This window comes from Cebidichthys violaceus, unplaced genomic scaffold (genome assembly GCF_023349555.1).
Source record: "Cebidichthys violaceus isolate CVI_PGR_0920_01 unplaced genomic scaffold, fCebVio1.0.p SCAF_130, whole genome shotgun sequence".
Taxonomy (NCBI): domain Eukaryota; kingdom Metazoa; phylum Chordata; class Actinopteri; order Perciformes; family Stichaeidae; genus Cebidichthys; species Cebidichthys violaceus.
In genome coordinates, this window is record NW_027176297.1 from 291,492 (window position 1) to 362,115 (window position 70,624).

At 44.1% G+C, this 70,624-nt stretch overlaps 4 protein-coding genes across 10 annotated transcripts; 3 read left to right on the top strand and 1 right to left on the bottom strand.

The window, feature by feature from the left end:
* Window positions 1-3,065: 3,065 nt before the first annotated feature.
* On the top strand, window positions 3,066-44,001 carry frmd4ba (FERM domain containing 4Ba). Of its 6 annotated transcripts, none has more exons than XM_068708036.1 (24): window positions 3,066-3,316; window positions 21,693-21,758; window positions 21,974-22,068; window positions 22,289-22,381; window positions 22,728-22,812; window positions 24,135-24,191; window positions 24,800-24,822; window positions 28,704-28,787; window positions 29,523-29,588; window positions 30,068-30,125; window positions 30,735-30,821; window positions 35,867-35,943; window positions 36,510-36,648; window positions 37,618-37,759; window positions 37,880-38,013; window positions 38,103-38,219; window positions 38,499-38,727; window positions 38,924-38,980; window positions 39,086-39,221; window positions 39,846-40,010; window positions 40,246-41,000; window positions 41,098-41,236; window positions 41,596-41,847; window positions 42,847-42,935. In XM_068708036.1, coding segments are annotated over exons 2-24 (3,057 nt in total). In that variant the 5' UTR covers window positions 3,066-3,316; the 3' UTR covers window positions 42,848-42,935. The 6 variants fall into 6 exon arrangements, with proteins under 6 accessions (XP_068564137.1, XP_068564134.1, XP_068564136.1 ...); XM_068708033.1 differs by lacking the exon at window positions 3,066-3,316 and adding an exon at window positions 17,699-17,984; XM_068708035.1 differs by lacking the exons at window positions 3,066-3,316; window positions 41,596-41,847 and adding exons at window positions 17,700-17,984; window positions 42,200-42,351.
* A 4,188-nt stretch (window positions 44,002-48,189) lies between these two features.
* On the bottom strand, window positions 48,190-51,468 carry arl6ip5a (ADP-ribosylation factor-like 6 interacting protein 5a). Its single transcript, XM_068708040.1, has 3 exons — window positions 51,239-51,468; window positions 49,158-49,375; window positions 48,190-48,791 (listed from the first exon to the last, which is right to left on the bottom strand). Exons 1-3 carry the CDS (start codon window positions 51,415-51,417, stop codon window positions 48,616-48,618), a joined length of 573 nt encoding a protein of 190 aa, XP_068564141.1. The 5' UTR covers window positions 51,418-51,468; the 3' UTR covers window positions 48,190-48,615.
* Window positions 51,469-51,595: 127 nt separating this feature from the next.
* Window positions 51,596-58,064, top strand: trnt1 (tRNA nucleotidyl transferase, CCA-adding, 1). 2 transcript variants are annotated; one of them, XM_068708042.1, is made up of 8 exons: window positions 51,596-51,678; window positions 51,865-51,997; window positions 52,968-53,161; window positions 53,956-54,094; window positions 54,211-54,337; window positions 54,433-54,626; window positions 55,591-55,844; window positions 57,302-58,064. In XM_068708042.1, exons 2-8 carry the CDS (start codon window positions 51,865-51,867, stop codon window positions 57,545-57,547), a joined length of 1,287 nt encoding a protein of 428 aa, XP_068564143.1. In that variant the 5' UTR covers window positions 51,596-51,678; the 3' UTR covers window positions 57,548-58,064. The 2 variants fall into 2 exon arrangements, with proteins under 2 accessions (XP_068564143.1, XP_068564142.1); XM_068708041.1 differs by lacking the exon at window positions 51,596-51,678 and having other exon boundaries at window positions 51,691-51,997.
* A 198-nt stretch (window positions 58,065-58,262) lies between these two features.
* On the top strand, window positions 58,263-59,968 carry avpr2b.1 (arginine vasopressin receptor 2b, tandem duplicate, 1). The gene is made up of 2 exons (XM_068708043.1): window positions 58,263-59,184; window positions 59,760-59,968. Exons 1-2 carry the CDS (start codon window positions 58,314-58,316, stop codon window positions 59,966-59,968), a joined length of 1,080 nt encoding a protein of 359 aa, XP_068564144.1. The 5' UTR covers window positions 58,263-58,313.
* Window positions 59,969-70,624: the final 10,656 nt, after the last annotated feature.

A 70,624-nucleotide genomic window follows, 5' to 3' on the forward strand; every position in this document is an offset into this window, starting at 1 on the left:
TAAAGTATTGTGCAGTGAGCACACATTATACTTTAATTACATTTTTGGGATGTGTCAAGAACGGTTAACGTATCAACATATTCAAGAAAATGGTCATCATTTTTACAAGATGATACGGGGGAGGGGTAACACACGGTCAAGAGAACTACTTAATTCGTTCACCATGACCTGGAAAATACTAAAGACGCACTGAAATGGCCAAGCTATCGGGAGGAATGAAGACTGGTGGCAAGAGGACAACGACACAACAGCTGACCTGCTTAGAGGTCGGATGAGAGGATGAGATGGGATGGATGGGTCAGTGCTCACTTATTGTTGATGGTACTTATTGTCACGCATCCTTTGTTTATGAAAAGCTATTCATGAATGCGTAAAGTTTGTTTTAAAAGGAAAGCATGAAAGTTGGCAAGAGTTAATGTCCGTCAAAGCACAAAAGAAGATGACATACCAGTCCATCAAGGTCAAAACTGATGGGGGGGGGGGGGGGGGGGGGCAGAGTTAATCTGTCCAGGAGGGGGGGTGGGGGCAATCGGCAACTAAAGACCCTGAAGACAGGATGCACATTGACAATGGGCCAATGACTGTGGGACAGTGTGTCAGTCAGGGCCCGCTGTCAGGAGGTTAGCCCGCTCCATGTTAACATCTGTTCCAAAGCACAACATAATCCCCTTGTACTTAAAATTCATAGTTTCCTCTCTCTGCACAAACAAAGGTCCCCTCACTTGGACCGTTTGCATTACCTTCCGTTTAACTTGAGCCTCAAATCTTTGGTTTTGTGTCGTGTTTCGTTCATTATCTGACTTAAACTTTTTTTTTTTATCATCTTCTGAGAAATAATACATCTAAATGCTAGCATCTTGCGAGTAAATGTCAATAAAGGTTAGATCATTTGAATCATTTTTCTGTACTTTATGTTTATTTGCACTGCATGAACCAATTCCCCGAGAATACCACATGTATTTTATTCTTCAAAATCGACCGTGTAATGCAATGCTGTTTTCGTATTATCATAATGAGAGTAAAGCTTATAGGAAGTGTCATCAGAACAATAGCTGGTGGGCTAATCTCACCGGGAACTGAGGCCAGGGAGAGATTTGGTGTGTGTGGGGGGGTGGAGTGGGGGTACTTGGTGCACACATGGCACCGGGGTGAGCCTAATCACGGGCTAGCAGAAATCCTCACAAATGGGGAGGGGGGATGGGGTCTGTCCCTATGGAGACTCATTTAGACTTGGAAGAAAGCATTTTGTTCCAGTAACAAACTCAACCTTTGCAGAGACATGAAGATTCATCTTTCTTTTTTTTTTTTTGTTGCACAGCTGAGATAGCTGAGGAAGCGTCACCTTGTGGCTGCCCACGACGCTCGGTCCAGCTGGTTCATAATAAATGAGACAGTTTCATTCCTCCCATTTCCTCGCTGCTGCAGTTTCTGTGGATTACTGATCTTTTCCATTGTTCAGCCTGTCAATGACCCACAACGGTGTGGCACTCCTTTCCTTCCCCTTACAGTGGAGTCATTGGAAAATCCACTATATGTCTAAATGTTACATGTTCTAACAAACCTGTAAAGCCATTCTTGTAACTCACAATGATTCTGACTGCAAAAGTGCTTGTCGTACATTTTTTCTTTCAAAGCATTCGCAGTGTTTTGTGAATAGACAGACACCTTATATCCAACAACTAATAAAAAAGCTTAGAATAGGGACTAAAAGCAGTAGCATAATCTTTAACTCTAATATACATTGAGTTTACACTTTACACTGAGAGTGTTCAGTATACTGTGTATATTGGTAGAACACAACGAGAAGTGTGACTCACAGAAGTCTGTTAAACTATGTACTGAGTCAGGGTAAGAGCATAATAGATGCAAAGCACATTCTGGTAGTAATAACAACGATTATACTTTTGCAACGTCCGATTCTTTTTATTTTTGGGCCACTTGGGGGCAGTACAACAAGCTTTAAACAACAACATTAACATTGTATCACCTTATCAAGTTGAGATAGCAAATGCCTATTTACACATCCAGCAGACGCGTCATTTAGAGTCGTGTTTCAGGTCAACTGATGAATGTAAATATACTATCACCAGCTGGTCTCTATCTGTGTCTGTTCGCTGTTTGGTGCTGGTAGCGAACCGTAGAACAGCGGCCTGCTGCTGCTGGAAATGACAGCGATGAACCGCGAGAGTGTAACTGATGACAAAGTCAAAATCATTACTCTGAGATGCTCGGTAGAGTTGTATGGTCGGGTGGTAATTCTCAGTGGGATTGTCACTATAGAGAGAACCTCTTTGCTAATTTAAAAATATTGATTTTAAGCAGCTTCAAGAAAGCTATGTAAATCGGACGTTGTATTCTTTATGATGCAAATGCAAAAAAAACTATGCGCTACAGGAATGTACTACTGTTATTGTTTTGTTGGTCATGTGTTTGTTGTGTTACAAATGGGCTACACGTGAACTCCGTTGTGCATCCCTGTGTTATATAATGACAGTAAATGATCCTTGATATCGGGCCACTTCGCCATCCCAAACTCATATTCTAATACATTTCCCCATCCAACAACAGAACAACGGATAATAACTTATTATGACTGAGAAAGATATCCCATAATAAGTCAAAAAAACACATTGTGCATCCCTTCTACGTTGAGCACATTACAACTTCAGGCACAGCAATATACAAAAAGATGGAGAAAGCAGGAACCGAATGTTCCTACAAACCAATCCACACATCTTGAACTATAACACAGGACCAGGCATTGTTACATAGACGTCTTTTTCTGATCCACTTTGCTTTCCGGAGACAACTCTTGACAGCGGTGTTTAATTTAAATATTTAATTGATTTCCGCTGTCAGCAGAGAGCTCTCCTCCGCTGTTGGCCAACCGCCACGCGCAGAGCGCCGCTGAGGGACACTGTCATCTGTCCCGTCCTAGATCTGTGGACGGCAGCGGAGAGGAGGAGGAGGAGGAGGAGGAGGAGGAGGAGGAGGAGGAGTGTGTGTGGACGGATGGGACTGACTGACTGACTGACTGTGTGGAGAGACACGGCTGTTATGGCAGCGGCTTCGCTTCCTGGACTTTGCGGATGAACTCCGCGGAACCTCCTCTTCATCCACCACGAGCCTTTTTCTTTGTGTTATTATTCTGTGTCATACTCATCTTCTCACGAGAGAGAGAGAGAGAGAGAGAGAGAGAGAGAGAGAGAGAGAGAGAGAGAGAGGTGGATTCGTTTCACTGACCCGGTGCCGGCTGAGACGCTCCGCGCGCAGACAATAAGTGGGAGCGCGCTCACATCACAACAAAAGACACAAGGTGAGAAACGTTTCGTTCTCGTTCAGATCACCTGTAACTGCTTTCATGTTCACTCACTTGCAAACGTCTTGCTCTTATTTGGTGCTTTAAAACGTACATTTGTGTTACATGTGCCATTTAAATGCTCTATTTTAATAAGAATAATATGAATAATACATTTTATTTGTGTAGCCCTTTAAAAGGCACTCATAGGCACTTTACATGGTAAAAACAGAGACAATGAAAGCAATGGCAATACAAACAAGGAAGATAGATGATGTTATAAAAGTAACATAACCAGCATCACATTTTATAGAGTGTTTCTGTGGAGAGTCGTGTATTTTGTGCTCATGCCTCACTACATCAATCAACAGCGCTCATTTCGCTCTGTTTGAGTAGAAACGTGTCCATGCTTCCTGTGAACTGGCAGCCTACATGTCTTTTACTTGACTTCTGCTGCCTAAACGTCAGCATGTTGAACTGTTGACATGTCAACAGAAGTGCTTTCCCCTGGTGGGAAACTCAAATTTGAGTCTTGACTGGTTATTTGGACCGGTGGGAGAACATTAAAACTGATGTGGACGCCACAGTGATGCACCTTAAACTGAAAGGACGGGAGGAATAAGATGAACTTCTGGTCTGTTTTTAAAGTAAAAAACAAGAAAATCCTCTTTCTGTTTTGCCTCTGTGGTCAGCTGGTCCGCTCTCCTCTGTGTGAATATCCTGTTTCCTGGACAAAACAAACAATGGGCAGGCAGGCATGGCAGGCATATGATATCCTGTGTGTGTGTGTGTGTGTGTGTGTGTGTGTGTGTGTGTGTGTGTGTGTGTGTGTGTTGGGGTCGGCAAAAAAAACCTGGATGAATACTTTCATACAGAGCTTTAGAAATATATATTATACATTCAAAAAAATAATAATGACACACACAGAAGGAAACCCAGTGACACCAGTCGTGTGAGTGAGGCAGAACAAAGACACAGGACTGGTTTGTGTCGGTGATGATATTCAATTTGTTCCTCATGAGAGCAACATGTGCTGTGTCCCTTTCTGACAGGCACACACACAAAGAGAGAGAGAGAGAGAGAGAGAGAGAGAGAGACGAACTGCAAAGGCAGCGCTGCTTTGTGTTGACTTTGGTTCTGGGATGTTCAGCTGCTTTTAATGGGGTCAGCGCTTCTGATTCAATAAAGCTATTAACCGCCACAGAATATTCCAACGCCGCGGCTCGGCCCCGGCACAGATACGAGCGATTTGCCAATCAGGGTCCATTAACGACCTCGTCCACACAAGGTGGCCTTTTGTGAGAGCAAACCAGATTAAACATCCACATCCAGTCGACCTGGGGAGAGAGTGTGACCTGAGCTGTCGACGAGTTCCCACCTCTCCTCACAGCCCCTGTTTTGAGTTTCAGAGTTGTTCGTCAGCATTTTTCTTCTTCTTTTCCCACACACCTTTATGATGACTCTTTCCGCAGAGAGTTGAATGAGCGCATTAGTCAGTTATGCTACGCGATACTGTTGTCACGCCGGTTCAGTACGAAATCGACTCTTCTGCTGGGAAACAAGATCTGGCCGGACTGGTTGTGACAACAGATCTCCTCCGCTCACAAAGATCAAACCCTTGATCAAACTCTGGCATGTGACAGGGGTAAGTGGGAATCCTTGCAAGTTACACACCCTGTTTGTGCAGGTAGCAGTATGTACATATTGTATATTTAAAAAAATAAAAACTTCTATCAAGATGATAGAAACTTAAAGGTGTACTTCAGTGATATACTATTACACTTACATAAAGTTAATGGACTCTCAAGGGACAAATTAAAACAAAGAACTATCAAAATTTTAAGAAGCAGAGTCCAGGAAATCTTGACTTTTAGCCCCAGTATGAGTTAAGCTCCAAAATATTGAACCCTGCAGTTTAGCCCTGATGACATCATCAGAGTGAGACTGCGGAGCCACAGGGTACATCACTCAACCCCCTGTAAAATTGGTGGATTGGCCCTCTTCATAGCAAGACCGCGTCGCTATTGCAGAAGAGCAGCCCCTGCGTAATGCTAAACTACCGCGAAAATGCTAAGCTATCGTAACAGGGACACGAGTGGAAAAGAGTCATAAAAGCCGCAAACTGAATCCCATAAGGCTGTGTTTTATTGCTTATGAATTATACTGTTAATTTGTAAGAGGACAAATCTCTAAATTCTTCTCTCTAAAGCTTTAACCGTCTTGTAGCAAAAATATGATTGACAAGTGGTGATGAGAAAAACACCAGTTCAACGAGTGCGTAGCTGTTGACAGAAGTAGAAAACATGGAGGTTGTGGAATGCCACTTTAATATATGTAAACAGGCTTGGTGCCCGAGGCCTCATTCAGGGTCAGGCAGTGGAGTGTTTTCTAGATACTGTGTTTGTGGGTCATCGCTAATCAATAGGCCTCGCAGTGGAAATCAATTCAATTCAGTCCAGAGGGGGACGTCTGCAGCCTCGCTCATTGAGTGTGTTTAGGAACATCATTTAGTCCATAAAGGTAGCTGTTAATGTCCCCGGTGCTTTCAGTTCCTTCTGTGGCATAATCACTGCAAACGCGGTTCACACCGAAAGTTGAGTCAACAGGAATCTGTTCCTCGTTGGCTGCGAACCAACTCAGCAGAGTGCAGGCACTACGGCTCTCTTCCTTGTTTCATGTCTGCTTCGTCCCCTCAGACAGGACATCCTGAGTAAAACAAAGAGTCTGGCCCTCGGTTTCTCGTGCAAGACACAGACATTGCGAAACACGCCGCTTTCATTGTGTGTGTTTTTTTTCGAAATTTACGATTCTTGCATACAAAAGAAATACCGAATGGAAAGTGTTTTATGAGAAAACGCTGTTGTGTTGTGTTTTGTTTTGCGGGATTTGGTCCTTTAATGTGGTGCTGTAGTGAATAATGATGTTGAGGGTTGGTTTTTGTGTTTATTCCCCTTCAGAATACAACAGAACACATTAGCATCAGCCCCGGAGAGCGGCTCTCAGCTGGTTGCTAATTCCTCTGGGAGCTGGTTTCCATATCATTTCGATGAAAGAGACTGCATTAAAACAAGCTCCAATCTGTTTAAAGACAGACAAAATCCCCTCAAAATGCAGCGCCCAATCCCGCTTCCTTATGAATTATTTAAAGAATGGACACAAGGATGGATTTATTGGTTACCCATGTGTATCAGTGGCTATTGACCCGAGCACTTCAGAGTAAAAGCCCCTTGTCCCGGGGGAATGCTAGTGGGAAATTAATCACAATTCCAACAGTGCATGCTTTATGCCAGTACAACAACCTACACAAATTAGTTTAAACACGAGGCTGGTTACACATCATCACTTGTGACAACTGTCTTAATGACACAGAAAGCAAAAATAGCGCTTCAATCTTAAATAGAAATATTTATTTATGATTTCTGAAGATGTTAATGTGTAGAGGTTATGTTCAGCTTTGATAGCAACATCATTTCATTTCAAAAATGAAATAAAGACAAAAAGTGTGAAAGTCAAATACAGCTGCTGTGTTATTTTAGTTTGTAAAATAATATTTCAAACTGAAGATGGAGAAATAATTATTCATAATAGATCCTGTGTTTTAACCTGTAAAAAACTTAATCCAGATTTAAAGTAAAACATGAAGTCCGGTTTCTGTTCCAGAAGAAAACCACATTCAAAATCACATTGGCATTCATGCCAATTTATAAAAAAACATAAAGTTCACTCAAATTGTCTCTACGGGAATGAAAAAAAAAACATTGTAATATTGTCATTTATTTGATATTTATTACAGAACGGCCTAACTCCCACAAACCTAAGACTGGTGGGGTTAAAGGTTAGAGATCGCAGTGAATAACTTGGCGTGAATGTCAGATTGTCAGGAAAGGTACAGAAATTGCAGCAACTGTAATTCTGATGTCGGAAAGGTGTGGGAGGAAATGTTTGACATTCTGACCCGCATTTGATGGATTCTGCCGGCCCTTAAGTTCCAGAGTATGCCTCAAACAACGTGCTTGTCAGATCGGACCCCTCACCTCTCCGACACAGTATTCAAGAATTGTACTTCTTTCTCAAGCTCTCGTTTTTCCTTCTTCACACAACCTTTGACCCTCGTTGGTACGATTAATCCTGTCACGCTACTCGTTGTGACAGAAGGCTTTTTCCGCCCCGAGTGTGGCCTTTCAGAGCAGGTATACAAACACCTGACCATTACGACTTAGTACTTAGTCTCCTGTCATGTTGTTTCACCTGCAAAGTTACAGTATATGAGTTTAAGGCAAAGCTGTGGGTTAAAACAGGGGAGGACAGTTTTTAAGGAAACATCCTATAATTAAAAACGATTGTTGTGTCCCTCCTGATGTTCACCATCTAAATTTCCTTGTTAACCCGACTATTCAGTATCTAAAAATCTAAATGCGGTGCGCTGCTGCACAGGCAGGTGAGGTATAGATCCTAGTGGGGGGGGGGGGAGCACCTGCTTCCTGGTGGGTTCATCCACAACCTCAGGCAGCAGAGGCAGCCCTGAACCCAACAGATCTGTGCAGCGTTTCACTCCAGAGCAGAAAATCCCCTCTTTTGTTTGTTTGTGTTCTCCTCCTCCTCATGTGTCTCTGGGATGTAATTGCTGTGAGGCTGAGAAAATGAAAATCACAACAAAGCAAAACCCTCCACCACCTTTTTTCTCTGTCTGTGCTGCTGTCGGCCTGCCTGCGAGGGTTTTCGGAAAGAGGAAGGGAGGAGGAGGAGGAGGAGGAGGAGGGTCTTCACTGTAATTATGCTGCTTGTGTGCCTCTATCCATCCATCCCTCTCTAGTGATCGCTCTCCATTTTTTTTTTTTACCCATTTTCCTCTTAAACTTACCCTACACAGATCACACACACGCACACGCACACACACACACACACACACACACAGCAGGAGAGCTGTGTGGTGATGACGCTGAGGGGATGTTTGAAAGCCTGAAAGGTAATGACTGGAATGAGACTCCCTCCACTGTGAGCGTGGGTGTGTGTAAGGTAAAGGAGGAGAGGGGGGGGGGGGGGGGGGGGGGGGTGGGGGGGTGGACAGAAAGGGCCCGAGCTGCTATTATTACCCTCTCAGGCACCAACGGAAAAGGTACCAAAAGCAGACGTACCCCACAGCCTCGGATCCACAGTGATCGATAGTGCTCGACTCCGTTTCACATGTTTAGAGCCAGAAGCGATGGGGGCACGGAGAGGAGAAACACTTCTGTGAATGTGCGAGATGCTCACCCCCCCCCCCCCCCCCCCACACACACACACACACACACACACACACACACACACACAAAGTAATTTCCTGTTGAGTCGGTGTGCTCGATTCTTCTCGTTTTCCACCATTGCCTCAATGAGTTAATTTTGTTTAAGTCCCATTGTCAGTGCACTTGCGGTGCGGGTGTCATTAAGGTGTGGCGCGTATAGGTGCTCTCATCATTAATGGAGTGTTATGTGAGCCTTCTTCTTTTTCACTGGGTTAATACTGGAAACCAACACCTATAGGCCGACACTCGCTCACAATGCCCCGCAGTTCAGAAAGAAAGAAATCATCCAGCTGCAGTCACCGTCACCGCTGCAGTTTTGGGATGAGGAGTAGAAGCGGGGGGGGGGGGAGTCATTATCACCTAGCCCTGTGGACCGAAACCGAGCACCCCTGCTGGTCCACTCTGAGCTCTCTGACAGGGACGGAGAGAGAGACTGCATGTTAGCCGTAACATGGTGGACAGACGTAGGCGTGTGGTGATACAGTGGCGAGGAGACGTGTCAGAGGAAAACCTGTCTTTGATCTTGGTCGCGTCGTGTTTCCTAGGGCTCGGCTACTTCCTTTTGAAATACATAGGTTACCTATATGAGTGTGTGCGTATACCCTTTCATCTACTGTACCGCACTCCACTGTGCAATGCATCCTCAATAGGTTCAGGCAACAACACTGCTTGGTTAGGTTTAGGAAGAGAGCTTTGTTTGGGTTAAAATAACCACGGAAGTGTCCTTACTTCAGTTCAATAAATCAACGTTGACTTCTTGTTTCACACGGGGAACTAACAGCGGCCGCGGTTTTGGTTTGACCCTTTCACCTCCCATCACAACCGTGTGGGTTTTTGCAGTCTTTACACTTCCTGATTCACTGTGAAGTGGATTACATACTGATTGATTTTGTGTATTACAGCCCATTCATTTTCGTAGGTATTGCTGAGAACAGCTTGTATTGTAACAGCAGCACACTTGTCTCTCTTGGGTGGATGTTCTGGACAGTGTTTGATGATACTGTGTACGGGGCTGGAGGTGGTTTGCAGGGCGCTGTTGTAACAGGTGTCAAGCACTCCGGGAAGAAAGATAATACTGTATCCCCAGGGGAAGGCAGTGGTTGGTTAGGCTGAGCGATATGGGCAGTTACATTCATTTGTGTCTTCCAAACCAGAGTGGGATTGGAAATGTTTACATGACAGAATAAAGAAATTAATAGTTGATTAATTGACAAGTCGATCGACTGAAAATGAATATTTTGAGTCATCTATTTATCTCCTTTCCCAAGCAGAATGACAAACATGTATTGCTCCAGCTTTCAAATGTGAGCATTTGATGCTTTTCTCAGTTTTATATCATTGTAAATTCAATATATTTAATGTTTGGACTATTGGTTTAGATAAATGTAATATGAAATGACTATCATTAGTCGCAGCCCTACTCGACAAATTGGATAGCTAAATGGTTATATGTAGGAAAAGAATAATTGCCACTTCACCTCCTTCATATTTCTTACATTACATAAGCGTTATAGATTAATTCCTCTAAACCATTAAACCATGTAATGGTTTTAGAGGAATTAAGAGTATTGCAGAAATCTTTCATATGTGTTTTAGTTGCTATGCAAACATCTAGTTTGATGAAACTCTGTTATGAAGCCAGCTGAAGCGGCTTGGCCTATTTTGCTTGACATTATGTGGCGCATCCCATGATTAGAAAGGACCGCTTGTAATTTATTTAACCGTCCAGATAACAGATGATCTACTGGAATGGCTAAAATGAAATTACTGCCATCCCCTGGTAATGCTTTCACGGTGCATGTGGGTACCAGCGATCTGCATACAGACGGTCTCTCACTACTGTAAGGCTGCCACTGTAAGAGAATCAGTAATTAGACATAAAACACAGTACTCAATGAAATATTTCACTTTCATTAGAGATATTAGCAAACAGTGTTGTACTCATCCAGCAGACACAAAGCAACACTAGCGTTCATTTGGCGTTGTGTTTGTGTCCCCCGATGAATTTAAGTCCAACATTCAGTCTCCTTTTAGCTCTGTTTTGGTCTTTTCCATGTCCCGATGAAATTGTCTGGCTCTTATACAATTATTTCCACTCTGTAGTTGCTGTAGTTTGTCTGTGTGACACATGGTGATGGTGCATAAAACTTTTTTTATTTTCAACTCGCAGCTTTCCCGCTGCGAGTTGAAAATAACTTGATGAGAGCCGTAAACAAGAACCAAAAGACCAAAGAACTAAGTTGCGGGCCTTAAAACCACAACAATGAGCTGAAAAATACTAAAACGCTCCGTAGAGCAGCAGGGGAGAACTGCAGAGTCAGGCGATAATTCTCTGGGTTTGTTTTGAACGACATTTATATTATTACATACTGATTTAGACCATTGTAGATATGGAAATATTTGTGTGCAGCTTTAAGTTCCTATAGCCTGTTGTTTTCAGCCTCTTTTGTTGGATCTTTACCTACTTTACCCTAAAAACAGTCTTTTCTAACCAATGAAATATTGAAAAGCAGTGAGACGTGTTTTCCATCCTGCAGTGTAGCAGCTGTTTCAGAATATGTGATGGTGTAGTCACAGTAAAAGTACTGAATTAGACGTTCTAGCAGCAGTAAAGCAGGAACAGATGCTCTGTTTCCAGGCCCTTTCTTCTTCAAACTCTACATACTTATAAATCCTCATTTGACTCCCAGCGAACTCACCCGCCCTACGAATCATGGCACCTCCTGAAATCACTCTGACGGAGCCGGAGTCTTTGAGAGCTTTCAGTCCACCGAGAGCTTTTGTGTTCATACACAGCCGGACAAAAATAGAGGTTTTCTGCCGTATTGGTGGCTGAATAATACCGACATGTTTCAAAGTGATGTCTGCTTGTGCCACGCTGGTTCTGCAGTGTGTCTACACAGCACACTGGCTACCGGAGTGCAGTTTTCAACATACAGTATGTGGATCAGTTGTGATTTCTCTGTTGTCTGGCCAGATAAGGCCATGTTTCTGATCTGATTATCAAGTCAGTAAATTGGATTGAGAGCGATAAGCCAGGGGCTCTCATTACTGCACATCATCTAAATGCAGATATCAACTGCCACAACTCTGCTAATTGCTGCGGCAAAATGGATTTAGACACTTCATTGTGTCTATACAGCATGTAAATGTATTGGTTTAATTGAAGGGGGCTATAACCCTTGCAGCCCCTTAGCATGTGTTAAGGGCTCAATTTCTGGTATCAGATGAAACCAATTCCCTCAGTTCTAAAACCAGATTACACAGAGCCAATATGCAACATGTTACCAATCAAAGTGAACTGCCACGAATAGGATTTTATACCTTTGTAGTGAAGCACACAGGGAGTACCTTGTGTTTCTAGCCACGCCAGCAGTGCGGCTCTAGGGATGGCAACTATTGGACAAATTGCCATAAAATCGGACTCTTCATCTGGTCGGTGAGCCTTAACAATATACCTGCTAAACGTCAGCTGAACGAGAGAATGTTAGCATTTAGCTCAAAGCGCGCCACTGTGCCTTAGTGGTCTAACCGCCTCACAGAGCAGCTGGCATGGCTTTACACTCGTTTAGCTAAAAGTTGAGGTTCAGTTTTCGCTGTGTGCTCCTTAAACTGGCATATAAGCTTGAACTGAGGTCTTTTCCTTGATCCCCACCCAGTCTCCCTGAGGCATCATTTACAATCATGGATAGAAATGAAATTTAAATCACTTATGTTTAGGGTTGTAAATCTTATGCATTTACTAATTCCCAGCATAGCTCTGAATGAAAACAGCTTTGTGCTGTTATTCGCAGTGAACTATAAGTGAACTATGATGGTTTGGAACATGACAGATCATTTATATAAGTTGTTATTAATAAACAAAGGAATGCTTTTTAAATATCTCCTCAATCTCAGATCTTAAGCCCTCTTTGTATTTATTCTTTCCTTCAGAGACAATATCGGTAATTTTAAATCCTTCTTTATTTTTTCTTTCCCTGCAATAATTTCACCCCCTCCGCCGCCTCAAGGCTCATTAAAGCCCCTCACTGGTGGTGTCTCCTCCCCTCCCCCTCCTCTGCTTCATCTCCCTCGCTTTCTCTTTGTTTCATTCGCACGCCCGTGGAGATGCCCACAGTGGCCATTCATATTTTCCATCACTTGGCTATGATATTGAAAACTAATGACACAAGCTCTTTGTGCCCCTTCTAAGAAATGTCTGGACAAATCTGAGCACCCGCTGTCCCTCGGGGCAACATTTTGTTGCGGCAGACACTGTGAGGCTGCTACTCTGGCCTCTGCCCCCCCCCCCCGCATGCTCCCCGCTCTGACCTCCTCCTCTCCATAGCATCTGGTTCATACACACACACACACACACACATGGTTTGTCATGGCCTGTGGCCTGCAGCGAGCCCCTGAGCGCTGTCCCGTACAGCAAGAGGAGCTGACCACAAATCCCCAGACGCAACCGACGAGCCTATATGTGTGGATGGCAGCAGCAGCCGGGCCCTCGCCTCTTTCCCTGCCCTCTTTTCTTATTCTACCCCCCGCCAGGCCACACAAAGCTGGGCTTGACTGTACCGCCGAAACACACAAAAAGCTTCTCTGTCTCGCCATTCATTTGCCAAATGGAGTTCTATCACATGGTGTTAATTGGCTGTAATTAAGACGTCTTGTGTGTTTTTTTTAACGGATGCAGTGAAAATTTCTGTCAAGATGTATAATGGCAATCATTCACTCACTGGCACGGTTGTCAAAAAATCTGACGACCTCAGGGTAGACATATTGTAAAAAAAAGAATTGTAGTTCCTTTTGTGTTGATTTAATGCCGTCAAAGCATGTGTCGAGGAGAGAATTACCGACGGCAAAAGCAGACAGAAGCCACGGTATTTTATTTTCTGGCTTGTCACACATCAGGCTTTGCAGTACCAAAGCTCATTACGTAAAAAAAAAAAAAAAAATGTAGGCCATAATCTATACATGAGCAGAGATGGCCCTCTTTCATGTTTTATGAACGTAATCTATTCATCTATGATGTATGACTACAAATCGCTCTCCCAGTTTCGTGATTTCTGACAGCTGTGTCCACCTGCTCCATTTCTAACCACGAGTGACAGTCAGGAAGCATGACAAGCGAGCAGGCCGGGTCCTGTGAGGCAAGCACGTTATAACTTACCACAGCGTGTGTGTGTGTGTGTGTGTGTGTGTGTGTGTTAGGGAGCGTGCCGGGCACACTGCACAGAACAGCTTCCATTCAGCGTGTCAGCTGCAGCCTCAGTATGTGGCGTAGCTCGTCAGCTGCAGGGCCGTGTGGGTGACAGCTGTTCTCCCCGCTCCGCTCGGGCTCTGCTATGATCACTCGGAGGCCTTCCCCTTTTAGACAATTAATCTACCGCTTACTGTACACGGTAATTGCCGTCCCATGTTGAAGTGAGCCCAGGGACGGGGGGAACTGTGATGATCTTGGCAGCGTGGCTGCCCCTGTCATGCCCTGCCTTGTATTCTCAACAGATTCGGGGGCCTATTAATACCGAACTTCTGGGACTGAACAAAGCAGTGGGCTAAATTGTAACAGCCTGTCTGTCTGTATTCCTATTAAAACTTTCAATCCAGGCAAGTAGAATGAGGCCCTTCTGTTAGGGAGAAAGGGCATGACATTGGCATAAAGATAATAAGAAACCCCTCCAGGCAGCATAATTTACCAAACAATTTCCAGCACTAAATTATTTCCCCTTTTTAGTCCCAGAGGGTCGTGTGAGACACTCGATTTCCCCATCTGCTGGCTGTAAAGGGGCGCTGCAGTGTGAGCAATAAGTATGTCAGCCACCGCCGCACTCCCGCAACAATTGCTTGTGCTCCACCGAAGGGGGAAAGTATAGCAACAGCTTGAACAGAATGAGCCTTTAAGTGAGCACAGTCCTGTGTGCAGCACATGAGGAATGGAGTGACACTCGAGTGACATCAGAGGCGGGGGTGACGGACTGCGGTGTGAGGTCATGGTGTTTACAGCCGTGGTACCAGGCTGGAGACAGAGAGAGGACGGAGACAGCAGCCATGCATACTGAGTTACAATGAACGCTGCCTGTGTAAAGATATTCATAAGAAGAGCACTTTAGCGCCCCCCCCCGCCCCAAAAAAAAAGCTGGATGTCAGGTGACGTAGCACAAAGAGCGACAATGTACGCGTAGGGAGGAGGTCCGGGTGGATAGATGGGTCAAACAAACACAGGATTTTCACCCAGGAGACCACTGTTTGTGTCTCCTTCATGAAACCAAAAGTCAACAAATGCATCACATGTGTCACTGAAATCCGAAAATCTGTGTATGAGGGTTTTTATAAGACGGTTTGCACGATAGTGATACACATATGTTATAAGTAAAAGATGCTAAAGAGAGCACTGAGACATGGGCACTTGTAAACAACTTGAGGATCAGACGGCGCTTATTGTGCGTCTCTCAGAGTTAGAGCAGACAGTTAATTCCCACTTTCCCACGGGACGCCCTCTCTGAGCGTAGACTCCCACGGATTGATTCGAGCCGAGGTCGTTGCCTCTTCCTACATCTTCACCCCACCGCAACCCCCCCAGTATGGAGCGTGGAAATCATCTGGGATTATCTGCCGCCTGCAGGCATTTGGCATACTGTGTGTCAGTTCACTGGAAATGTGCGTGGCTCCAGAGACAATGCCCGCATGCCCTTACGTTGAAATATAACCAATGTTTTGTTTGTTTCCCTACACTGCATAGATTATATTCAAGTCAGTTCACAGATTTTTTTGAAATCGTACTTTTAATTGAACGTTAATTGCTTATTTATAAATGTAATAAATAAATAATACAAGTGGAATGTTGGCAGCTATTTAAAACTCTTTTTTTTTTTTTTTACGATTGCATGCAAGCTCAACTCAGAACTACTGTGCTGCCAGATGCACCAGAAACCCTGAGTTTGTGAACATTGTGTGGACCAGAACACGTGGCGATCATGTGTACGATCAGCGGCTTGTGTCCACCATATGTTTGGCTGTCTTGGCCACTGTTGCTCCAGGCGGCTGTGGCCTCGCACATCTGTCCGTGTTTATCATGGTTTGCTGCTTGCGCTCTATCTATATACCTTCAAATCGGGTCTCTGGTGCTGAATCCTGTTTTCCAGAAATAGATCCATCCGGTTCTTGCAGTGGTGGATTACAGCATCAATAGTATTTAATCCTGTTAGGACATTTTCTACACTCCGAAGGAAGGAACTTCTAACAGCACATTTGCTGTGTCAGTATTATTTCTGGTTTAACTCTGTACATTATTTTTCTTATAACAGCCGCCATTATATATTAATAAACCTTCAATGTCTATTGTATTGAAGATAAAAAGTATGTCAGGAGATTCACTGCCAACAACAGACAGCTTGGGATTTATTTTCCAAAGATTTAAAGGAATCTGGCAATTGAGTTTCTAGAAGAAGAAGAGGAATTACAGACTTTGTGTTTTATTTTTCAGAGCTGATGATGGAAATATCTAAGGAGGGAGCCGTCTTCTATGCTGTATTGTAGTTTTCCATGTTTTTAAAAGTGCTCTATAAATAAGCTAAACTTGAAACTTGAGCCAGCTCCCTTCCTTCTCAGTTCTGTTGAGAGTTACGCGTGCTCAGTACCGATCGGTCACTTGAGATAAACATGGCGTCGGGTAAAGACCGAGTTTATGAGCTCTAGTGCAAGCGAGCGTTTCAATTGTCCTAAAGACAAGAGTTTAGTTGGGGGGGCGATAGTGAGGATGTGAGTAAAGCTCCAACAGTTTATTTGGGTTCGAGAGCAAGGTGATATAAAACATGACAATTATCTTCTCCGCATACATATATTCTTGGCAAGCAAGCAAATAAGCGTATTGCACAAAATGCAGAACTATTTCTTTGAGAGTACAGCAAATACACGATCCGTTTGTGCATTTGTCAATTGCTCATTGTACCTTTTTAAAAATCTTTATTAAAGACCCAATGTCCCAGCTGCCACTGCTCAGTATAGCCTAGTTCACTGCCTGCATCGGCGTAGTAATTGATGTGCTCATTTCCAGATTGTATTCACTCACATGCATTACTGCACGCACAGAAGCAATTCGATGCCTGACGGGCGCTATAACTTTTGTTTATTATTTGTTTGTGTACAGCGTTGGGTGACTGAGCACATACGGAGAGTTCTGGAACTGACTGTAACAGTTTGTCACCGTCTGAGCAGCTCCACTGCCTCCTCAATAATGGTTGACGAGCCAGAGAGCATCACTCACTTACTGTCCTCGCCATGTTTTCGGGAATTATTGATCCAAGAACAACAGCAAGCCTGCTCGTCTAACCTCAAGTCTACATCCTCTGAGACAATTCAATGAAACAGCCCCATTGGGACTGAGGACACTCAATAATCAAACAGCAGGATAATGTTTCCGCTGAGAGCTGTTCCATCTTCTGCTTTTCTCAGTATTCTCTGACTTGTTTGTCTGAGTCAGGTGTTTGGCCCGTGTGCCACGTTTGCTGATCGATCGCAGCTGTGCAAAGGAAGACGTCTGGTCGCGAGTCTCAAGCCTCCACGTTGTTACATCAAAGCCTCTCTTAAACGTTTCTTCCCCCTGCGGTTTCACTTCTAGCTTTTTTATCCCCCGTCAGTTCTTCCGTCCAAACAGGACTAATTATTTTGAGTGTTGCTGCAGAATATGATGGGTGGAGATGTCTGGCCTGCTCAGGAAATTGCTCTCACATCCCAGACAAAGTTGCAGACCGTTCCCACACACATGTTTGCAGACAATGCATTCGAAAAGTGTGCTGAAATTAAACAACAAAGTAAAAGATGATGTCATTCGCTTAAGCTGAGCAAACTTTAGGGAGCAACGGAGGAAAGTGTTTATGACTTTAGAGGTTGAGCGGCCGGCCGGAGTTGGTTGTGTTTGTTGTGTTTATGGGGGAGACGGAGCCTCTGCAGCAGGGGCCTTGTGGTTCTGCCCTGCCCTCCCCTGCGCTCCCCTCACTATGAGGCAGTGTTTTGGACCGGGGCCCAGGACCAAGCCTGAGGCACGCTGCTGCGCTCCAGCCTCTCCGGAGCGCCGACTCTCACTGACATCACATCAGCTGGTGAGACATAGTGGACTGTGTGTGCGCGCGCGCCAGAGCCTAGCTGCTCCTTTCAGCTTGTTGCATCGGAAAGCAAAACAAAAGTGGTCTGCGGATCATCCCCTGTCTGGGTTCCCGAGCTGTGAGCCGCCGTCAGTGGAGAAAAAGGGTTGGCCAACCATGGCCGTGCGCATCATACGAGGGATGGAGGACCTGGTAGCATCGGGCAGCCAGCTCGTCTGGAGCCTGGCGCATCAGACCCTGAGGAGGTGGTACAGTCGTGGGATGATGCCATGCAGACGCTTACTCGAAGCCTGGTTCAGGATTGGAAAGTGCTACCAGGTATGACAGCAGCATGGATGCTTTCTGTAAAAAGAAAAGAAGTTTAACTATAGCAGGTTTAATTGATCGCTTTAGTGACAGCATGTGGGATTAATTACTGAGCCTCAAATGGATTTCTATAATCACCCATTGCATTTTTATGGCTTCAATTGTGCGTAACCTCCCTTCAACTTTCTCCCGAGTTAAGTGAGCTTTTTTTTCCCTCATCTGGCTCATTAGTGTATGCATGTGTTTGTTTGTGTGTGTGGATGTGAAGACACGCAGGCTGCCTCTTGGTGAGTCACCAAGCCTGTTTTTCTTAACGAGGGTCTCTCCCGCAGCACATATGGCAGTCATTAAAAAAAAGCAGCATGACCAGCCGTTTGATCTCACTGTCTGTGCTGATGAGGAGAACTTTTAAAGTTGTCTTTGAAATGCGTTGTTGCTGGAGCACCTGAACACTCTTTGTAAACTTGAAAGTGCTCAGGTTCCTCTTCTTTGCTTTTTTTTCCAGCACTGCCACCTTTTGTAAAAGATGGCAGTTTTTACTAGTCACTAATACAATTACAAAGGAATAAAGGTACAAAAAGCTAGAAATATGAACATGGTGACATGTAAGAACAATGACAATATTTTGATAAATTCTCTCAGGTAGGTTTAAAAGCACTTTCTCTTGAAAAGAGTTCTAAGAAGTACCACAAGAATAAATCCCTTTAATCTGTTTTCCCTTTTCTACCTTACAGAATTACATATACATTAGTAGAAGAAGGCGTGTTCTAGATGCATTAGCGTCATATTGTAGTTGGTCAAGTTGGGGCTAATTGTAACTAATTGTATTTTAAACCAATCATGTGTTTTGTATGTAAAATCTTCATTTAAATGAGTTGTATTTATAGATAAAAGTAGTAAAAAAAAAAAAAGGACAAAATGCCCCTCTGAAATGTAGCAGAGTAGAAGTATGAGGCCGTTTTAAATGCAGGGTGGGCCTGAGCAGGTCAGTGTGGCTGGAGGGGTCATGTGGAGAGGGAACCCATCGGGGCCGTAACGACAGAGCTTAAGGGGGATGACCTCCCTGACACAGTCGCGACCTTTTCTTTTCATCATCTGGGACCTGGGGAGGTCCGCTCTCTTCAGCTGGTCTGAGGGCAGCGATCTCTGTCAGCCCTTTGAAAAAAAAAAAAAAAACTGGATAAAAGTGTCTTCGTTGCTACTTATAGTGAACAGTAGATTCCCATCAAAGCGTTCTAAGAATTCATTTCATGTTTTAGGTAATTCTTTGAAAGGTGTTTGAGCGTTCAGGACAGAAGATTTTTGAGTGATGTGCGGAGATTTTGAAGGTGAATCTGAAATTCAATGGCTGGCTGTGAGCTTGACGTCAGACTGATAACTAGAGGGCCTTTGTCCATTTATGTTTTGATGTCACTGCCCTGCAACAATGCAGCATTGATAGATGGGAAAAGATTGTGCCATGGGACAGTCACAACAATGAAAGGGGTGCTTCAGTGATTAATCCCAGATTAAACTATGGAACACATAGCCAAACCTATTTTCCTTATCAAGACGACTCAAAGTGTGCATTTCACTGAGGTGAGCTTCTCTGTTTTTCCTTTATTTTTTGTCAGCGACAAAGATTCTTGCCTCTTCTGGACCAGTGAGATATGGAGCTTAACAGAGCCCCGCTGTGCAGCCCACACCAGACAGTAGACGCAGCGGGTATGGTGCTGAAATATGGGGGGCCTTCGGGGCAAAAGTTAGCACAACAGCAAGTTAGCGTGACTGCAAATAAAACCCTTTTGTTGAGAAGTACAGCTCTACCCACAGAACCGTAAATCACACTGCGGTGTGGGGCGTCGAAACGCAACACAGTGGAAAAGTAGCTTGTGCTGTATAAAAGTGAAACGGCATGCTCTGTTGTGGTGCAGAGAACAATGTGTCCTCGTAGAGAGTGAGGCTTAAACGCCACGCCAGAAGGCGTCTTCCCGCTCCGCGGTCACGCCGGACGTTGACGTGACCCTCACTTTCCAAACGCTGAGGCCAAGCAGTTGGATGCCACATGTTTTCCTCTGAAGTCACAGAAAAAAAAAAAAAAAAAAGGGCGTCCCGGACACATTCCTGGGCGTCAACAACAGACAATTTAGGCTCGACTCAGTGTTGCAGAGATCAGACAGTAAAATACTCACAGAGGGATGGAATAGGATTGTGCCTTTTTTATAGCATCAGCAAGTCCCTTTTTCTGACTCTGCACTAATCGCTCATCTACTAAAAAGCATATTTTAACTCATCAAAACTGGTATTTGTAGAATTTCAAAATGATCACAAAGCATTTTCTAAAACTGTCTCATAGAATAAGTGTTGGTTTGTAAAAATAAATAAATAAATAAATAAATAAATATATATATATATATATATATATATATATATATATATATATATATATATATATATATATATATATATATATATATACTGCCACTGGGGGCGCCAGAATCCCGATTATAAAGATTGATGTAGTGGCTTTAAGTATGTGGATTCTTTCTTTTATATTATACCAGACTTTGCCTTTACCCATGTGGTGAGTTGGTGGACCATTACCACTGATGTGGTATTCAACAAAATATGTGGTACAATACATCAAACTTGTCATACTATCACTTTTGAGAGCGGAAATAACTTAAATGAAAACTTGTATTCACAAGCAACCTCTACAGCCTTACTTACTTGTGTCTGGTACGGCCAGTAGCTTATGGTGGCTAACGTCAGCTAACGTTAGCAAACTTTATACAAATGTTGAAATATTCCTTTAACTTAAGAACGCGACTACAGAAGGATTGAGTGAACAACTAATGTAAATGTAAAGGTGGGCAAAATGGGTTTAGTCTGCTCTTATGGTGACAAATGCCACAGGCACAAACTTTTATGAACACAGAGAAAAGAAAATTCACAATGCTACATTACGTATGATTTCCTAAATGATTTATGACATTTAGTATCGAGATTACATTTCATCCACAGCACTGAAACAGATTATATAAACACCACGTTTGTATGAAGGAATTAGAATATTGTAAAATATCAGCTTGGATTGTTGGCAACAACTTCACACACTGAAATATGACTTGACCAATATTCATCACCACAATAATATTTCTACCTCGTCCTGCAGTGAAAGGCAGTTCTGCTGACTGCAACAGAATGAATCCTGAAGCCATTCATCTTCAACAATGCAGCGGGAATTCAATTAAAACCCCTGCACCAGGACTTCATTGTCTTTCGGTTTTGTTTCTTACCGGCAGAGGAACACGTTGGATGTTGACATTTCAGGGATTTTCATTAGACCGGCGTTGTTGCAGAGGAAGGATATGTGGGCGAGAAAGACAATAGCATGTGTGGAGCCTCAACTTCTGAGTCTTTGTTTATGACTCACGCTGCTCCTATAAAGAGCTGATTTATGGCCAAACTTCACCGGTGCGCCTTTTTTTTTTTTTGCTTTCTTTCTTACAAATAAGGATGATGATGTCGGCAATGACTTTGATGTTTGGAAGCGTGCGTCCCATATGGACACTTAACGGATCCTCTTATTCATTCAGCACAAATTCATTTTATTCTCTGGGCTACAATAGAGGAAGAATGCACGGCTTTGAGTGGAGAGGTGGAGGTGGAGACAGTGTGCTCTGCCAGCGACTGTGTTGCTTTGCAGGATTTGTCTTAACGTTGTCCGTCCTCCTCTAGATGACCGAGGGCCGCCTGTGTCAGGTTCACCTCCTCGATGGCAGGAAGCTGGAGCTGCTGGTTCAGGTAGAGGACACTTCCACTGCTGGCCTCCTCAGGCAACCCTGCCAGATTATGTTGATGTGCTGAAATTGTGTTGGATTTGATGATGTGTGTCTGCATTGCTTTTGTTTCTTGTCAGTGTCACATGTGCACTTGCTTTAAACCTCATGTCACACCTGTTTACCTTTTAGCATTCAAATCTAAACTGAACTCCTGTGTTTTAATCTAAATCTTTCCAGCCCAAGCTGTTGTCCCGCGAGCTGTTAGATCTGGTGGCCTCGCATTTTACCCTGAAGGAGAAAGAATACTTTGGGTTGTGCTTCGTAGATGACACGTAAGTGCATTTCCTAATATTATTGGCATTTTAAAGACAAAAAAAAGTGCAATGTCCAAGTGGTGTGTGTGCTTTGGTTTTATTACATCTTCTTTTAATCAAAAAGGGGGGTTGGTTGATTTAGAACCGACGCCTTAAGAGAGGACACAGAAAAAAAAAAGAGAGGAGAATTACGATAGCAGTATTCCAACACATGATTTGTTCTTCTACCCCTGACCAGTGGCCAGAGTAACTGGCTCCAGCTGGATCGTAAAGTCCTCGATCATGACTTCTCCAAGACTTCGGGGCCTTTGGAACTCAAGTTCCTGGTGAGGTGAGTGTTCTCACTGCAAAAGCCTCCCAAATAATGAATACTGCTTTATTAGAAACATCAGCCTACACTGAGGGTATAAAATGTCAATGTTTTGTGTATTAGGCTGGGTTGTGAATAGTAGTATATGGACCTAATATGAAGCACGTTAGTATTGAGAGCTTCATGGCCTCAGAGGCTTGGTCCTGACCAGCAGGTGGCAGTGATGGAACACAGTTTACACAGTCTTGCTGCGTGATTGTTAAACTATATTTGACACGTTGTGAATAACGCTGAGGCATCAGTAAAATGCATTGATATTCTATCTCAAGTGAACCTTGCTGACCCCAAAAAAAACAACTCTTCACAGGTTTTATATTGAGAAGATCACCTTCTTGAAAGACAACACGACAGTGGAGCTGTTCTTCCTGAACGCTAAATCTTTAGTGTTTAATGTAAGTGCTTTCAAACATTTATTTTCTAAAAAACTTTAAAGGGCTGTTCATCTTTTTATATAATCCTTGTAACCAAATTCGGCATGTCCTTGAGTTCAAGATCAGTGAACACAACAGTTTGCCTTATGAGAAGATGTCTAATCCAACTATTGATCTGCCATCATTCTTGATTTACCATTGACTCATAAGACTTCATTCTGCTGGGGGTTGAGAGTCAGATGATCAATATCTTGCAAATTGTTTTTCGTACTATATGTCTATATTACACACAACATTTAGCCTAGAATGTGTATTGTTCATCTACAGCCCTGCCTATATTTTCACGACTTCATAGCCTAATCTGGCCTCTTTTATATTTATTGTGCATATATAACGTTTTTAATGCAGCATTTTATTCATTCATAGTATGCTATTTATTGAGGAAATGCATGTATTTTTAACCTCACAGCATTTACATTTTTGAAAAACTCTGACTGCATATTAGATCTCAAACGGTTATGCTGCTTTCAAATGCTGTTGGAAATATTACCGTTTTACTTAAAGTATATGGTTCACTGTTAACAAGCAATATGTTATTGTTTAACAAAGTTGTTTGGCATTGGTTTTAAAATAACCTACACTATAGTCACAGCGTAGCAAATAGGTACAGGTTCAGGTTGTCATTTAGATAAGATGAGGTTTTGTGGTTTGAGGAAAATGTGTTAAAAATGTATTGTGTTTCCTTTATAATCATCATATTTTTGTAAAAGCAAAGTTTAATCATTCACATGAGAATATTGGCAGGACCCCTGATTCCAAGTGTTTCCTGTAAACACTTTGATAGGTAGACAGGTAGTTGTTTTAGGCGCATTTAGGATTTTTCCCACCGTCCGAGGAGCACATGAATGCACCATGCGATCAGACGTTGCAGTGCAGTTTTTTTTTTTCGCGGGTGAGAGCCGACTGGTCACCATGGGAGACGGAGACTGTTGAACCTGCTTTCGGACTGTACCACTTTACCGAGGGAGGGGGGCTGTAGCCTCAGGCAGGAATCTTCAACTAGCCTTCCAATGGAACCACTGAGTGTTTTGTCGCATATAGAAAGTGTAATGCTAACTCAGGTGCTGGAGTAACGGGAGTAAACACACTTCACGGATAGTTTAACGCACACCGTATTGTGTCTCTGCGGTAGTTGGTTCGGTCGGTAACGGTGGTGGGACCAAGAGGTACGGGACGGGAAGATTTTCTCTCTCAAGTCAAGTGTTTCGGACGCGAACTGCACTTTGTGTGTGCGCGTGTTGTTCCAAAACGACCCCGTTGATTTGAACAATTTTTTACAACAGGAGACCATCGAAGTGGAGAGTGGAAATGTTTTCAAGTTAGCCGCATTCGCATTGCAGGTAAGAAAGAGTTGTGTCGCATGCTTCCTAGAGTAGATATTTTGTGAATGAAGACGCAACATTTGAAAATGCCTCCTGCTTTGGTCGGGACTATTGCTAAATAGAATTACTCTTTTATATTTGCATTGGCCTCTAAAATATACTTGTGCTTCGAGGCAGTGTTAACTTGAGTTATGAGATAAATTAAAACGTATTTAAATTGTCTTATCGTGTTAACCCCCTTGTTGCAGATTGTGCCTGAGGGTAACGTTAGCTAACATTAGCATAACAGTTAACTTAAGATAAAATAAAATAAGATAATCTTTTATTAGTCCGCGTAGGATTACAGCAGCATAGTGGATAGTGCAAACAAGAGACATAGTAAAAAACAAGCATTATAAATAAGTAAATAAGTAATAAAACAGTAAAGAATATTAACTAAGTAAAAAAGTAAATAAATCATAAACTAAAATATAACAAAAAATATTATATATACAGACAGAATAACTTTTATTGCAAGGTGTATTTATACTTCACAGATTTTTTGTGTTGTGTTTTACTGGGTCATTTTTTAAGTATTGCATTTTCTCACAGTGCTTTTTACTAACTGCAGTGTTTCTCTTTTTAAGGAGGCCAAAGGAGAATACACCAGGTAAGAACTTATCTATATTAAAACCTCTTTATAAGATAACTGTAGAAAGGTGTGAGTGTTATACCCGCAAGGTTTTTTGTCTCGTGTCATTTAAAACGTGTTTTAAAAGGAGCAAAATCAGGGTAAAATAGCTGGGAAGAAAAAGTAGTGTCAATGAATGTCGGGTACAAAATGCTACGGTAAAGTTACATGTAATAACATTTTTGAATATTCTTGCTAGCGGGCATCCGTACACCTTTTCGTAAACTCGTGCAGTTGAATGCAAGTGTTTGTTTCTGTGCTGTGACAAAGAAGGCAGGCTCTGGTTTGTCAAGTTGTTTGGTCAGCACTCAGTCCACAGAAGATAAACTGTACAGCGAGTTAATGTTCAACTTGATTTTTATTTTAACGCTGTACTTCCCTGAGATAATAATTCCCTTGATGTGCTCGCGTGACATTGAACTGAACCCCCGCTGGCTCACTGCCATCCCCTCACGGTCCAAACATTGCCTTTCTAAAATCAAAACACTCTTGTTCTCTTGTCACACTGTTGACTATCAAGGCAGACGCATCGTGTTTACACTTTCAACAAAGGCAGACATGTTGTGACTGCATGGCCTTCTTGATAAATGCACATGTACTCACAAACACAGCATGTGTGCCCAGTGGACACTGGTGGGGAGAGTCTGTACAAAACCTGGATACTATGTGCTCTAGTGGAGATAATGTTTTCATTGTGGAGCCGTGCTCTCGGAGGCTTGACCTGCTGATAAGGTGCGTTGCTTTTTTTTTTTCTTCCTTTTTGCAAGTGGTAGGAGTGAAGGGCATTGGCTGTGATTAGTAAACACTGCTCTGTCTGTGAGCGACTGACTGACTGACTGAGCAGGTTGAAGCAGCACAAACCTGTGTGATTTTTTTCCCAGTGCTTCCGCCTCTAAAGGCCTCTCGGTCCATTATGTGCACACAAAGATTTGTGCTTTGTAAGGAATTGCGCGTGTGTGGTTTGAATGGCCATACGAGCAATGCTGAAAATGCAGTTTGACCCCCCCTTGTCAAACCATTGCCTTTGTTGTGCTGCAAAAAAAATTAAATAACCTGGCTTCATCTGCCTGTGCTCATTGACAGATATTTACAGGCTAGATTGATCTGATACATGTTAGTCGTTATTCTTTCCGTACGGTTTTATGCCTGGGTGTTTTGATTTAAAGCTGCCTCACCCTGAAAGTGTAGTGTACAGTCTGAACTTTCAGCTCATGTGGGAGTGGGGATGGGCTGTACTTTGTACTGACTCTGAAAGCACAATAAAAGACAACCTGCCAACAAATCTGGTGGAATCAGCGTGGATGGGAGTGTGTCCAAATCAAGCTGTCTTTGTCTTTATTTGCACAGACACTGCTTTTCCCGCTGCGCATTCTGATTATAGTTTCTAGATACTAGGTTTTAAGACACTTTATAACTCACAGTGAAGTTGTTTTCCTCACACTGCTCCTATTTGAATGTACCGGCCCCAAAATCCAACACTATTATCGTAGCGATGCATCCCCCCCCCCCCTGCTGTTCTGTAGCAGTATTTCTCATTCCTGTCTGCAGTGTTCTTTTTAACTACTTCTTTGAGAGAACAGGCCCAGTAAATCCCCTCATAAAGCATATAATATAAATGTGTCTCCTCTCCACTGTATCAGCAAAAGGGCCCTGGAGCAGTGAGATTAGCTGTGGAGGAGTTAGGGAGACCTCCTCCTCCTCCTCCTCCTACAGTCAGCTGCCTTAAGAGGGATGAGCCACGGCCCACTGTCCAATGGCAGACAACTTGGCGTCAGGAGGACTCACTGTTATTGTGGTGCTGTGGGCCAACCCCCACCCCCCACCCCCCCTGCTGTGCATTGAATACATGCGCCATCAGGTTTCCCATTGTACTTGTATCAGAATTCCCCTCCCTCAGTCGGTATTGCGTTGCGTCTTTAAAGTACTGACTCACACCACCTGCAGGTTTACTCCACAGCTGATTGCCACAAGTTACAAGCTGCAAGTTGATGAAAGAGATTGTGGAAAACGTAGGAAATCACTGAATTGCTTGTTGTCTTTAATTATGCCTCAGAGTAACCTCAGAGTAGGATTTTTTTTTTTAATTCTCGTGATTGTAATCCACTTGAAAAGTGAGCTAGAGACGTTGTCTTTGCCGCTATGAATAAAACGTCTGTAGTTTTTAAACCAACTGTGATTAACACAATGTCAGTTGTGTTCAAATGTTCCCCACACCGACCCGATACTACACCCGGACAGTTTTAGTCCTCGGTTCTATTTGCAGGTGTAGCCTGTAGTTAGTGGTTCATTCACAGCAACAGGCTCTCTCATTGTGCTCCCTCCACAGTCACCACGTCAGAATATAGCTGACGCATGAGTATTATCTCTCCCCACGCTGGGTAGGCTGCGCAGGGCCGGGTGTAGGAATTGCCCCCGCGCTGCAGGCTGCAGGGGAGATAACCGACGTAGTAATGAGTTCCAGATTGCTGACGGGGCAGCGCGGCTCGCGGAGTAGATCACCCAGACAACGCCAGGCCCCAGCCTTCGCCATTAAAACGTACGCCATCAAACACGCGGCAAAAAAGTGCCGTGGCAGCAGAAGCCAGTCAACCCTAGGAGAGGTAGCTACGGGGGGGGGGGGGGGAGTGATTCAAGTGCCACCTTCCACCCTTGTTTTTGTTTAGTAAGCCGCTTCACATAACTGGAGCATTATGGGTCTGTCCTACCATGTCAGCGGCTGTTAAATTCCATTCATCTTTAAAGAGCGGGACTTCAATTTGACGTCCAATACGTGGTGGGGTTTGCTGGTAGAGTACCTGAGGATGTTCTGAGAGTTTATATCATGTGTATAGTCTGACCTACACGTCTGAGTTCCGTCTCAGAGGCCACCGGCTGTTTTGTAGCCGCGCTTGGGGCTCGTACAATGCTTTTCAACACGGGGAGAGGCTGCCAAGTGCTTGTTGAATGGCTTTTGTTCAGGTCTCCAGTGGACCGGCCCGCCAAGCCAGAGCCCTTTTTTTTGTCCCGCAGAGAACTGTAGATCCAGCACTCCCTCCTTCACGATGTTCGAGTGACCCACAGTTCAACTATCGAAGACCTTGGTGGTGACAAACGCCACCGTGTGTCTGAACAGATAGGACGGCCAGTTTGAGGGTTTGTGGGTGACACCGATCGAACCTGTTGCATCCATCATGGTGTGAATCAATACAAAGTAGTTTACCTGCAAGTACAGAGGATAACTGAGTGGCGTGCATCGCTGCTGAGAACCTGCATGAAATGGCTTTGATATATTTTTTTTAAAAGATATCTTGCCAGCCCCCCCCCCCCCTTTCTTTTTTAAAAGGCTCCCTATGATTTAATGGCCCTGCATGTGCTGTTATAAGTCAAGTCTGGCAAGACATGAGTAAAGCTCATGTTTAGTCTTGGCAAGTAGTCCTACTATTTATAGATAAGGTGGATGAAAACAATATCCTGACGCTGCACCTTTTTCTAAAGGTTTTTTTTTTTTTTTTCAAACATGAATTATCGCTGCCATGCCTTAAGATAGAAGTTCAAACCACACTGTGAAAATACGAATGTGAAGAAACGACCTCTACGCGTTTTTTTTAAGACTTTGAGTTTGAGATTCTTGTGTAAACAGCTACCTTCACTTTCCTTATGGTCCACATGCTGGTCAGCTCAGCTCATAACGGGGCGATATAGATGTCTAAATGTAGAGGTTATCATTGTGTAGGGGAGTTAGTAATTAGACCATGATAACCTGTCTCTCATCAATCAATGTATTTTAAAGCATAGATGAGTAACTACAAAGTTTTCTTTGTGAATGAATACATTTGCTGTTTCTTAACGTGTGTATATGATTTTTGTTTTTTTCTTGTCAGTGCTGAGACTGCCAGATCAGACCTGAAGCAGCTCCCAGTTCTGCCCACTAGAGTATTAAGGGAGCACCCGTCTCTCAACTACTGGTAAGTTTTTAACCCCTTTTCTCCGCTTACAATTCAGTCGTCAAACAGCCTCGGTGGTCGGTACCACTTCTCTCCCCAGAACAGCAGTTTTGGAGTGGAACAGTGTCAACAGAACGGTCCGGTACTTGGCAGATGGTTTTGCCTCTGATGGGGTGACTAATTAATGCCCTGGGTTGTGTTAATTACGTTTTGCCCATTAGCCCTCGCGAGCACACAGAGAGGTGCTGACAGCCATTGGCTGTCTAACGGATTGCTGTCTGTCTCTTCAATCCACACTCACTCACTGTTTTTGTTTTTTCTCCTCTGCTTGTCCCCGCTTCATCTGGCTAAACGGTCATCCGAGGCTGCGACATTCATTTCAATATCCAAATTAAAATCATAGTCTTTTAGTGCACATGAACACGTCTCTCTCTCTCTCTCTCTCTCTCTCTCTCTCTCTCTCTCTCTCTCTCTCTCTCCTTCCCTTTCTGTCTGTTAAGCCGCAGTTGGTTTGCAGCCTCGCTATGCTATTAAAAGGGATGATTACAGTGGCGAGCAAATGGGATGCATTTGCAGGAGAGGTAGATGAGAGCCATCAGCGGGCCAGTAGGCCAGACTGCATTTTCTGCATGAGCAGACAGAATGTGTGTCAAAGAAAAGAGCCCTCTCACAAAAAAAAAAAAAAACCCCTCTGTGGCTGGAATGTGCAACACTTGATGGATTCTTCATTAAATTATTTATCTATCCATTTTGCAGCGAGGACAAAGTGATTGAACGTTACAAGAAACTGAAGGGAGTGACCAGAGGACAAGCCATTGTGCAGTAAGTTTACTACGTATATATTTTTTTTGTTTTTTTTTCATGATTAACCTGTGTACTCCAGGCCTTCCTGTTTAACCTCATGCGTCTTCACCGTGGTGGCTGTTGTTGTAAGAGGTGGCTGTCACCACGCCGGAATGTGTCATTAATTAGAGGAGGTGCTCTTAGACTGGGCACCCAGCCAGCCTCGGGGACGGGGGGACGGGGACGTCGGTCCTCCGCCGTGCTTTTTCTTGGTACTGTAACTCAGCGCAGCCCTGGGTCATTCACTGTGGGATGATTTGTGCCCTTGAACTGATCAATGGACCCTCCCTCCCTCTGTCACCGACCTGAAACAAATCGATCAGCTCGCCACTGCAAAATGACTGTGGCCTCTCAATGACTGCGGCTTAAATCCCACTCTGCCCGTTGTTAAACAGCCGCCGGTTGACAGTGATGGAGTGTAAATGTTAAGCGTTAACCTGTTCCCTTCTTCTCTAAAGGTATCTGGCCCTGGTGGAGTCCCTGCCGACATACGGAGTCCATTATTACCCAGTGAAGGTAAGAGCGGCGCCCCGAGTCACAAAGTGGCTTAACCTCTGAACAAGCTTCTGTCAACGAGCCGCCTTCATTTCTTTCAGCTTAAAAATCGAACGCAGCAATCTGACCTTTATTCGCCTAAATGTTTAGCATTTAGCTTAACGCTTTGATCATGAGGCCTTTTCCTTTTTAATACTCTGCGCTGCAGCTGAAGCAGCAACACATGTTACTGTAGTAACGTACAGGACTACGCTCTACCTGCTTGGGTGGGATAGAAAAATACAATCTGGCTTAGCACAGAAAAAATAATACATCCAGTAAACCACCGTAGCACATTTAGTTTAGCATGTTTTAAGTGATTCCTCCAACCTTCCTCACTTTTACTTGCTTCCTCCGACGTTCCCAACCAAGCCTTATTAAATCAAGGTGTCTGTGGAGATCAAACAGCGGTGCTAAAGTGACTCAGGCAGGCTTGCAGAGATTTGAAGGCCTTCAGTGTATTTGATCTCTTCTTTTGTTGCTATTGCTGTGAACCTAATGGGATAATTGCTTTTGTAACGGGCCTTTCTCAAACTCCCACCAATAAAGCAACCTCTAACGAGTGGTGCTGTGATTTGTGCTTTCATGCAGGACAAGCAAGGACTGCCGTGGTGGCTGGGAGTCAGCTACAAAGGCATCGGCCAGTACGATTTGCAGGATAAACTGAAGCCCAGAAAGGTAGGCTGACCTCTTTTTACAGCTGCTCTATTCACGCTAAATTCCACCATTTACAACATATTTAGTTGTTTGTTCTTGTGGAGACTTTTTCCTGTAAAGCCCTCTGGGACTAACTCAACATGGTTTTCTTACAGTGACATTTAATACTCAAATAATAAAAACATATAGTCCTTCAAAAGGATTAGCTTTGAACTTCCTTGTGGAGGTATTTCGGATTGAGCGCTGTTTGTGAATATACTTGCTAATTGAAAGCACAGCTTTCGTCACCACGCCGCTTGTTAGCTGGTTAATGATCCATCACACTGTAAATAGGTGTAAGGAAGACCCTGGTTCCCATGTCAGTCAGGAGAACGAGGAAGACAGATGGGGAAATGTGTTGGGAGTATCAGTATGAGCAGCGTTCAGTCAAGGCTGTAGGTATAAGAGCAAATACAGTACATCACTGTCAACAGTGGAGGGAATTGTTACCGGGTTCTAAAACAGCTCAACAAAAGTTTAAAAATACTTACACACAGCTTAAAATAGCGTAGAATGTATTCTTTTGATTATAAAATCTATTCATTTGGGCAGTGTAGTATAAAAGTACAGTAAAATACCATTTATTGCAGGTAAGTTTGTATACTATAACTGAAAAAACTTTCAATTATGTACCCTAGGTGTCAAAACTGTACCTTTTTGTATACAAGTAGCATTAATTTCCCATTGAAGAAGAAGAAAATTCAGACACAACTTTCTTAACTTTATGTTTATTAAGCTACTCTACTAATCTGTAGAAGGCCCATCATGTGCCTTTTATGGTACATCTGTGTAAAGTACTTCCAGTCCCATGTACTAGTACTTTTGTGAGTTTGTACTTTGTGTGCTCAGTGTTAGTTATGTGACGGTGTAGCTGTTGTTACGTCGGTCGGGACCTGTTGACTTAGCAGGGTGTGCTGTTCCTCTGAGGCTTTAATGGGCACACAGCCCCACCGTGTCCGTCCCCGGCCCTCCTATGGAAGGTGTAATTACGCTTCTCTGTGGGGAGCAGCAGACCTTCTGGGACTCTGGGGGGGGTTTGGCGCTGTGCCAGTCGGGTGGGTGGGCGTTTGGAGGGTCGGGGACAGCTAGTGGGTGTTGGATGAGGTTTTTTTTTTTTTACTTACTGATAATTTGAAATGTATGGCTACTTTCCGTTGGCCTCTCAGGGAGTCCTCTGTATCTGGTGGATATTGATAGTGCTCCCCGCCTCAGTTCACAGCCCTTGTATTCAGCCCAGCCCAGCCCTCCTCAGCATGCGGCCTTCATTATGCTAATCTATGTGTCTGTGTGTCTTTGAGGGAACACAATTGATCAAACAATACAAAACAGTTATCTGTGTAGGGGGCTGGGGTTAGAGGTAGTGCTGGTGGGAGAGCGGCAGTTGTGTCGATTCTTTATTTTATTTTTTATTTTTCTTTTTTCTTTTTTCTTTCTTTTATTTAGTGAAAATCATTGAAAGCAGCTACACTACCTTAACCTCACATCATCTCCCCCTCTCATGCATGCCGGTCTCATGACTCTATATTGAATAGCCTTGGCCCTCAAAAGCCCACTCGGCCCGCTGTGTTTTAAGAATAGTGTCACATTTAGTAACGTGAATACTGTCGTTTCCATCACATACACCGCATTAGATGCGGTGTATATAAGTGAGCACTTTCTATACAGACAAAAGGCATAGACTAAGTATTCCAAAGATCTGCAGGGGACAAGGAATGAATAGAAGATGCCAAGAGGAGAAGCAACATGTCGTGTAGGAAGAGGATAAGTTCAGCTATTTAGCGTGAGGAACACAAACGGAGGCTTGGATTAGAAAAGTGTGTTTCCGGGACTGAAGCAGATGGCCGGTCGAGACTTTAATTCTCCCCGAATCAAACCAGGACACTCTTCTGTCCCTCTTCCTGTCTCCGTGTCACTCTCCCTGTGGGTGTTGGGACGCTCTCTGAGACCACATGCTGGGCCGCACATATGATGAGCCAGCTGAACCAAAATGAATCTTCAGTTTATTATCGGGTGACAGTGTCGGCCTGGAAGAACTGTCAAGTGTCTTAGTTGCGAGCAAAGCAGTTTAAATGAAAACTGAACAGATCCTTTTTTTACTTTTCCGGTGTCTTCTTCTTGTCACGTTTTCACAACTTAAAGCAATGCGTCATATTGTGGAATAGTACAGTGTTGCTAGGCAGACAGAGCTTGTGCGTGACGTGTTACGCGAAGGGTGTGGCAGATCTTTTCTCTGAACAGGCGTGTAAGTCTTCTGACACGTTTTTCCATCCATGTTGGATTCTGCACAATCGTGGCCCCTGGGGGGTTCCTCGGGTTGTGGGTGTGTAAGCTGGATCTCAACAGCCTGATCCCATCTGAAACCACAGGCATTTCTGGTTCACTTCCACCCGCCTGTAATGAAATGTTTGGCAAAAACAAGGGAGATGAAATACGAAAAATACTAAAGATAGAAGATACAGAAAATCCAGCGCATTCACTCAAATCTTGAGTGCACTATTAAGCTGGTGTGTTTGCTGCTTTTAAAGAAAATGGCTACTTTTGTGTTCTCTCCCTAAGAGTTGAATTGATGAGTCACTGCTTCAGTAAGTCAACTTGCTTGCGTGCACAAGGATTCCTCGGACCGCTTCCACTTGAAGGGTTGACGACCACAGTGAATCACTGAGTAGGAGACTTGATTTTCTACATCTATACACTACAGTTACACCTGGAGTCGTTGTATGGGAGTTATACTGTATGTTAAATCACCAAAACTAGGTCAAGTTTAACAATAATTAATATGAATCTGAAAGTTGAAGAGCTTGTAAATTTACATTCATACACAGATGATGGACCGCAGCCATATACAGTATGAGACCAGGAACTAAATAAAAGTAGTGAATTCAAGCTGCAGGTTCTTCTTCAAGAGGACTTGCAGTCTTGTGGAGGCTGAGGTGTGTCACATCCTTGACATATTTTGGCGTAGCTTCACCAGCGGTCACAGGAGAGTCCTGTAGCAGTTTCATGTCGGTTGCTGGCACACAGGTGTGGAGTTTCTCTAATGGAGGGGGAGTGATCCTGTGAAAGTGTGTTTAATGTCCTCATAGACCTTTGTTCCAGATCTGTTGTTACAATGTAAATGGTGCTAGTGGTTGTGACTAGAGGGTGTGAATTGGCCTCTGCAGTGGGGTGAGCTTTGGGTGGTTCACATTGTGCCCATTTAGTCCCATGCTCCTTCACTGGTAGCTTGACTATGTGATATGTCCGCCATTATAGAGACAATGTTGGTTGTACTTTGACAATAAATCAAACTTTCTCATTCATTGTTATCGTGGATAATAGCAGTAAAGCTTCAAAGTAAAAAAAAACGGAAGCTTCCTGTTAAATGTATGAATAGACTATCAGGGGATATGCTTATAGTGCACAGTGTTTTTTTTTTTTGCCTGGTTAGCTGACAGAGTGCTCCCTTTGCCACATGAAAGCAAAGAGAGCCCCCCCCCCCCCCCGCCCCGCTATTAATGATTAGACCATAGTAACAGATTCCTAACATGTTTGCCCCGGTGGGGGAGATGGTTGTAGTAGATTCAGCCTCACAGCAGTGCTTTTGTGTGGTATTTACAATACGAAAAGCAGAGAGAACTTCCCAGGTGGAAGTGGAGTATTCAAAGTCTGTGCGGAATCGATGACTTATCTGCGAGTGACGGGAAGTGGTGCAGAACCTAGCCCTGAACAATGTTTTTGTGTACAACCTGCTCATCTTGTCCGACTAAAAAGGGAGAGAGAGAGAGAGAGATAGAGAGAGAGAGAGAGAGAGAGAGAGAGAGAGAGAGAGAGAGAGAGAGAAAAAAACAGCCTGAGGTATCTGTGATGCATCTGTGATGTCAGAGGAGGCGGGGGTGGTGAAAGGGGCGTGGTCAGCTCAGCTGAAACTCTTGCAACACCTATCTGGCTCCCTGAGAGCAGACAAGAGAGCGTATTGTTCGAGGAAGCTCCAGCCCTGTGGGAAGCTCAAAGTCAAGAGAGTCAATACAAAACCCAAGAGAATTCAACAAGCACAGAAATACCCTTTTACGGTAAGCCTCTTCACTGTGTCCAACTGTTACCTGTCCGGCTGTTTTAAATAGACGATAGGGTTTTAATGCTGTATGTGCTCCTGAATGCTGTCTGCAGTGTGGTGTTGTACCGGCTCTGTGGGATCTAGAGACAGGCGCTCTGTCACTGTGTGAGCCGCGCTGTTGTAAATGTGTAATGTGTTTGTAGTTAGTTTGCTCGGTTATAAATTAAGCAAATATGTTTGTTCCCGGTGGAAGTGGAGATGTGTTCCCTCAGCGTGATTTCTTACCCTCGGCTCGGTTTCTCTCCTGGTTGGAGGAGGCGTGTATCCATGTTTTTATAGGACAGTATCAGAGTATCAGGTAAAACAATGGTTTTACATTTCCTCCCACATTAATCTCAGCCCCAGTCTGAAGTCGAGCAAAGACTCTTTTGTTTTCTTATTAATTATCAAAGGGAGTGCAGGGAAAAAGTTGCTCACAGACAGAACAGTTCAGTGAGTCCAGTATCAGTGGAGCAGATGTTTCATTCTGACACAGAGAGATGTCCCGCCTCTGTCTCCCTCCACAGCTCGATGCAATGAGTAACTGGCCTGCCGCCTGCCACGATTTTGCTCCATGCAGCAGCAGCAGCAGCAGCATTATGATTGCACCTGTGTTAGCACCCCCCCAAAAAAAAAAAAAAAAAAACCTACACTTGACCGGCTGCTGACCTCATTCACAGCTTCAGCTGTTCTGTTGTTTTCTGCTAATGTTGCTAATGTCAACCCGGAAGAAGCGGTGCTTAATTACAGGAAAGCCTTTCTGAGTAAATTGATGCTGTCCTTTTGTGTGTCATAGGACATTTATGTTTTATGGAGTGCAAATGGACATTTAAATTGATAGCTGTGTGTTGGCTTGTGCACTCACTGATGTGTCATGCCTCTCTACCTCTCCCCCCCCCCCCCCCCCCCCCCCCCCCCCCGTCCTCTCTGCCAAACTGTCTCGTTCTCTCCACAGCTGTACCAGTGGAAGCAGTTAGAGAACTTGTATTTCCGAGAGAAGAAATTCGCTGTTGAAGTGAACGACCCGCACAGGTCAGAGAAGGCAACCCGCTTAATCTTAAACTTAATCTCAACTGATCTTAATGGGTTCTTTTTTTACTGTTTGTTAAAAAAGTGTTTCCATTGTAGCTGCTGCCGGCTGCAGATGTCCTTGGGCATCTGCAGCCAGTGGTCCACTTAGGACACCGTGTTAAGAGCTGTAGCTTCTGTGTTAAATGAGTGTTTTCTTGCCGTATAAAGTCCACTTCATTACTGTAATGTTGCTATAAGACCTCTGCCCCTCACCCAAGCTTTAATGTGGCACTTTAAGCCTCCAAAGCTGTTATTAAATCCCACTGTCTGTTTCAAAAGGAGCTTGATGTCACCGCTCGTCTCTCTTCACTACGTTATTACACAAACACCCACAAATTTAATTGGCCAAAGATTCTAATCTTCTTTTCTAAATCTTTGATTTGCACATCTCTCTTTGTTTTTGTTGGTCTTAATGAAAGCCTTTGTTAATCTACCTTCAATTGTTTCGTGGTGGTATGCAGCTGTTGAACAGACTCGCCTCTTGGATGAGCTCGAGCGCTGAACGTTTGTCTTGTTGTCCTCTACAGAAGAACAGTGACCAAGAGAACTTTCGGACAGACTGGTCTGGTTATTCACACGTGGTATGCCAGCCACGCTCTGATTAAAACCATCTGGGTGATGGCCATCAGTCAGCACCAGTTCTACCTGGACAGGAAGACGAGCAAAGTGAGTGTCTGTTCTCAACTCTTGCCAACTTAAATATTGATAAAAAAAAATAGCCTCATCCTCTCTTAATGCCCGTTTAACCAGGCTGAACAATGAGCCTTTAGACGGATCACGCCCCCCTGTCGTTCTGTTTAAAAGGTTATTGTGCAAGTGTCACAGCGTGGTGTAATGGTGACTGTTCACCATGTGATGCGCTGCCTGATCCGTGTCCCATGCCCGCATGTCACTTGTGTAAATAAAGGGATATGACAGGTTTGATGTAAATAGTTCCTGAGCCTTGTGTTGAGAAATCGTCGTGTCTATTGAAGCTGAGCTAACAGGCTGTTGGGTAGCTTCAGCTTTGTAATTGAGTAAAATATTTGTATCGCTCTGCCAATACAGCAGGCTGGTTGTAGAGGGAGTGGCTAATATTATGCCTATTTTTGCATTGCCTGTGGCTTAAGAAGAACCATATTCTACCCAAAGTAAACTACAATTTGCCATATGAAGTAGGTTATTAGTGTGGAAGGGATACATGTATTTATTTTACCACCGCACCATTGAGAATAAATAGGAAGAGGCCCAATGTGTTCACAGCCTCGGTCCTTGTTCCAGTATTCAAGTTGTCCGAATACGCTGCGGATCCTGTTTGTGTTTATGATGCATATCTGCCGAGCGTCGGGGCTCATCATACGGTATAAGCGTTGTGTGATGTGCACTTTGTGGCGGAGATGGATGAGCGAGTGGCTGCAGTCAAATGAGGTTATTCAGCCACTGTCTCCCTCAAAGGCAGATGGTGTGTCAGTGTTCATCCAGGAATAGAGCCCATAGAGCCCGCACTGATTGATGACAGAGCAGCGCGCTCGGGGTGCCGAGCACGCAAACGGAGCCGCTGCTATCGTTAAAATGAAGTACTCGCAATCCCTCCTTCACTGCTCCTCTCCCTCCTTCTCCTCCTCCCCCGTTTTCCTCCCCCTTCCCCTCTTACAGTCAAACATGTCCAAAACCAGGAGTTCAGGAGACATCGCCATGGACCTCACAGAGATCTCCGCCCCGCGGATCACCAAACTGTCCAGCATCGAGAGCAGAGACCAGCTCATCATGGCCAGCAACGGCAGTCTCATCTCAGCCGGTAAGCGGAGCGTTAATCGGCTAACGGCTTCTGCTCCACATCATGAATGATGGGGTGATGATTGATCGCTGTAATTTGCAGTTAATCAGATGTGTGTGTGTGTATGTGTGTGTGTTCCAGGTTCTGCCGACTCTGAAGTCAGCGAGGAGCAGAAGAAAGAGAAGGTTGCCGAGTTGAAAAAGAAAGAAAAACACCTTCAGGACACGCTGACGCAGAAAATTGAGGAGCTGAAGAAGATCTGCCTGAGAGAAGCTGTGAGTTATCGCTCTCATTCTGTTACTTTCCGCCGTTTTAAAAATGTCCGCTCTCCCAGCTGACTGTTGGTCGTGGTCTTCATTTGCAGGAGCTTACGGGCAGATTGCCTGACGAGTACCCGTTGGCCACGGGGGACAAGGTGCCTCACGTACGACGGCGTGTCGGGACAGCCTTCAAGCTGGATGACCTTTTCCCCTATGATGAGGTGAGTGCAGCTGCTGTTGTGTTGTGATAGGTTTCTGTTGTGTAATTATGAATGTCGACAGATCTTCCACCGCTGTGTCTGTTTACCTGGAGACCAGATCGTTTGACTTCATGAAATGAGGCTTAAGAGCTTAGCATGTGGTTTGAGGCTCGCATTGCAAAATGCTTTTCTTGAAACATTTGTTGTCAATTGGGAAAATGAACTTGAATCAGAATATAAATATAGATATGAATCCGTCAGCAGTGTGTGAAGTCTTGTTTCTCTGCTCTGTCCCATTAGGACCCACATCTGAGGAATCTGGAGAGCAGGTTCGCCTTGCAGCAGAAGATCGTGGAAGCGGCCATCAAGTTATCCAACGAGGGCGACCTCTGCAAGACGGTGAAGAAGAAGAGGAGAAACAACTATCTGGATGCGATGAGGAAGCTGGAGGAGATCGAGAAGGAGATCAACGCCTACAGGATCAAGAAGGGAAGGAAACCCACCCAGAGAGCCTCGCTGATCTTAGCAGGTAGACGTCATCAACAGCAGCAGTGGGAACTCTAGAACGGCGACGCTCTGCTTGTAAAATAAAGCTTGAAATACATTTTTTAAGAGCTAAGCATTATTGTGTAGTGGTAGTTGAGTTAAAAAAAAAGTGTCATTTCTATGAAAGTGGAATATCGGAGGTGTCTCTGAGGGCTGTTTTCTCTCTCTTCTGTTACCAGATGATGTCAACCCTTCAGAACTCAGCTCTCTGTCTGACAGCCTCACTCAGGATGATGGTACGGTTCCAGGCTTAGCCGTGCTCAGTGTGTCATGTGTTCACTCCCGCCTATGTGCTGCACTTTAGATCCATTTTAACCAAGCGATCGCTCTTTATCTCCCAGAGGATGAGCTCAGTTCCCAGAGGCAGCGGTCCAGATCGATTCAGTATTCCCCCAGACCACACCATGCTGACACTCTGAACATCCACTACAACGACGACAGACGGGGCTCTGCCAATGACCAGCATGCAGACAGCAGGTACACAGCTAGCACTGACACCCATGAAATGTATGAATGTATGAACGTTCCGTGTGTGTCTGACAGTTGTTTTTGTAGACGCACTAAGTATTGAGCCAGTACAGACCTGTAGAGTCGATCCAGAGCTACATTCCTGCCAGTCTTCTCCTCCTCCTCCTCCTCCCTCCTTTTCCTGCCTCTCCAACAATCTCCCTCTTATCAGCCCAACGCACCGACTTTAAAAATAGATGGAAAAGAACATGTCGCTGCCTGTGAAGGAGCCGAGAACAATTCCAAGAAGAGAGCAGAGAAGAAAGGGGGGAAAACAGGAAGGTGGCTCTGGAAACGTAGTTTAAATGGCAGCGACTTCAGGGCTGTTTACAAAATGATGTGGGTGATTTAATCTCATTTTAAACAGCCGTAATGCTTGCCGCTGCATGAAAAGAAAGACCAAAGGACTTTGTAATGGCAGTCATTCGGGTGTGAGAGATGAGTAAAGTGCTGCATACAAGCAAACCCCATGCTTTTTTTATTCCTTCTTCTGCTTCAGTTTTGAGAGCAAATGAAGAGCCGGTAGAGGTGCGTTATCTCAATAACGAGCTCTTCTGACCGAAAGAGAAAACATTGTTCTTATCTGTGTTCCAGATTGCATTACGGCCAAGTCCAGGAATCACTCCACTACAGTCACCGCGAGGCCTTATCGAGCCACTGCAGTCCGTTTAAACCGGCTTCCAGACAGCCACGCGATGCCCGCAGCATGCCCCCCACCCCCCACCTCACCCGCAACGCCTACAGCAGCACCCAGCTCAGGTAGGCCCCCCCCCCCCCCCCCCCCCCCCCCCCCGATTCATCACTTTGTTTTTCTCTCAAATGTCTGCCTCATCGACAGCTCTCGGAGCCAGTTACACACCAGTCGTGCCATTTTCAACACATCTACGAGAAACCGCACTCCATCTGCTCATAGCTAAATGAACGTAGACGACGTAGTAACACATAGGCAGTTTCTTTTCATGAACAGCTTTTAATTATTGTTTCTAAATCACAGATCAGAGGACGCTCCACAACATTTCCGCCAGCGCAGCGGCAGTCTGGAGTCCCAGTCTCAGCTCGCGACGGAGACCGAAGCTCCCCCGCCGGCGTTCACCCTGTCCCCGGCCCGCCGCAGCAACAGCACGGAGGTCCTCGATGACGGCTCGTCCTACACGAGCCAGTCCAGCGTCGAGTACAGCGTCCCCGGTAACCACGCCAACCGGCGCAGAGCTCGCGGCCGCCACAGAAAAGACCTGTACGCCAACACGGGCAGCATGCCCAACCTGGCTCAGCCGGACACCCGCTGCTACGCCTACCAGCCGCGGGCCAGACCCACCACGACAGCCTACTACGTGACGGGATACCCCAGCTACGCGGAACCGGAGCCGTACTCCAACGGAGTCTACGTGTACGAAAACGAGATGGAAGGACACTATAACGTCAATCCCTCGTACCACCACGGCCCGATGGCATACCACGGCCACGACATGCACTACGGCGCCGACGAGATGGACGCCATGGCCCAGAACCCGTACGCCACGCTGAGGCCGCCCAGGAACCGGCAGGCGCCCCGCGGCAACGAGCCGGTCAAGAACGTCCAGAAGGCTATGGTGGCCGAGCACTTGAGGGGCTGGTACCAACGCAACGCTGCGCACAAGCAGGCGGCCTACAACTACGACTACGACAGAGGCTCTCAGCAGAGCCTGGGCTATCAGACCATGCCGGCACCGCACAACAGCCACAACGGCAGGAACGTCTCCTACTCCACAAGTGAGCTCACCGCACCCCGTATTACGGTCCACGTCGTTATCTTTGATTCCACATGTAAGTGGGTCAGTTGCTGACCTTTTTTTTTTTTCTTCTCCAGTGTCCTCGGTGTCCTCTGGCGTAAACTGGCGAGGCCACGCGAGTGTTGGCGTCGGTATGTCGGAATACGACATGCCCGCGCACGCGCCGCAGTCCTACTCCTACAGCACAGCCCCCTACAGCCACTCCGCCCACAACAGGTGAGAAAACAAAAACAACTCATCTCCTTATCCAATAAGCCACTCCCTGATCCTTCTTATCCCAACCTAAGCACTACTGTTTAATTACCTAGAATGGATGGCTACAGAAAACATAAGCCGCCATTTGGTTTTGTTATCCCTCTTTACGCGCAACAATACTGTGGACTGATGTATAGCCGTTGTTACCTTTTCTTCGACCGTAAGTTAGGAAATGAGAAAACATCGGTGTGCTTAACATGACAGCCTGGCTCGGCGGCAGGATTATAGGATCTGTGCAGCCTGCGGTCAGTTCCTCCTCAGAGCTTAAGACTGGTCCTGCTCTCCTCCTTAACTGTCCACTGGCCCCTGCTTTCTTATAGATATGGCGCCTCCGGGACTTTTAAGGGCCCCTGGCACAGCCCCGATGGCCGGAGGCGCTGTGCCGTTTTCCCTGCTAGTTCTTCCCCCCCCACCTCTCCCCCGCCCCCCTCCTCCTCCTCCTCCTCCCTCCCCTTATCCTCCACCTACTCCCCCGGCTGTCGGGTCAGGCAGGTGGCCTCCGGCCCCGCGCAGCCTCAACCCTCCAGAGGGCACAGGCTCAATAAGGTGTCCTTTGCTAAAGGTAGTTCATAGTAAGTAAACAGCAGCGGCCCGGAGCCTGTGCGTTTGCTTCTCTCAGTTTGTCTGCAACGTGACGCCGTAGTCTGCTTGTTGATGTTTTGAAGTGAACTTTGCATTTTTGAGATGTTTGACTCGTCTTTCTTTCATTGTGTCATGTATGATGAAGTAACTGCATGGCTTCTTTTAAAAAAAATAAAAATAAACATGGCTGCCCTACTTCCACTTCCAGCTGGCATAATGTCATCCAGTGATCACATTTCTCTGCCGTGTGCCTTCCTCTCGACCCGTGCAGAAGACTCCCTGCCCATGTGCTGCCACTCACCCATTGATCTTTGCCCCCCCCCCACCCTCTCTCATACGCAGATGTCCCACAGAGTTTGAGTGGCGGAGCTGTGATAGGATGGCGCGCCCCGCGGGGCCTTTAGAGAGGTGTGGTGCTGTTGCCTATGCTTCTGACCAGGGAAATTAACCTCCCCCCCTCCCCCTCAATTAACAGTCACAGCACAGAAGAAAGGGTGAGAGACGAGAATGTAAAAACTTCCCCACACGGTTGTCATGGTGATGGTGGTGTGGCTTTTTTTTTTTTTTTTTTTTTTTTTTTTATGTGGCAGGGACTAACAGAAAGCTCCAACTCATTTCACATTGCTCTGGCTGATCTGTGCTTCATTACTCTGGGTGTGTTGCGGTGGTGGGAGAGCACTTGTGTGGCAGAAGGGGAAAAAATGTGACCGCTGAATATATCGTCGCATCTGAAGGCTATGCGTGTGTTTCATGTCTGTGTGCATCCGCTGTGTTGTTGGGGTGAGAATGTTTGACCCTGGGCGTATTAACACGCCTGATCAACACATGAAGTAACTAAGCAGCATTAGTTACCTGAACTTGGCACTACAAAGCTCATTTGACAGCCCAGGGTTAAATTCATTCTACTCTCATAGTTAACCCGTCACAAGCTACATTCAGGCCGTTACCTTGTCTAACGTGTTTCAATCTGGTGTGTTTTTTTTTTACAGATCCTACATAGACGTCAGCCAAATGGACTCGCACAGCAGTCACCAAATGCACACTGACCCGGAGCCCGAGGACCAGATTTGCTGGCACGAGGACTCAAAACCTGGAACAATAGTGTAGCTGCCCGTCTGTCTGTGCGCTGTACTAACTCTTTCACCATGACGAGCTGTCATTGTGCCTTAGACTGCACTTACCTGTTTTTTTTCTTCACAAGAGGATTCAAAGAATGAAGGAACTTGACCGTAAAGGAACCGGAGTCCTCTCGTTTTCTGTTCTCTTGAAATGCAATAGCCGAAAACCGACCCGCAGCCTTGCGATCAGAACTAAAAACCCAACGGCGGGCGTCACTGCTGGATTGCGAGTGTTTGCGGTGATGGCACTTGTGCACTGAAACTATACCAAGGACCTGCTGTGGACCGCGTGGACTAAAGATCTCCAGTGTTTCTCTGTAGAGATTCGGGCTTCACAAACCAAGGACCAGGACTGTCTCTGTAAGAGCGCAGTGAGCCACGATGAACAACGCTCTGCCCCCCCCCACACACACACACACACACACACACACACACGTATGAACACTGTAACCATGAAGGATTGGACGAGCTTTGATAAGGACATTAGCAACAAAATAATATGAAGGATTAAACTCGTTGAAAATGAGTCAGAAAGACGGCTACTTCCTGGAACACGCAGTCGGTTTTATCATCGCATAGCTTGTAACTACCACAGTGTACTCTTGATTGTCATTTACAAAGTATTCAGTCTGTCTCACTGTCAGTACTTACAATACAATTGAGCCAAATACTTGTCACCGTTTGAGTATTAACTGAAGTCACAAACTTTGATATCACTGCCACATCTGATCAGTCACTGCAGGAAGACAGACATTTCTGTTTTTTTGAATTTGTATTGTAACATGGTTATTTCCTCCATGCTGGACATCATGGACTGGTGCTCCCAGTTTCTCTCAAGAGAGGGAAGCTGTGTGTAAATGTTGCTATTGTAAATACACTGGTTGCGTCTTTTTTTTTTTTAGAGCATTTTTATTGTATTTGAAAAAAGCATGTAATATATAGTAAGCAACTGATTTTTAAGCTGGTTCTTAGTAATTTGTAAAATTGCGTTTGTTTGAATTAAAAAAAAGAAAATCAGCATTTGAATCGGTTGTTCAGTTTGAGGGTTATATTGTTATTCATGAGAACAGTATACACACTTTGAAACTTTTAAATCTCGTCCGTCGGAGTGCAGGAAAACGGGATTTAAATCCAAATCCATTAAATTAGGGAACTGAACGTTTGTTCAGACGGTTCAATTAATGAAATGAGGTTTGAAGAAACCACAATTATTGTCACCAAATAACCTCGAGTCTCATTTAGATTGTATTGCTCTGAAAAACAGCTGTTTGTCACAGTGCCTTAGAATGGAGTTCTTGGTAAACTGGATCACATGAATGCATTCAAGGAGGCAGATTATAGTTGGAAAGATATCTGAAGAGTTTCTTCTTTTTTTTTTTTGTGTGTGCTTGTATGCCGAGCTGCAATCAGTCGTGATGAGAGCTGATTATGAATAAATGATCGGCTTTTAGAGACGCTCTCCTTGCTGCAGAGCTCCGTGTTCCCGCCAGCCGCTGCGTAGCTTCGTTTTCAGTGTCGTTGAGCCGTAAAAACCCACCGAACCAGTCTTTAAAAGCTGTCGCACCCATTATGGGCTATAACCTGTTCTCCTGTCCTCCCTGAGAATGACGAGCTAGTGGTTATAACACCTCACCCTTCCTGTAGGCATCCATGTTGTAAAACCTGCTGCACACATGCATTACCCCCCCCCCCCCCCCTGTAGATTATCCTATAACCCTTCACCTCGTTTCCCTCCCTTCCTTCCCTAGACGGGACACATTTTCACAGTGTCCTGCCTCCGCTTCCTTCTCTGTGAAGGCCACAGTTGAGCAGCTTTTCTTGCCCCTCTGTGTTTTTTTGCTTCTTGAGCGAGCTCAGGGGAGGTCTCTCACACTTTCAGCTCCTTGGCTTTACCCGAGGCAGTGTGTGTGTGTGTGTGTGTGTGTGTGTGTGTGTGTGTGTGTGTGTGTGTGTGTGTGTGTGTGTGTGTGTGTGTGTGTGGGTGTGGGTGGGTGGGTGTGTGGGTGTGTGGGTGGGTTGAGTTGAGGGGGAGAGTGTTTTTTTGTATCCAGCTGTCTCCCTCTGTCTCTGCTGCTTCACACCAGCTGCAGCCAGACATCAGGCGAGGCTGCTCCAGCTGACACTCGACTACATAAACAATGGGCTCCTATCTACTTTCCTCCTCATCTAACAGAAATCATTTAATGCTGCTTTTTTTTCTCCAATAAAATCCATTTTGCCAATCTTATGAAGGAAAGGTAATTATACAGCTGCTTGTGTTTCAACATTAGCATCTTGGACTTTTTTTGTTAAAGGAACAGTGTGAAGCATTTAGGGGGATCTATTAGAAGAAAGGGAATATGATATAGGTATGTCGGCCGCCATGTTTCTACAGTAGCCCTGAATGGACAAACTAGATAGGGCCCTTTGCGCTATCACTTCAGCCACCGTAGTTCTACACGCTTTGCACAAGGGAGACATTTTACCATTAGATTGGACACCACTGGTCCTTTAAGCGTGTTTGTACGGTATTGAAATAAGTATTGTTTTGGTGTCCGTATAGAAACTACTGATACGGCATATTTTAAACAACGCTCATAGAGCAGGATGTCACACATGTCAGCCCAGCCATAGGACACCAAACTCAGATTAAAGTGACCATAAATCGTGTTATGCCGCGCGGCTTCTCCTAGGATCAGCACACTTACCTTGATCCAAGGGAGTAATGGCTCGGACAAGTTCTGAAGGGTGAATAGTTGGATTAGCTGAGCGGTCACGTGTGCTACTACGGATGACCTTCTGTCAGCGTGGGTGTCTGGGACAAGCCCCCAGGAAGAATGCCGGGCTCTTGAAGCCATTTCTACATAGTGGCACAAACGGTGGAATGTAAGTTTCCAGGTCCGTCACGTGACGCCATCGGAACCAAAAGCATTTTTTCCCCCATAGACTTGAGAGGTCCGTAACTCAGCGGATCATTTTTTTTATTTTAGGTAATTAATCTACTCTGCACAAACACATGAATAGCCATTGTATGATTTATTAGGTCCTAAAAGTTGCGTAATACACTATAGTTCCAATCCAGAGTTTATTTCCTTCCTCCGTTAATGTGAACGAGCCTGAGAACGAGGCTGGACCACAGACTGTATGTAAGAAGTGCACGTAGTCATCGTGACGTCACCCATTGGTTTGTGGACTCCCGTCGTGAAGCCTCGAGTTTAGCGCTGTCGCAGTCTTGGAATACGGCCGTCGCCATGTTGTTTTTTCCTCACAGTAAGCCCACCCTAAAGCACAGCATTATGGACTATTTGACTCTAAATGGGACCATAATGTACTAAATGAACATCATGCTGTATTGAAAAAGACTTGAAACTAAAGATTGAGACCATAAACTCACGTTTACAATGTTTACTGAGGTAATAATTCAAGTGAGAAGTTGAGTCATTTTCTCATAGCCTTCTATACAACCAGAGGAGTCGCCCCCTGCTGGTCAGTAGAGAGAATGCACGTTTTGAGACACGCATCGGCTTCACTTCGCCTGGGCTGGACCATCTAAGAGGCGGGGTCAAAGGAGAATGCTCTATGGGTCCATGAATGCGGGAGATCGCCGGAAGATCCGTTTATTCTCATCTGATTTCTATCGTCGGAAGTTGAACTTTCTGTGCTTCATGCGCCTCTGAGCACAACGCTATATCTATTTCTCTTTAAACATGCGTGGTTGAAGAGCTAACATAAGGAGACCGCAAAGGTCACACAGCCTGTCATCGTTAACGTGTCACATGATCAGCTGTACTGAAGGCCCGAGCCGCCACATCTGCTCACTGACAGCTAGGCCGGCCAAAAAACCCCGGAAGCCTCTCAGGCGAGCTGAAAGATGAAGGGGTCGACCCAGAGGGCTGTGTGCATCACCAACAACATGCAGTATTGTATAAAACTAGATGACTCCCTGTCCCACGCCTTGTTCTGTTCGTGGTTGAAACTAAACAGATGTTGCAAGTCAAAAGCACACACGGTGCCGTTACTTAGCAGCTCGTGCAGAAACAGCACACAGGTTTGTTTTTGTGTCGCGTTCACTGACTTCTGTTGCCCCACCGACGGTTACCTGTGGAAGCAATTACGGTCGTTTCACAATGACAACTTGGGTTAAGTAGTGCCGACTCGTGCAAAAACACCAAGAAAGGTTAAGTGTTGTTTTGTGTGTGTGTGTGTGATTGTGACTTCCTCTCCTGGATTACACGTCCGTGGAGGAGTAATCACGCACCTGTTGGGCGTGCGGCAGCGCACACGTGTTGCCCGGATCCTAACCAGCAGCTGCAGCTGAACAAGGGCCTCCACTGTGCCCCCGGGAGACATGACTTCACTTGAGTTTGAGGCAACCAGCGCTCTGGTTCACTCCTCCAAGTTGCACAGTATGGATGGAGATGAGGCACCACAGGAGAGGACATCAATCACTACTGTAGCACAGTAGGCGGGAAAGCCTCGCAGCTAAAGTCTAAAGTTAACCTGGAGAGCCCGAGTATGGTCACCGGAAGATAGATACCTTTACGGAGAAATGATGCTGCCTTAAAGTGCAACGGGTTAATGTGGACACACATCACAGCCCTCTGAAGTGATTACTCTTTTTAATGCCCATCATTCTTATCGTCATGTTGCCACATAACCAAATAACGGGGCCGTACGTTCCACATGGATTCTCGTTATCTGCAGCCAATTTCAAATGGAATCCAATAATAAAAAGAAGAAAGAAAAAAAGCAGCTGGAAGAAGCTGACGCAGCGACTAACTCGGGTTTTTGGAGGTGAATGACTGCAGATGAATCCACTCTGTCACTGTGTGCAGCACTCAGCTCTCTATAATCTACTGCAGCCCATTGATTAGCAGTGGGGTAAGTGGAGAGGAAAGCCAAGTTAGCCAATCCATCACCCCCGGAGAGGGGAGGGGAGGGGGGGGGGGAGGGGGGAGGGGGATGTCAAGATTAAACAGTCAAGAGGTCCAGGAGGAATACTGATGGCCGCGGGTTAAGACCTCGCACTCCTTTGAAGTCTTCATTTATATTGACACAGTGATCAGTGTTTGGAGTCACATGTATTCCACAGTCCAAGACAAAGCAGTGCTTTCTCTTTTCAATCTGCGGGAACATAAAGTTGGTTTGTTTCCATTCAAATGCATTCTTGTGTAAAACTTTTAGATTTGTAAGTGAGGAGACATTAATCAAAAACGTCCAACAGTACAGACCCGGCAGTGTTGACTGTGCACGGTCTTTTATTCTTTGTTACAAGGCAACGCTTGCGTCGCTTTTCACAAGTTTGGCCGACAGCACCGACTTTGGCTGTTTCTCAGAGTTGATTAAACACAGATTCCATACGGAGAAAAAAAAGGGAGTCCGCTCGCTGTGTGTGCCTCACATGAACACCGGCGCATTGCATAGCGGAGATGTGAGATGTCTGTCACCACCGTTTGAGAAAAAAGTGCCCCGACAACTTCTGAGCGGAGTGACAGATGCCCTGAGGGAAAATGTAAAAGATTACAGTCTTTCTTTTCAAAACACACACACACACACACACAGTATATGGGTGAACACACACAGTGTATGAAACAAACTTTAAGAGGTTTGGATTGAGACAAAAAGTCAAGATCTTTGGCGAAAAAAAAGAAGACCACACGATCAGTCCTTCAGTTTCCCCTCCAGGAAGCTCTGGATCTTTTGAAAGTTCTCCTCTTGCTGACCCAGAGCCTCCAGCAAGATGCCCATGGGGGACCTCTTCAGGCCGGCTCCCTCCATCCTGTTCTCCAGTTTATTCTTCATGTTGCGGAGGCGAAAGGAAGCGTGTGCAAATATCACTGAAAAAGGAAGCAGATGAGGGGAAAAAAAGAGACTGTTAATGTTTTAAGAAGCTTGGCAAAAACAAACCTGTAAAACTTTTGTTCAAGTCGGACTATAAGAGCATCGGCCTTTGAAGATCTGAAAGATTCCAGTCCAAAACATGTTTGAGTGATTCTGAAGGAACCGTGAAGGCTAAGGTTCATTTCACTTGAAATGCACTGATCATAATCCTCTAACTACGTATCTATTATGTCATCAAACATATTTATTCAGCCGATTAGTTTCATATTTATCTGTTTACTTTTCTTGTTGTTGCCAGGAATGATGCAGCAGAAACGTGTCTACATTATATTTGACGCGCTACAGCATCATCGTGAACTCACAAGCCAGAGGTAAAGTGATGGCGGTCATGAACACCATGACGCTCCCCAGCAGGGAGATCAACATGTAGCTGGCGACCATGACGGCGATCACGAAGGCCGTGGGATTGCGCCTCTTGAAGTCGCTGATCGCAGCTCGGTTCTCTCCGGCCCACACCGAGGCCACGAAGACGGCCGACACCACGGCCGCGGCTGTGAACATCCCCAGAGGGTTCAGGAACCTGCGGGGCGGCAACACAGGACACGAGGGGGAAGAGGGGTCAGTTTGAAAGCGCTCTGGTACAACTGGTGTGTGTGTGTGTGTGTGTGTGTGTGTGTGTGTGTGTGTGTGTGTGTGTGTGTGTGTGTGTGTGTGTGTGTGTGTGTGTGTGTGTGTGTGTGGTCACTGGCTCCCCCAAGTGGTTAGACGTCGTTTGGACAACAACAAGACGCCTATAAGCATGAGTCTGTTCTCATACTGACAGGACAGGACCACAGATGAACATCTGATAAGGAAATAAAAATTAAAAAAAAGTGCTCCTTGGGAAATTATTATTTTAATATTTTCGCTATTTTCTAATATTTTTATAGACCAAATGATTTCCTCTACAATGAAAACAGGCTTTAGTTGTAGCTCTGAAAACCAAAAACAATACATTAAATCATAAGTTCACTGCTGCAATAATTTAGTTGGGGCACGAAAAATGTTTGTAAAAATAAACTTGCCTGGTGTTTCTAAATGACCTCAAAAATATCTTTGGCATTCCTGTACTGCAATTTCTGGTTGACATATTAGCTGATATCAACATATATTTGATCAGCTTATGTTAGATATCCCCTTATTAGTCAGGTCTACCTCTTTACTGACACTATGAAAAACTCTCTACCTGAAGCCATGTTTCATACCAAGCGAGGGACTTCGATTGCGCTGCGTAAACATTTACAATACAATATTTCCATGTCATGCAAAGTCTCTTAGTAAACAAACGGTTAGCTCTGTCTTTACTACCAGACCTGCTTTGAGATACAAATCCTCACTGGTAGGAAGACGACGTCGTCTTTGGATGCGTTTGTAAACTCTCCTGAACCTCTCACGTCATCAAATATGACCCCGCAACTATAAGTTGGGAAACTGGTGTTGCCTCTTCATAGATTTATCTAACCGTAAAACAAATACAACTATCACCTCTGCCTGCATTCTTATGACACAACCCGGCGTGTCCCTTTTACATGTGACTCCATATCGATCACTGTCACAAGTTTGCATATCACAAACAAGAGTGACTGTGCCGACACAGCGGAAACAGTAACAATAACAACATACAATTTTGTGAAACAAAGTAAACCAACGTGTCAAAGTTCATCCTCAATTATAGACTCGTTGAGAAATGATCCAACACTGGGAGATCTGTGCTCTCCATCAGCTGACCAGACACACAAGGCTTACGAGGCCTTCATGGGCCAGAGCAACAATATGTCATCACACAGGTCAGCGGGCAGACCGTGACAGAGCACCGCTATTTTTAGTAAACTGGGATTTAGATGGAACAAAGTGCCAACTAAAGCCAAAAGGCCTGGTATCTATTATCAGATCTATTAGACAGACCTCATTCTTGTGGAAATCCTGATTTTGGTTCTTGTACTGCGTGAGTCAAAGCCCAACATCGATTCATTTCAATGTGCTTCCATGTGAGTACATCACAGGAGCCTCATGTCACTTGTATATTAATAATCAATGAATGTGTATTTCTACATGAAGGATACAAACCTTGTTGGCTTTGGTTCCCATGTTGAGAAAGAAGGTATTTCACACTGACAGTACATAACAGTAACAGTGCATCACTTTATAGCAGGAACGATATCTTTCCATTCATTCTAATGGGACTCCTTTCAACTCTTTCTCACATAACAGTCTGCACCATTATCTTTAATCCCTTTAATTAAGAGGCTACATCCAAGTTGACACAAACAGGGCAACCGTAACGAAAAGAAAAGGTGACGAGCAACCACCCCACCCAACAACCGGAAAAGTTGCCCAAGAATAACCAAAACCAGCGCCTGACATCCGCTGTATTAATGTCATAAATTACCATAATGTAACTTACCCTACAACCAGGAAAACAGCGATGGCCAGAACCAAATAGTTCGTTTGATAATAAAGCAGGTTGCTGATAACCCTGTTGTTCCATTTCGCCAAATCTTTGCCGTCCGGTTTGGCGAATCTTTCCGAGCCGGGGTAGAAGTCGTCCCACGGTCTGAGCGGTGCCAGCTGCACTTCAGCCATTTGTTCCGTTTGCTTAATCTGACAGCACGGTGTACCCGCTTCATCAGCCGGAAAAAGTCACCCAAAGCCACGAACTAAACTCTCGCGAGAAGCTGTTGTGAAAGCTCGTTCTCTTAAGCCCCGCCTCCTCAGCCCGGGTGAAACCTCACACTATTGGTCAGTTACTGAAACACTTCCTGCCAAGCTTTCGCAGCAGAAAGAGGGATAGCATGAAGTGACAACAGCGTTGTCTGGTTATAAGAGCTTCTATTTAAGTTGCAGGTCGGTTCCGTCTGTTATGTTTGGTGTGTTTACATTGACACGTGGATGTTGCGCGTGTGCGGGCGATGTGTGACACACGGCGTGGACACCGTGACAAGTGCACGCGGACCTCTAACGAGCTTGGACTCGCAATGACATGTAGTTCAGATGATGTAATACGGTGACTTTTTGTTTATGTTGCTACAGATGTGGAGCAGAATATTATTGAGTCCTCGTGTGATTGGTAGAACATCTGTCTGTTGGAGGAGTCTCTTCACCATGAAGCTGAAGACCAGTGAGTTCCAGTCTCTGTTCTCTGATGGGCTGAATGGACTAGCAGGTGAGATGTGGACCCATACAACTCACAGGCATGGCAGTGAAGGTAGTGTGTGTTCTACACAGGAGAGAGAGGCACCTGCAGTGCACACTGTAGGATGTAAGAGAGGAAGAGATGGTGGAAATGATTCAGAAACATTGTCACTGTGACAGGTAGTCCACCAGAGTGCACTGGCATGTTTTACCATGTTCTACTTTAAAATGTCCCACTCAATATATATACTCATACTCATATATATATATATATATATATATACTCATAAATCTAGTAATGGCCAGGCTCAGTGAAATCCAAATATAAAGACATGGTGGAAAGACTTTTTAATCCCAATTATTGTTAAAAAAAGAGATAATTGCTCATGGAATGTTGTATGTTTTTCAGGTGGTTAGTATTGCACTCTCATGAAGCTGGGGTTCTGGGCCAGCGATAGATTAATATTGAACAGTCAATTTTTATGCAGCAGAGGCCAAAATATTCTGATTTTTATTCCCTAGTTTGGGACAAATGCCAAAAATAGATGGATCTTAAATTTCCCATAATGCAACCAATATAATATTTTTGTCAGACCGTCTTTGTCTGATAAATATACATCTCTTTGACACTCTACATCTCTACTTTGGAACAGGCTCTATGCTTTAATTTTATGTTTAAGGCCAGCCATGATGAGTGGACCTAGATGATTTTGTGATTGTTGGGTTAACTGCCACTTCACACGCATTAAAAGGCTAAAACACGTTTCCAAAATAGCTCCAGAAGAGGAGGCGATCATTTCCTTGTTCGAGTGAAAAATCCTCAAAAAGACTAAAAGAGAAAAAAATAATAATTGTTGTTGTTTTCATACTGATTTGTGACAGTGTGACGGCTCTGCCCCTCCAGGTTTGATTCACCCAGTGAGATTGTTTGTGCCTCCAGACTCACTTCCTCTGAAAGGTTCCTCAGCTCCTGTAAGCGTGTGTTTGTTCCTTCTCTCCAGAGGTTTTTGAGAAGCACCAGCATGAGCTGAGGATAGCTGGAGGTGCTGTGCGAGACCTGCTCTCTGGGAAGCGGCCTGAAGACGTGGACTTTGCCACCACGGCCACTCCAGAGGAGATGAAGCACATGTTCCAAAAAGCCGGCATCAGGATGATCAACAACAAAGGAGAGACGCATGGCACCATTACAGCAAGAGTAAGAGGCTGGTCTGTCTGAGCAGGCAGGATGCAGCTGTGTCCTACCTTCACTTTTGTATCAGTGTTTGGAAAAAAAACGTAAACTATCTGTGAGTCGAGGTCCTTTACTTAAATGATAATGTTGATATTTTTCATGCCTAGAATAAAAGGCAGCAATTAAAGAATAATAATAAAAAATAGATACATTCATAAAATACGTGACCACATACATTCTAAGATGCATTTGAAAGGTATACGCATATGAACATATACACACACAAAACGGGATTGTACAGAGAGACAGCAGCAGTGATACAAGATCGTTGGAGCAGCCAGTTGCATCATGGGAGGCTATTATAGAAAATGAGTCATTTTCTTCTTACACATGCAGTCTGATCGATCAAATAAGTGGGTCTGACGTCTTGCTTTAAAGAGGTTAATGGATCAGCCATCCTGATGGATTGTGGGAAAACATCACACAACAGATTCGCAGCCCAGCAAGACAAGAAGCTCAAACATTGATTTTTTATTTTAATGGAATATGTAAATAAGTTGCATCTGATGAGCAGATGTTGTGTGCTGGAGCATATGGCGCCATAAGGTTGTATAAATATAAAAAGCCTACAATGTTCTAACGGCATTATGGTAGCTTTACAGCTCGTGACAAAAGCTATTTATTTCATACTGCACTACTGGAAGTGAGAGTTTGTTCAGAATGAGGGACCATGTTGATGTCATTGAGGACATTATTATGTCTTTGCTGAGCCTCTCGTCATCTGTGTATTTTAACTTTTTATTTTTTTATTGTTATAGCTACACAATGAGAACTTCGAGGTGACCACGTTGCGCGTGGATGTTGAGACGGACGGACGTCATGCGGAGGTGGAGTTCACCACCGACTGGCAGAAAGACGCTGAGCGGAGAGACCTCACCATCAACTCCATGTTTTTAGGTATTTGTGTGTTTGTGCATGTGGTATCAGTTCAGGGGACATTGTCATTTATTTTATTACACTTGTATCAAAAATTGTTCACATGTTTTGTTGACCTTTTTTCCTTTTTTTTATAGGGCTTGATGGCACACTATACGACTATTTCAAAGGATACGAAGACCTGCAGAATCGTGAAGTTCGGTTTGTTGGCAGCGCTGAACAAAGAATCCAAGAGGACTACTTGAGAATACTGCGCTATTTTAGGTGGGCTTATTCTACTTTCCACTTAGCGAAAGACGAAAATCATTGTTTGTATTTGTCTGACCTGATTTGTTTGACCTGAACCGTCTCACTCCTAGGTTCTACGGCAGGGTGGCCCTGGAGCCTGACGGCCACCAGGCTGAGACGCTGGCTGCTATCAAGGAGAACGGTCGGGGACTTGCAGCCATATCAGGAGAACGAATTTGGATGGAGCTGAAGAAGATGGTTGTTGGTAACCACGCTGCTCATCTGCTGGAGCTGATGTACAGTCTGGAACTGGCTCAGTACATAGGTGAGAGGGGGAAGGGGGGTGGCAGGGAATGAAAGGATTTGAAAAGTATTTTTTCCTGGCATCGAAGGAGGAAAGGGGAAGGATAATATGGGACAGACCAAAAAAAAAAAGCCCCAGATATCAATATTCCAAATATGAAGCTGAAGCTGGAGCCAGGAGACAATTGGCTCAACTCAGCATGAAGACTACAAGCAGAGGGGGAAATGGGAAAACGTATTACGTGTTTTTTAAACATTAAGTAATTAGTCCAACCTTCAGTCTCACAGTCTTCGAGGAGCGTTGCCGCTAAATCCACAAGGGCTCAGGTCTGTCTGTCAATTTGTCATGTGCACGACGGCTCTCTCAGACATTTTGAGCCCTTTATGCACACTTTCTGTAAGTTGTCATTTCTGCAGATTTTGCCTGAGGGAATTGCCTCCAATTCATAGTGTTGTGGTGTTAAACAAAACCTGGTAAACAAGAAGGACAAACACATGGGTGTTCAGCCTGGCATGTATATATTAAGTGTGCTGCTGCGCCTAAATGTACAAAGAAACAATACATTGACAAGGGTTTAAGATGGTGTATTAAAAAAATACACAAAATCAGAGAAATGCAAGGATTGGCTTTATTACACACCTAGTTTATTCATCAACCAAAAACAAGTAAATTGATTAATTCACGATGACCTCTTGTCCATTCTTTAAGGAAAGAGACTGGAAGAAGTTAAAGTCTGGGATCAGTAATGTCAACGCTCAACAATTCTCAAGAACCGGACAATTTGGAGCTGTTTCCAAATGAGGAAGGATTCAATTTCCATCCTGGAGATGGAGAGGATTCAATGCCTCTTGATGATTGAACTCCTCTCAGGCTGTTTAGTAACCGCAGAAGACTTCTGCCAGGATCCCAATGCATGTCATCAGCAGTAAAATGTGTTTGTGTTCTGGAGTTGTCTGAAGTCCCTCCCGTCTCCGCACCTCCTCAGGTTTACCTCCAGATGGCAACGTGGAGGAGATGAAGCGAGTGTGGCAGAAAGCCAAAGACCACTCTCCCAAGCCCATGACCGTCCTGGCTGCTCTCTTCCGCCGCCCGGAGGAGGTGGAAAAGATGGACATCCGGCTGAAGGTGTCCAGGGAGGAGAAGACTCTGGCTCTGTTCCTGGTCAAACACCGGCGGGAGCTCCGCAAGAGCGAAGACGAGTCGGACAGCCTCAAACCCTTCACTGACTTCATCTTCGACGTAAGTCTCAGACTCCTCCAGTTGTCGGATGGCGATCGTTCTTGTGTTTTTATAGGATTAAAAAGGGAAGGAGAGATTTATCGTTGGGACACTTACCAGAACAATGCGGTCCTTGATAACACATGCTTTGAACTAGAGCCGAAACGATCGGTGGATTTAGCGATTAGTCGGTCAAAAGATTAATTCCCAACTATTTAAATAGTTGGATCAATCTATAATCTATCTTTTTTTTTTTTTTTTTAAGGAAAGATACAAAAGCTTGACTGTTTCCAGCTCAAATGTTAATATTTGCTTGTTTTCTTAGTCTTCTATGACGGTAAGCAGACAGAATGAGCTATTTAAAGACGTCACCTTGGGCTCTGTGAAAATGTGACAAACGATTGAGTGAAATAATCAGCAGATTAACCAACCGCAAAATGAATTGTGGTTACAGCCCCACTTTAAATGCAGGAATCGCACTCTTTAACTCGCCTCCTAACATCCATCACCCACATCGGATCACAACATGGTCCCTCTCATACTAACGTGGCCCGGTGGAACGCCTCCTGTGAAGTGTTTGTCCTCACTAACAAGGGATGAGTTCACAAAGACAAATCAGAATGGATTGTTTCTAAGTGCTTGGATCCAACAAATGTCTTTTTGAGTAATCCTATCTGCTTTTTTATTATTATTATTATTATTATTATTATGAGCAACAAGCACTTACCGCACTTTTCCGGCTGTCATTTATCTTAATAACAAGTATGTTATCTGTTTGTCAAAACTTAAGTTTTACATATATTTTAGTTTCACATCATCAGCCTTAGTTTAGTACTTTTCTCAAAACCGTTGATATCTTAGCTTAAATGAATTCCAAAGGATTCAGATGTGATCAGTTCAACGTTGCTCCAGACTGGATTCAGATTTTAAATAATTCTGTTGAGTTAGACAGAAGCAGGATGAGTGAAAGAAAGAGACATCTCTCTGCAGACTAACAGGAATCCTTCAAAGGCCTTGAAAATGTATTTTCACATTGGTCTTGTTATTATAGGTGAAGTGGTCCTGCATGTGTTCACACTGTTCATGAACACACAGAGTGTCTGTATTCATGTGTTTTTTTTTCTTTCCCCCCCTGTGCTCTTTGTACTGGCTCAGCTGGAAAAATGTGATATCACAAATTACTGTGAAGTGTGAACCAATCAGGATTCAGGAATGATGTAATCAAAGGGTGATGACAGTAAGGGGGATTTTCTGCTTCTGGTCGTCAGCCGCTGTCAATCAAATATGATCAGACAGCACTCACCAGATCAGCTGAGTGTTTAAGTGATGAAATCTAAATCAATAATACCTTAATTTACGTTGTTTTTTTTTTTTTTTACATTATGATTATTTTATGTTCTAGAAAAACACTTCAAATCTGAAACCAGATTTTCAGGGGCTTTAATTCATTCATTCTCACACCCGCTGTATGTTTTCAGAGCCGGGAGCTGGACTCTCAGAGTAAAGTGTGTGAGCTGCTGAAGTATCAAGGCGAGGACAAGCTGCTGGCAGAGCTCAGCAGGTGGTCCGTCCCTCGCTTCCCCGTCAGCGGTCACGATCTGAGGAGGCTTGGGGTCACGTCGGGCAAGGAGATCGGCGCCGCCTTACAGAAGCTCCGCGACATCTGGAAGAAGAGTCGTTACCAGATGGACAAAGACGAACTCCTCAGTTACATCAAGTCTTAACATGAGGAGGTAATTGGGCCTCATTTGCAGGTATTGATTGAGCAGATTGCTGCATATTGTCGAGAAAGGACACCGCAAGAACTGGGGAACGCGTAGCCGCCCGATGAATGCAATTTTGTTCTAAATAAGCCCGGTGCCACTTTTGTTGTCCTGCGACTCCATGTAAAGAGATCACACGCGATATACTCTCTGCAACACAGCTGTATGAGAAAATGTGTACAATGGCCGCTGATTTCACTAAATGTGTTATTACAGAGCTGGCTGCAAAATCCATTGGCTGAGCAGCTGTTATGTTCAGTTACTACAGAAGATACAAAATGTTAAAATAATAATGAAAAGCAGAAGTTTGGTTTTTTATTGTTTTGGTTTTCTCCTCAGTTTAACTGCGGTTGTGTATAATTTCTTTGCTGTGTTTTCTGTAAAGAAAGTTTGTTTGAAAAAAAAAAAAAAAGCTTCTACCTTTTTATTGAAAAGACTCTTTTTGTTGAAGTGCAGAATACAAAGCTCTATGTCTCCATCCTCTCCTCCTCCATGTGTTTTTGTCGCTGTAAGAAATCTGTTCTGTGGGCTGAGGTTGCTCCTCCTTCCTGAGACGAGGACATATAAAGCCCTCTGCTGTCCTTTACCAACACTGCAGTCTCTGCCTGGAGTCTCTCAACACTTGTTGCTCACTAAACTCCCACAAGTTTGTTTTTCCGAGGAGCTTCCGCCGGATTCACCTAGAATAGAACTGTGTTCAGCTCGCTGCGTTATTTGTTTAGAAAGCATGTCTTGGTTCATTGTTAACGTCAGTAACGCCACTTTGGGGAGTACACTTTCTGGGGATGAGCCGCGAGATGAGCGCTTGGCTCGGGTGGAGATAGCTCTTCTGTCCGTCATCTTCATCACCGCAGGACTCCTAAACTCCGGGCTCTTGTCGGTGCTGTGGAAGCGGAGGAAGCAGCTCTCCCGGATGCGCGTCTTCGTCTTCCACCTGAGCGTCGCCGATCTGGTGGTCACACTCTTCCAAGTTTGTCCCCAACTCATGTGGGACATCACCGACCGATTCGTCGGGCCCGACGTGCTGTGTCGCGTAGTGAAGTACCTGCAGGTGGTCGGGATGTTCGCCTCCAGTTACATGATCGTAGCGATGACCATAGACCGGTATCAAGCCATCTGCAACCCCATGGTGACTTTCCAGAAGCGCAGGGCGCGCTGGAACGGTCCGGTGTGCGCCGTCTGGTGCGTCTCGTTCATCGGCAGCCTGCCGCAGATCTTCATCTTCTCTCGGGTCGAGGTCGCTCCCGGTGTGTACGACTGCTGGGCGCAGTTCGTCAAGCCGTGGGGACCGAGAGCCTACGTGACCTGGACGACTCTGGTGATATTCGCTCTGCCCGTTCTCGTGGTGATCGTGTGCCAGGTGCGCATCTGCCACACCGTGCGCAGCAACTTTCACATGAAGACGCAGCACGTCGCGGAGGCGGCACCGGCGGGTCAGCCGCTGTCCTCCAGGGCCAGCAGCGTGGCGGGGGTGTCCAAGGCGAGGGTGAAGACGGTGAAGATGACCGTGGTCATCGTGCTCGCATACATCATCTGCTGGACGCCTTTCTTCACCGTGCAGCTCTGGTCCGTGTGGGACGTTGACGCGCCCACTCAGAGTAAGAGGACAGGGTTTGGGATCTCACTTGAAAAAACAGACACATTCTTACTGGGAATATTACATTTTTATTTTTCAAAACAAACATTCTGAGATGAGAATGCACTGCATGCCAAATCTATACTGTCATTTGGCATCAAATGTGATGATGAAAAACATTTTCAGAGGGAAAAAATTAGTCTATACTACTACTGCAAAAAGTATTTTAGTTGATTTAATGAATTTTGGAATCCTAATTCCCTGTGAATGAGTTTAGGTATTGTAGCATCTTCCTCTTCAAAAACATTTTCCACAATGTACATATTTATTTAATAATAATACTACTATTATTACTACTACTAATAAAAATATTAAGGGGTCATCTCCACGTGAACTCACACTGATAGAAAATAGTGCAATACATTAAGTAGATATTGTTATATATTCTCATTCCTTGAATTTAAAATGTGGGGAAATGGAGTTTAATTTATGACGCTTCAAAGTTAGAAATTGGTCCTTCGTAGTAAAAGGGCTCAAAATGTGAAACTTAAAGGCACAGTTGATTATTTTTCTCCCTTGCTCCTCTGTTGCTTCCAGCTGTTACCTTCACCATCTTGATGCTGCTGGCCAGTCTGAACAGCTGTGCGAACCCCTGCATTTACCTGCTGTTCAGTGGGAAGCTGCCCAAGACGCTTGTGGCCCTGGATTGTGCGAGTCAGCCCGATCGGAAGGAGTCCATCCTGGAGGAGGCCACCATGGTCAGCTCCCTTTACATCAGCCTCAAGAGTCTGTCGGATTGTAGATAAAGGTGCTGACGCCTCGGACGCTTATCTCCCCTCGAGCCTGCCTGGTTGAACTCATAGACTGTACAGATGGACGACGCGTGTCCGTTTCCTCCCACCGTGCAAAAAAGAAGCCAATACATCTTGGATACAGACGCTGCCATCTTGGGTTCTAGACGTCATTTGGAGTCGGAGTCTGCGCAGTATAGAGGTCAGGCACAAACACCGGCTCGTCCAAACGGTAGCGGTTAGCCCGGAAAGGCACCGCAACTTACCACAATATCTCCAGAAATACCTCTATGATGAAATTGAAGCATATTCTATTACATAGACTCTTGATTGGTGTTATTTGCGTGTCTGTTGACACGGATATGAAGACACACGCGAAGGTCAGACGGCCCTGGCTTCAGTGGAAATGTTGCATTTTAGCTTCACTTTTGGGCAGCTGTTATATTGTCCATCTTTATTTACAGTCTATGGTTGAACATGAAATGCTGTGTTGATATCTTGAGGACAAACATCACAGCAGAACTACAAGTCCCTGTAGTAACAGTTTATTATGGTTAGACCACATTGTGGAGATGAACAATCAATGAAAGGCTTTCATGTAGAAACTCACACACAAGTCCTTAGAGAGGACTATTGAGTGTATTGAGGTTTCTATGGAGTCACTTTTACATAACGGATACTTTTCAAATATGAAAAGATTTTTAAAGATCTCTTTAGCCATGTTGGGAAAAAAAAATTCTTAGCCATGGCTAAGATGATGGCGGTCTAACGATTGGTTGGTCGACCACTTGTTCCAGTTTGAAATACCTCAACAGCTACCGGATGGATTGCCGTGAAGTTTTGCAGATATTCATGTTCCCAAGAGGATGAATCCGGACAACATTGAGGATCTCCTTGGCTTTTCTCGTAGCGCTACCAGCAGATCAAAGTTTTCACTTATGGGTTGGCATAACATGTACAGATATTCATGGTTCCCAGAGGATGAATCCTACTGACTTTGTTGATCCCCAAACTTCTCCTCCGGCACCAACATGAGGTTGACGTCTGCGTTTTTGAGTGAAATGTCTTGACAACTATTGGATGGATTGCCATGGAATTTGTCTCAGGCATTTATGATCCTCAGAGGATGATTTTTAATAACTTCAGGGATCTCCTAACTCCCCCTCTAAGAGCATCATCAGGTCACATTTTTTTATTGGTCCATTTCTTTGGTTTATGACCAAATACCTGCAAAACTAATGACATTCCCATTTCTTACCAGCCTCAGCTGCGTTTAGCTCTACTCAGCAAATGTTAGCACGCTAACACAGAGAACTAAGATGGTGAGTTGGGTAAACGTTAGACCTGCTAAACATCCGCATGTTAGCATTGTTATTATGCAAATGTTTGCATGCTGACATTAGCACTCAGAGCAAAGCACCTGTGTACAGCCTCACAGAGCCGCTAGCATGGCTTTAGACTCCTATTTACTCTGTCAACAAATGGTATTTAGCCACAGGACAATATGGATCAGCTTATTTTTGCAGAAAGACAAATATTAACAAGAATCCTAAAATGGAGAGAACATTTGCATCTATTTCATTGAATGTAGTCTTTTTTTCCTCAAAGATTCATGTAACTGTGCTGTGTAATATGAAAGTGTTTGACTCAAATATAAGTGTTAAATATGTAATAGTTCACGTGTGTCGTACGTCCTCTGAACGTGATTCTTCAGTCTACTTTAATTCTATGTATACGATCATATGTACGATAATGCTAGATATCTGTTGGTTATTGGTTTAAATAGTCAGATGTCACACAACAGATGGGTTTGTGTTAAATATCTTCAAATATGCTGCACGATGCTCGGTGATCAATGTCACAACATGTTTACATTCTTCCAAGTCTTTTTCCTCTCCACCTTTATGGAGCCATGGTCTCTGAGGTGTTGGCAAATAAACTGACTTTTCGCATGTCTGTCTTCTTGTTTAAAAGGAATGTCCCTTTGAATAAAGTTGTACATATTGAAAGGGTTCAAACATACTGACTTCTGTTAGTCTGCGCTTTCTCTTGTTTTTCCTCTGCAGTAGGACACCTGGAAGTTTACTAATCCTCCATCTGGAGAAAGGGAACATGAGGATATTGTCAGGTGACAGACGAGCAGGAAACATGTTTTATTAGACAAATTGAATTTAACAAGAGCAATCCTCAAGAAAAAAGTGTTATAACTTTGGATTGCATGCAAATTACTGTGTTGCTATTTAGTACAAATGAAAGACTTACTGAGTACTTTGGTTCAGACACAGGAAGAAGTTTAGAGCAAACCTAGAAATTAATTTCACAATAATAATTAGATGAGCAATTTCCTCCGTGGGGACTTTCAATGCCTCAAATCCAGCATAAAATCACCCAGAGACTTGCTTTGTGTCATGTCTGTCTCAGTCACCACAATGTATTTTTCTTTGAGGAGAAGCCACTTCCCTGTTAGGTATACACACAGAGGCTAATCGAATGGAATTAGGGATTTCTTTTGTCCCATTTCTGAGTGCTTTTTCATTTTCAATTTCCATTTGAAGTCATTTTTAACAGACGAGGCATAGTAATAAGTGAGATGTTTACCGTCTCTAATGATGACCAGCTGTGTGTGGATGGAAAGGTGTCTATGTAGGAAACAGCTTGTGCCGACGTTTAAATCCAATCAGCAGTGACATACCACCATTTAGAACATGTTGTACGTACTATAGCTGGAACCTACAATGTCTGAGAACACTGGATTCAAAACACATTTACGGGCTTGCACTGTTATTTCGCAAGAGCCTCACTCTTCGTAAAATGCTTCCATATCACACTGGGTAAAGTTAAATAGTTAAAGAAAAAAATATATATTTGTATTTATTCTGAGACAACTGCATTTGTAATATCTGTGACAGTTAGCTCAATGTTGACTGAGCATGTCTGGTAACGTCTGTTTACACACTGCAACGATGACTTACAGCCATAATCTTCAGTAGACAGCTGGTAGACTGTTAATTAATATGACAATGCAATATATAACTTATTTTTGGATAACAATGGAGTACTATAGCACAAACGCATAAGTAAGACAAGAATGTGCTACGCGGACACAATTGATTGGTGGGATGAATATACTGTTGTTTCTATTTCAATGGAGTTTATTAATAAGAATAAAAAGACAACTGTGATCAACATGTAACGCCGGATACAAGTGGAACCTCTTAAATCAAGTCTCTACACAAAAGCTGTAAAAAGTTTGTTTCAACCAATAATTCTGTCGAAATGCAAGTCTATATTAGCAGTCACGATCAGAAGAAAATATACCTCGCACTCTTTAATTATGAACGGTATGTGGAAGCACGCCCTACGTCTGTGGTCAAAAAGCAATTTACTGAGGCTTAAAGATGATGCGTGTTCAATTGCAAATGATTCCTGAATGTGTCACTGCTATCAACATAAGAGGCCTCTAATCTCTAATATATACTATATGCTTTTATTATTCCTCGTATAGATCAGGAAAAAAAAAAGTGCATCAATACAGATGGAAATGAGAGCCGCTGTCAACGCTAGAAACGTTGGCTGATTTCTAAATAGACACCTGTTGATATGAAGCACATTCAAAATGACATAAGCATGAAGAAGTTAGTTTATTCAGGCATGCAAGGGCTGTCAATTTGTGATGAATTAATATGAACCAGAAAGTGTTGCCATGTTTTCATAACACCAAACTCATCTGCAGCTGATGTTCACAACATGTTCTGATGCGCTTGAATATATAAACATTTTGTGCGAGTGCAAATGTGTCACATCTCGAATCCCGCAGTTGTTTGAAACACTGAATTGTAAATCATGAACAGGGTCCTCAATACCGTATTCATTATTCTCCACGCATGGACCTCCTCTGTGCAGAAACGACGATAGCGAGCAATGTTTCACAGTGTAAAGACTTTGCTGCCATTCGTGCCGAACTTCATCCTGAAAGTCAATAAACACGACAAACACATGCAGAACACATGTTGATTAGCGTCCGGAAAGATAAGCTGCGCATTTCATGCTGAGGAAGCGTTGATTAGCATGCCATAAATAATCAAACGGCTGTCTATTGAAACGACATGACTCACGGCACATGATGCATATTTCCCATATTGGATGATTGGATTGTTTACACTAAAGACACATCATTCAACAACAGACATGGGGGTAAAAATACACCAAAGCTGCTGTTGTACAGATGTTTGACTGAGGGGCTTTAACGTCGCGCAAGACTGAATTTCTCATGACATTTTTTAAGAGGTTGCAAAGATGAATAAAGACCGGTATAATTCATGGTCCTGACCTCGGCTTAATTAAAATGAAGCGGGGCTTTGAGCTCATGATGGCTTCCAGTCCCAGGAATAGGTCTGACTCCTCATTATCTGCCGGGTCTGAGGGATGTGTTCATTTATCAGAGCTGGTAGGCCCAGATGTAGAGACTCTGAAGTGTTTCTACATGTAGCTTTGAGCTCAGGAAAGGTTGGGAAGTTACCAGCGCGAGCACGACTATATTTCACAAAAGCGGTGTCCTGTTTTATTGGTTCACAACAGTAACTGTAGTCGACGCTGACCGGCGTATACACGTTGCCATGACAACACCGGAAGTGGAGTTACGCGATTTGTATTATTATTTAGTTTATTTCTGCAATTGTAATGCATTACGTTTACTGTAATTTCAGGTACCTTGTGTTAAACTCGTAACCGTTTTGTCCTTGTTTTACTCATGATAGATGAGCTTTTGTTGTTGTAACGTGACCATTAACCCGGAAGTTAAGCGGAGCTCAGAAAGACGAGAAATGGCGGGTGAAAACAGCGAACTTTTTCTTTCCCTTATGTTATTCTACTACTGGTCTATCAGGCGAACACGGTAAAGTGTATTAAGTTAACTCATTAAAGTACTGTTATACTTGTTGTAGGTGATGAGAGACAGAGTATTTGTTTCTTTGTTGTTTGTACATGAAGCTGTTTTGTGTCTTCTAGTTTTCACGGTGTTCCATGAGAGGACAATAATAAACGTGAACATCAGTAAGAAGCGTGGACTCTTTTATGACCAGTGTGGATACAGTAACTGACCACTTGTTAGGCTCCACCTCCCTTAGTTGCTGTTGCTATATGTCTGTCAAGCTTTCTGTTCACATATTATGCAGTTTACAATGATAAATATAAAATGTAAATAAATAGACATTTTGATTACACTCACAGTATGATATCGTGCCAAAAGACTGAGGCTAAACACGTCCCAGTGCCAAAAGTCACCATTTAAAAGGTGCGAGACACGAGGATTGGAGCATTTGGATTGCCCCTAAACGGCTCAACATGGCGGCGCCTGAGCCAGCGGCTCAAAGCTAACTGTGCTAACAGCTGAAACTACGGCAAACAAGCCGCAGAGCACACAGTGTTCTGCAGCAAAAGTAAGAAGAAACACACAGACAGACACACAGACAGACAGACATGGAAAGGAATGCACAACAACAAGAGGAGGTGAAGGTGGGGATGAGGAGACAGACACAGTGGGAGGGTTAGAGGATGACGAGAGAGTGGGCCGGAAAACTTCAGAGGCACTTCAATCAGCAGCATGTAGCAGATGTTGCGCAATAGAATACATAAGTGAGGTGAAAAAAAAAAAAAAGACTGGTGCCCGTTATCTTTTCCCTTCAAAGCAGCTTCATGGTGCTTTGGCTTGTGCTCCGGGTTTGTATGTTGGAAAACAATTCGGAACAAGTTGCATTTATTTCAATGTTCACATCTTTTCTGAAGAATGAATGAATGAATGGTGAACCCACCAAGTAGATAGTAAGTGTAGGGTCACCCACCTAAATTTGTTAACTCAACTCCCAGGGGTTGGTGAAGTGGCTGTTTATCAGAGCGGGGTGAACTCCATTTTGCTTTCGGTGCACAGTGTGCAGACATGAGTGCAGGCAGGGCATAGTGCTCCATGTCCGAGTCCAACAGGAAGACCCAAGGAAGTGCAGAATCGAGCGCGAGCTCCTGAGATCTACGGGACATTTTTATTAACTAATGCCATCAAGCTCACCGCATCCAATGGACCGATTGCGACGCTCTGTAAGTAGATAATGCTGGTGTCAACATTCACATGCATGCGGCTTTGCGTTTTCCGAGGTGAATACTCTTCAGCCTCTGAAACATGTTGATAATTTGTTGTTGTTTTGTTTTTTTTTGTTTTTTTTGGGGGGGGGGGGGGAATCAAATTTTTCCCCCCAAATATCTTCATTGACCCTGCTGAGCCGTCGCTCATTCATTCACTCTGCATGTCACTAACTCTCTTGTCATTCCAGAACCGGCCACTCTCTCCTGTTCCGCTGACCCCGCCTTCATTTGGGTATAAATTAAATGTTTAGTGGGAATGCTTGTTGAAGGGTAAAATCACTTCAGCAACAACAACAAAAAAAAAAAAGCTGTTATGACTTCAACACAACAATGTGAATGTCCTGGAGGGGCAATTCACTCGAACGTCCGTGGAAGGAGAATTTCGCTTCACTCACTTTAGCAGCTGTGCAAAGAATAGTGAGGAAAAAGCAGAGGTGATAGAGACCTGTCCACTGTATTCAAATATTTATTTACCCGAATGTGTATAAGATTTAGAAAGTATTCTTCGATCTGTTAGAGAAATCACAATGGGAAGTTCAACTAGGTTAAATACTTTTTTACAGGCTTTTGTATACGAGGAGGAAGACACAGAGCTGTACTGACATCCTGTTGTCTCTTCCAGGTCTTGTACCTCAGCCAGAACATCAGGGGACAATCATCACAAGCTCTCAGAGGCAACGTTTAGAGTAATGTCAGCGGCTGAATGAGAGAAGGCACTAGGAGATGGGTCTGTTGGTGGATATTGACTAGGAGAATGTTTGCTGCCTTGACGTCAGGCAAGCTGAGAGTCGTTGATTAAAAAACGACCTCAGGACTTGCATGAAAGAACCGTCTCGTAGCACGGTGAATTTTTTAGCTGCATCTAACCTCTTTTTCAACAGACAATTTGTACATTTTGTCAATTGAATAAAATGGATACAAATCATTAGAAGATACAAAACATAAAGCATTTCAAATATATTAAAAAGATATTAAAAACATTCTTTTTATTTCTCTATACATCACAGATTCCATTGCAAATATTGATCTGGAGCAAACAAGCTTCACCTAATCTACCATTTGATGACTTCTCAAACTGACTGGATCTAACATCATTGTGTTAAGAGCGAGGCAATATTGATGCTGATCTTGTCAGAGCACAAGAGAGAATAGATGATCAATACCAGAACAGCATAGAGATTTTTTGTACCACACTCGAGTGTAGACTTAACGAGACCCATAGCTGTGTCTGACGCTGTGATGTATTCCAAATGAGATTCATTCAGCTTCATTTATCATTTTTTTTATCTACATACCTGAAAGCCGTATAATCGTAAAGGGAACACTTTTCTTACACTGGGGTCTCATGAAAAAATAATGGAAGTCACTCTCTATTTTACTGTCACCCACATATTCATTGTTGTTAATTATACATAACTATTCCAGCACTGTGGAGGATTAATTTACCAGTAAAGTAAAGTCAAAGTTTTCCAACAAGTGAAGGAGGAATCCCATTATTATGAGCTACAAGTTCCGCCGCCTAAGATTATTTTAAAAGAAGCCTTCTTAGCACCAAAAGATAAAAGTCGTATACAGACTACAGCTGCTTTCTTCTCTTCTGGAAATCAATAATTCTACAGTCTTTAATTTGAACAAATAGTCCCTGAAAGTCCCGTGGGGCCAGTGATTATAAATCAATAACATAAGGCTGTTGTTATGTATGGTGTCCCACTAGGATCAATATTAAGTCCCCTTTAATTACTACGGCTACTGAAAATTCCTGGTTCTTACTGGTGAGCAGGTGTGGATTCACTTTTAGTAATCAAGCAGTAAAACCTGACACCTGTGATGCAGGTGTTTTGTGTCTCTAATTAATGACACAAAATACACGAGTGAAGTATAGCTGCAAATACCCGGGGGGGGGGGGGGGGGGGTAGTCCTCGTCCAATAGGAACACGTCGGTGCTGGTCAGAATCAAAGTCCTGGGCTGGAGTACCGGAGACGGACCAGAGCCAGAAACGGAGGAGGAGTGGCCTGAGAGAGTGGAGCCTTGGCTGGGCAGACTGCCGGGAATTTGGACCTGAAGGAAAGAATAATGACTATTTTAGGTTAAAAATAGCAAATCTAAACAGGACCAGACCAGCTAAGACCTCACCAGTTTGCATACAGAGCCAACAGATCAACAGAGGAGGCTGTCCCCACTGCCCTCACACGTGTTGAAATCAACAACACCTACCTACCTCAGTACAACAAAGGACCTGATCAAAATCTGACATGGTCATCACACATCCTGGAGCTTCTTCCTCAGGCTGTGAAACACCTAAATTCATCCTCCGTCCACCAAATATATTATTTTTTTGTGTTTTTCTTATGAAGCAAAGTGGAAGTACAAACCGCATTTTTGTTGCACAACCCTGTTGTAAAATGAACCCTTGGACGATGAACCAAACAGTGACTCATTTACACATTCAGCTGCGTTTGTGTTCACATGACGAATTATAGACCAATATTCACTCTCCTTTAGATCTGGTTTGGTGTCCTTACTCCTGTAAAAAAAGAAACATCTGTCTCTTCAGCTGTTAAATGTTTAGCTTTCCTCACCAGCAGCAGCCAAACATAACATTAGATCTGTGAGAGTGATAACCAAAATGATGTAAAACGTTCAAGTGATATTAAAATATAAGTTACTGATGCACACAGAAAAATAATGGTTCTTTAAAAGGCAGATATATACACACACACACACACACACACACACACACACACACACACGTATATATGTAAATATGCGCCACGTCGCCGCCCCTCGACAAATTCTTACAATCTTCACAATGAAGTATTATCAAGGTCTTAAAACTTTTCTGACAACATTTGGGAGGGATCTGATTAATCTGTGAGGAGCAAGATGTCAAAGTACAAAACGTACAACTTCCAGTTGCCACTAAGTGGTGCTATTACTATGATTTTAAATTGTCATATAGATGTGTTCTGAGTCAGGATTTTATGACAGAGATTTGGAGTAGATTAGACAATGTACAGCCGAGTTACAACAACTTCCTCTTTCATGGCGAATGGTGTTTTTTTGCCACAATGCCACAAATACATAGTTCGGTAACTTTTTGATCTTTGAGTAAATTTTCACTGTCAAGGTCTCAAGAGCTTACTGACCAAATATGAAGTCAATCAGGTTAAGTCTCTAGGAGGAGTTCGTGAAAGTAGGGCTCCTTGAAATGGTCCAAAAACGTCATGAAATTCAAAATGGCCGACTTCCTCTTTAGTTTAGTGAAAAATTCCAAGAGGAGATATATATATATATATATATATATATATATATATATATATATATATATATATATATATAATTTTTTATTGTAAATGAAAACAAAAAAAGCAGGTTTGTCATATTCGGTTTGATTGTAAAAAAGTGATTAAACTCATTAGCAAGACCAGCTGAGGTGGTGATGTCATCAAGTATGCTGCTGTTCCAATTGCAGAATGACTGTACTGTGTCCTCCTCTAATTGAGTCTGGACTTCCAAGTACACAAGTCCGTACTTGGTAATGACAAAGGCCCTGATTCACTTTCCTTTCCCTCATTAGAGCAATCAGCTCAGAGGTTTCAGCTGGGCAGCAATCATTGGTCAGACTGCCCTGCTGACCATCGGTTTTGTAGTCTTTTACTGGATGCCATGTTGGTTTGTAGTCCTTAATGTATCCATGGGGATGGAATGTATTTGTACATGCATCAGGCCACAGAATTCTGTGACATCATCAACGGAACCCGGCTTTGATGTCACAGAACAAAGGCACTGGCTTTGATAGAGAATTTTGCTTTTTGTACTGGGTACTTCTCTTCTCATCATGTCTGGTACATACATTACAATGGCTTTTTTTACTAAGATAAGAAACAGGAATAAAGATCCTCAGGGCTCTGAAGGACTTCCCCAACAAGTAAATAATCTGAAAGAGGCTCTCACTCAAGATAACAATGAGAACAGCAGTCTGAGAAAGCAGCTCAGTGACCTGCAGGAATTTCAGAAACAATCCCTGAACCAACACGGCTTGGACACACTTCAGGCTGAGCACCAGAGGATGGTGAACAAGATGGTGGAACAGATCCAACAGAGGGACTCTGAGATCCTTGATCTCATTCAAGAGAAGGGGGGTCTCTCTCAGAGGCTAGCAGAGACCCAAAATCACCTGAGCAGTGAAAGAGCTGAACATGAGACCCTCCAGGCGAAATTCAACGCTCTGGATGAAAAGACCGCCAACGACCTGGAGCTGAACCAACACAACTTGTACACACTTAAGGCTGAGCACCAGTGGAAGGTGAAAAAGATGGTGAAAAAGATCCAACAGAGGGACTATAAGATCCTTGATCTCATTCAAGAGAAGGGGGGTCTCTCTCAGAGGCTAGCAGAGACCCAAAATCACCTGAGCAGCGAAAGAGCTGAACATGAGACCCTCCAGGCGAAATTCAACGCTCTGGACGAAAAGACCGCCAAAGACCTGGACCTGAACCAACACGGCTTGGACACACTTCAGGCTGAGCACCAGA

Coding starts and splice junctions, on each gene's coding strand:
- trnt1 (XM_068708041.1), top strand. CDS start 51,853: ATGTTGCTACAGATGTGGAGCAGAATATTATTGAGTCCTCGTGTGATT. Junction 51,998..52,967: donor TGGGCTGAATGGACTAGCAG/GTGAGATGTGGA, acceptor CCTTCTCTCCAG/AGGTTTTTGAGAAGCACCAG. Junction 54,338..54,432: donor AGAATACTGCGCTATTTTAG/GTGGGCTTATTC, acceptor TCTCACTCCTAG/GTTCTACGGCAGGGTGGCCC.
- avpr2b.1 (XM_068708043.1), top strand. CDS start 58,314: ATGTCTTGGTTCATTGTTAACGTCAGTAACGCCACTTTGGGGAGTACA. Junction 59,185..59,759: donor CGTTGACGCGCCCACTCAGA/GTAAGAGGACAG, acceptor TGTTGCTTCCAG/CTGTTACCTTCACCATCTTG.
- arl6ip5a (XM_068708040.1), bottom strand. CDS start 51,417: ATGGCTGAAGTGCAGCTGGCACCGCTCAGACCGTGGGACGACTTCTAC. Junction 49,376..51,238: donor GCTGTTTTCCTGGTTGTAGG/GTAAGTTACATT, acceptor GCCGCCCCGCAG/GTTCCTGAACCCTCTGGGGA. Junction 48,792..49,157: donor CATCACTTTACCTCTGGCTT/GTGAGTTCACGA, acceptor TTCCTTTTTCAG/TGATATTTGCACACGCTTCC.
- frmd4ba (XM_068708033.1), top strand. CDS start 17,823: ATGGCCGTGCGCATCATACGAGGGATGGAGGACCTGGTAGCATCGGGC. Junction 29,589..30,067: donor AGAGGACAAGCCATTGTGCA/GTAAGTTTACTA, acceptor TCTTCTCTAAAG/GTATCTGGCCCTGGTGGAGT. Junction 36,649..37,617: donor TGGACAGGAAGACGAGCAAA/GTGAGTGTCTGT, acceptor CCCCTCTTACAG/TCAAACATGTCCAAAACCAG.